Source organism: Microchirus variegatus, assembly GCF_963457635.1.
Source record: "Microchirus variegatus genome assembly, chromosome: 2".
Lineage (NCBI taxonomy): Eukaryota > Metazoa > Chordata > Actinopteri > Pleuronectiformes > Soleidae > Microchirus > Microchirus variegatus.
This window is the reverse complement of record NC_139803.1, coordinates 4,576,225-4,648,313: the sequence shown is the minus strand read 5'-3', so window position 1 is coordinate 4,648,313 and position 72,089 is coordinate 4,576,225. Positions and strand designations below refer to the sequence as shown.

The 72,089-nt window shown below is 43.4% G+C and overlaps 6 protein-coding genes across 7 annotated transcripts in view; 3 read left to right on the top strand and 3 right to left on the bottom strand.

Moving 5' to 3' along the window:
* cxxc5a (CXXC finger protein 5a) overlaps positions 1-14,384 on the bottom strand; it is a 14,939-nt gene extending 555 nt beyond the window's left edge. For both annotated transcript variants that reach the window (XM_083909831.1, XM_083909832.1), the window contains exons 1-2: positions 14,183-14,384; positions 6,709-7,824 (exon numbers count right to left, since the gene is read on the bottom strand). In XM_083909831.1, the coding sequence (XP_083765957.1) occupies positions 6,709-7,506 (798 nt within the window). In that variant the 5' untranslated portion in view covers positions 7,507-7,824; positions 14,183-14,384. The remainder of the gene's footprint in view (positions 1-6,708; positions 7,825-14,182) is intronic.
* A 6,895-nt stretch (positions 14,385-21,279) lies between these two features.
* ppp3ca (protein phosphatase 3, catalytic subunit, alpha isozyme) lies at positions 21,280-38,458 on the top strand (the record flags this gene model as incomplete). Its single annotated transcript, XM_083903982.1, has 14 exons — positions 21,280-21,334; positions 28,340-28,540; positions 29,876-30,000; positions 30,573-30,684; positions 30,767-30,912; positions 33,613-33,752; positions 34,618-34,695; positions 35,175-35,269; positions 35,373-35,498; positions 35,855-35,935; positions 36,307-36,391; positions 36,976-37,073; positions 38,143-38,193; positions 38,280-38,458. The coding sequence occupies 14 exons, from the start codon at positions 21,280-21,282 to the stop codon at positions 38,456-38,458; spliced, it is 1,572 nt and encodes a 523-aa protein (XP_083760108.1).
* A 3,487-nt stretch (positions 38,459-41,945) lies between these two features.
* Positions 41,946-48,194, top strand: dnajc18 (DnaJ (Hsp40) homolog, subfamily C, member 18). The gene is made up of 8 exons (XM_083909570.1): positions 41,946-42,344; positions 43,265-43,454; positions 44,960-45,105; positions 45,195-45,395; positions 45,512-45,624; positions 46,597-46,706; positions 46,785-46,957; positions 47,197-48,194. Exons 1-8 carry the CDS (start codon positions 42,218-42,220, stop codon positions 47,319-47,321), a joined length of 1,185 nt encoding a protein of 394 aa, XP_083765696.1. The 5' UTR covers positions 41,946-42,217; the 3' UTR covers positions 47,322-48,194.
* A 718-nt stretch (positions 48,195-48,912) lies between these two features.
* Positions 48,913-56,064, bottom strand: LOC310944604 (bromodomain-containing protein 8-like; the record flags this gene model as incomplete). The annotated part of the gene is made up of 19 exons (XM_083910407.1): positions 48,913-48,972; positions 49,063-49,107; positions 49,600-49,882; positions 50,029-50,097; positions 50,198-50,290; positions 51,121-51,341; positions 51,418-51,461; positions 51,545-51,893; positions 51,982-52,085; positions 52,169-52,294; positions 52,383-52,473; positions 52,544-52,741; positions 52,841-52,982; positions 53,812-53,892; positions 53,963-54,085; positions 54,190-54,239; positions 54,319-54,388; positions 54,686-54,782; positions 56,046-56,064. 19 exons carry the CDS (start codon positions 56,062-56,064, stop codon positions 48,913-48,915), a joined length of 2,265 nt encoding a protein of 754 aa, XP_083766533.1.
* A 2,542-nt stretch (positions 56,065-58,606) lies between these two features.
* Positions 58,607-58,945, top strand: gng8 (guanine nucleotide binding protein (G protein), gamma 8; the record flags this gene model as incomplete). Its single annotated transcript, XM_083902759.1, has 2 exons — positions 58,607-58,690; positions 58,820-58,945. 2 exons carry the CDS (start codon positions 58,607-58,609, stop codon positions 58,943-58,945), a joined length of 210 nt encoding a protein of 69 aa, XP_083758885.1.
* A 3,533-nt stretch (positions 58,946-62,478) lies between these two features.
* apoc2 (apolipoprotein C-II) lies at positions 62,479-62,964 on the bottom strand (the record flags this gene model as incomplete). The annotated part of the gene is made up of 3 exons (XM_083910406.1): positions 62,479-62,569; positions 62,663-62,828; positions 62,916-62,964. 3 exons carry the CDS (start codon positions 62,962-62,964, stop codon positions 62,479-62,481), a joined length of 306 nt encoding a protein of 101 aa, XP_083766532.1.
* Between the last annotated feature and the right edge of the window lie 9,125 nt (positions 62,965-72,089).

The following is a 72,089-nucleotide window of genomic DNA, read 5'->3' as shown; positions in this document are numbered from 1 at the left end:
GATAATGGTGATAATAGTGATTATATTGATAACAGTGATTATAGTGATAATAGTGATTATAGTGATAATATTGATAACAGTGACAATGGTGATAATAGTGATTATATTGATAATAGTGACAATTGTGATAATAGTGATTATATTGATAACAGTGATAATGGTCATCATAGTGATTATAGTGGTAACAGTGATAATAGTGTTTATAGTGATAACAGTGATAATAGTGATTGTCGTGATAACAGTGATAATTGTGTTTACAGTGATAATAGTGATTATATTGATAACAGTGATAATAGTGTTTACAATGATAATAGTGATTATAGTGATAATAGTGATTATATTGATAACAGTGATAATGGTGATAATAGTGATTATATTGATAATAGTGATAATGGTGAATATATTGATAACAGTGATAATAGTGATTATATTGATAATAGTGATAATGGTCATAATAGTGATTATAGTGGTAACAGTGATAACAGTGTTTATAGTGATAACAGTGATAATAGTGTTTACAGCGATAATAGTGATAATGGTGATAACAGTGATAATAGTGTTTATAGTGATAATCGTGGTAACAGTGAGCAGTTCTTTGTGCTTTCACTCAAACTCTGACCTGGCTTTACTAGCTTAATGTTGCTGTTGCTTCCATCTGTGTGACATGAAGTGAACCAGGTCTCGTGAGTCCTGGTCTAAGCGTGTCTGTAGTGAGTAGCTGATGACGATGATGATGATGATGATGATCTTCATCATCACTCAACCCCAGTTATTGACGGCAATCAACAAATCAGCAAATCAAGCTCTGCAGCTCTTTCTCTTTTTCTCCCTGGACGAGCATCAATGTATGTGTGAAATCTCTTCATCCTACATTCACACACACACACACACACACACACACACACACACACACACACACACACACACACACACACACACACACACACACACACACACACACACACACACACACAGGAACAGGCTTCGGTCCTGGCTTCACACAAAACCCGATATGCCACATTTATTATTTAACCACCACACACGTTGTGCTCCCACACCATCATCATTGATGATGTCGTTCTCCACACACACACACACACACACACACACACACACACACACACACACACACACACACACACACACACACACACACACACACACACACACACCTCCCACTGTGGTTGTCTTTGTGTGTGTGTGTGTGCGATTGCACAGAGCAGGAGCAGCACACATGTATGCAGCTGCAGGGCTCAGTCATCGGTCCCTGGCGCCGCAGCACGCCTGGCGTCCTCTACGACTCAATCGTGCAGCATGGATTGTTCCGTCAGCACAGGCTCTGCCTGGAGGCAGGAGGAGCTCAGCAAACATTTATGCACCCACACACACACACACACACACTCTCTCTCACACCAAACCAATATGTATTCAAGCACAGTCACACACACACCTCCACACACACACACACACACACACACACACACACACACACTGTGGCACGTTACACCACGCTCACAAAAACACCCCCAAAAATCACACCAAACAGTGACTGCTGAAACTCAGAGATTCACTTTCACAGCAGAAGGTTTAACAAAAATAAAGTACCTGTAGGTGCTGTGAGTACACACACACACACACACACACACACACACACACACACACACAGAGTGATGTTGTTCCGCTGCGACAAAAACCAACGACATAGTATGAATATTATGATATTTACTGTGTTTTTTATGTCTTGTCTTGTGTATTTATACTTTTTTTTGTTGATTATTTTAGTTCTTTTCACTTCAGCGTGTGTATGTTCATTAACAGCATAAAGAACATTCTTGATTCTCTTGAATAATAATCATAATAATAATAATAGTATTTCAGGTATTGGCCTGCGTGTACTACAGTGACGTACAAGTACACAGACAAAGACGAGGACATCGTCAGACGTTCAGACGGCGAGCAGAGAGGAAGTAGTGCCTTGTTCCCACTCCTCCTCTCAAACGTTAGCGTTCCCAGAATAAACGCACGACGTCTTCAGCCTCAGAGCAGTGAGGAGCTAAAGGCCTCGGCATTCTCTCTCTCCCTCTCACTCCACAATGTCTCTCTCTCTCTCTCTCTCTCTCTCACTCCACAATGTTACGCTGCTCTTTGAGCCGCCGTGAGCTTTCAATGGAAAACCGTCAACACCCTTAAAATAAGCACAGAGCTGCTGGACCGCACTTGTGTTGAGGCGCGTGTGTGTGTGTGGGCGCGCGTGTGTGTGTGTGCGTGTCTGTAGTGAGTCCTGGTCTAAGCGTGTCTGTAGTGAGTCCACACACACACACACACACACCTCCCACTGTGGCTGTCTTTGTGCGTGCGTGTGCGCGCGTGTGTGTGCGTGCTCTCACAAGCTTCCACAAACACACTGTAAAAAATGTCCGTAGATTTTACATTTAAAAACTGTCAAACCATGACAGAAAAAGACCGTAAACTTACAAAGACTATAATTCAGTTTTTGTAACAGTGAAGTACCGTAAATATATGTATTTCCCAAAACAGTCATTTTTGCATATTTTTTCCTGTAAAAATTACATTTATCTACTGTTAAATAATCTTGCACTGTAGTAATTATGGAAATATCCTGTAATATTTTTAAGAGCCAAAACTGTATCTTTTGCAGGTTTTTTTTTGTAAAAAATAAATGTTTATTACTGTTAAACTTATTAACCATTGTGTTAATTTACGCCAAACCTTTACTTATACAGTACTTTTACGTTAAATATATGGCACGGCATAGTTATTTATATGGTAGAATATGGAAAAATTCTCCAACCTTTACCGTGATAGAAGAAACAATTTTACCGTATTATGGTAAAAAAACTGGCAACCATAGCTGCCAGTTTTTTACCGTTAAAAATAAGTGGTTTTTTTGGGGTTTTTTTTAATGAATAAAGTGGTATTTTATGTTAATACAGGCTGTTTATTTCACATTACACATTATTTCATGGAGAAATGCTTTACTTATACAATATTTTCACGTTAGATATATGGGAAAAACACACAAAAAAGTTGAAAAAATCAACAACCATATTTACCGTAACATCAGCAGTAGTTCTATCCTTTTACCGTAATGTAAGAAAAGGTTCAACCGTGTTTATTACGGTAGAATTCTGGCAACCACAGCTGCCAGCTTTTTACCGTAAAAACAACAGGTTTTTTATTTACAGTGCACATGGTCATAACCTCTCAATGCAAACGTAGAAAGACGCTGCCGAGATATTCTTAACTCTATTAGTTTTCTGACTCGGCACATCCTTCATCAATGGTCCTCATGACATCTCAGCGTCAGCGATGACAACACTGGGCGCGTTCATCATCCAGGTGTCGACGAACGCCACAGTTTGAGGAGGTCCATGAACGTGTGTCTTCAACGTTCGCCTCAAAGAAAAACCCTTGTTTTCCCCAAAAAACTAAAATGTCAGGAGGTTTTGTGAGGTCATGAGAGCCAGGACAAAGACTCGAGTCAAGAGTCAGACCGTTATCGTCGGTGGTTCCTTTATCAACAGACTGTGACGTTAGCGGCTTCACGATGACCTGTATCAACATCCACAAATTTTATTCAAACCCCTCGTGTTCTGCTGTGAATGAGCGATAACCAGACAAACGGACTCAGATTCACTGCCAATGTGAGTGTGTGTGTGTCGTCCTGTTACACAGTGATGCTGTTACTGTTACTGTCTGTTAACACACCTGACATCACACACTAGAAGAATGATACGACTTAATAAAACACTTATTACTGACAGGAAACAAACATGGACGAGTGGACACTGTCACCACAGCCGGCTTCATCTCATGGAGACGGGAAGTTTCAGGACATTCACATGAGGAGAGAGTGTGTGTGTCACACACTGACACCTGGTGCTCCAGATGACAGCGCTGAGGCCAGATGGGCCTTATTATACACACACACACACACACACACACACACACACACATATATATATACATATATATGTATATGTATATATATATCTTATAAAAAAAACTCAAACATTCCCACTCGATACTCATTTACACATGTTTCTTTACAATCAGCATATGGATGCAAATGTGACCTCTGTCACACACACACACACACACACACACACACACACACACACACACACACACACACACACACACACACACACACACACATTCTTGTACTTGCTGCATACTGAGGACTGGGTTGCTGACAATGTGAGGACCAGCATTTCCACTTTATAAATCAACACAATAACAAATATCTACTTCATGAATGACATCTATATAGAACTACTGGTTGCAGTACCATAAAATGTCTGCAGGTGGAGCCCCAGAGCAAAAAGGGCTGGAAAACTTTTTCGATTTTTTTTAATTTTTGGTTACAAAATTTGACAAAAACGTCATACTATACTATGTCAACAAAAATGTAAAAAAAAAATTTGACCAAAAATTTTTGGTCCAAAATTTGACAAAAACGTCACACTATACTATGTCAACCAAAATTTGAAAAAATCTTTGTCAAAAAAAACTTTGGTCCAAAATTTGCAAAAAACGTCATACTATACCATGTCATCCAAAATAAAAAAAAAATTGGACCAAAAATTTTGGGTCCAAAATTTGACAAAAACGTCATACTATACTATGTCGTCAAAAAAAAAATTTGACCAAAAAATTTTGGTCATCCAAAATTTGACCAAAAAATTGGTCCAAAATTTGACAAAAAACGTCATACTATACTATGTCGTCCAAATGTGAATTTTTTTTTTTTTTGACAAATTGAGTATAACATGTTATATCAACCTAAGGAAGTGATTTAAATGAAAACAAAGTGAGGACCAGCCAAAATGTCCTCACTCCGTAAAAATGTCCTCACTTTGTTGGTTAAAAACCCTCACTGGTCCTCAGTATGCCGCAAGTACAAGAACACACACACACACACACACACACACACACACACACACACACACACACACACACACACACACACACACACACACACAGAAATAATCAATCAATTAATCCAGAATTAGCTACAGTTCAATAATCTGTTTACTGATGAAAGTCCTGGCTCCTCCCACTTGTCACGTGATCAGTTGCTAAGTTAAAATTATTTCAAAGATGCGACACACAGAGAACTGCAGGTGTGTTCTAGAGGCAACACAGACCCACAAGAGTGGAAACGAGATCTTGATCTTAATCTGCGACAATCCAGCCAATCAGTGACCAGGAGAAACGACAGAGAAAGTGCTTCAGTCAACGCTCAGCGGTCAAACTGTGGACAGGAAACGGAGCTGGATTAAAGTCCAGATCACATGACACATCCTGTGACTCTTGAGCACATAACTCCACTCCGGTCATCCATGATCACAGAGCCACCAACAAAACCTGGACCTGGACAAGACCTCTGCAGACCAGGTTTCTCTGTTATGCATCAGTGTGGAATATAAACTGTAGGTTTCTCTTAGAGGTGGAGATGAATGCTCCTGATCTAAAACACCCTGAGGAACATCATCATCATCATCACCACCTTCTTACTGAGGAACATCGTCATCATCATTACCACCTTCTTACTGAGGAACATTGTCATCATCATCACCACCTTCTTACTGAGGAACATCATCATCATCATCACCACCTTCTTACTGAGGAACATCATCATCATCATCACCACCTTCTTACTGAGGAACATCGTCATCATCATCACCACCTTCTTACTGAGGAACATCATCATCATCATCACCACCTTCTTACTGAGGAACATCATCATCATCACCTTCTTACTGAGGAACATCATCATCACCACCTTCTTACTGAGGAACATCATGATCATCATCACCACCTTCTTACTGAGGAACATCATGATCATCATCACCACCTTCTTACTGAGGAACATCATGATCATCATCACCACCTTCTTACTGAGGAACATCATCATCATCACCACCTTCTTACTGAGGAACATCATCATCATCATCATCACCACCTTCTTACTGAGGAACATCATGACCACCTTCTTACTGAGGAACATCATCATCATCACCACCTTCTTACTGAGGAACATCCTCATCATCACCACCTTCTTACTGAGGAACATCATCATCATCACCACCTTCTTACTGAGGGACATCATCACCTACTTACTGAGGAACATCATGATCATCATCACCACCTTCTAACTGAGGAACATCATCATCATCACCTTCTTACTGAGGAACATCATCATTATCATCACCACCTTCTTACTGAGGAACATCATCATTATCACCACCTTCTTACTGAGGAACATCATCATCACCACCTTCTAACTGAGGAACATCATCATCATCACCTTCTTACTGAGGAACATCATCATCATCACCACCTTCTCACTGAGGAACATCATCATCATCATCACCTTCTTACTGAGGAACATCATCATCACCACCTTCTTACTGAGGAACATCATCATCATCACCTTCTTACTGAGGAACATCATCATCATCATCACCTTCTAACTGAGGAACATCCTCATCATCACCACCTTCTTACTGAGGAACATCATCATCATCACCACCTTCTTACTGAGGAACATCATCATCATCATCACCACCTTCTTACTGAGGAACATCATCATCATCACCACCTTCTTACTGAGGAACATCATCATCATCATCACCACCTTCTTTCTGAGGAACATCATCATCATCATCACCACCTTCTTACCTCCAGAGCAGCAGACGGCTTCTTCTTCAGTTCTTCACATTTACGAAACTTGCAGATCTGGTGGCCCGTTTTGCGATTCCGGCAGCTGCTGCACTGCTCGCAGTTAATCCGCCGCCGGCAAGGTGGGCACATGCCGCAACGTTTTCTCTTCTTTTTCCCAGAGTTGATAGCGGAGGCCAGCTCGCTCTGCGCCGGGTACTCGGCCAGGCCGGCCATGTGCAGCGCGCTATCTGCCAGAAACACTCCAGCCGGCGTCATGATGAAAAGCCCTGGGTTGAAGGGGAAGCCGCCTCCTACTCCATATGGGAAGTCGAGCGGACCGCCTACGGCGTCCGCGACAGACGTACCCTCCAAGTCGCTCGCCCCTGAGCCTGCGTCTCCGCCGCCAACTCCCACTCCCATGCCCCCCGGCAGAAGCATGTGCTCCATCCCAGCGCGCTTCAACAGAGCTGCTGCCTGGGCAAAGTGCAGCAGGCCGTTCTGTCCCTCCAGAACCTGTTCTAGGGTTCGGTCCAACTTGGCCGCTGTCAGTGCAGAGACGGTGGGCTGGGGCTGCGGGGGCGGCTGAGGCTTGGCCGAGTGGCTCTTACTTTCACTTTTGCCCGTGTGTCCGTTGGTGGTGGCCGAGGAGACCGCTGTGTACTGGGAGAGGGTCCGCGAGTTCTTAAGGCTCTTACTGAGAGGCTCAGTGATGATGCCACTGCGGTTCCTCCGCTCAGTGACCGGAGAGTCCTGTGGTTTGCAGCTACGCCTCTCCAGGTCATCAGGCCGGCCCCCCTCCGACAGCCTGCTCGACATGGTCCAGAGTGAGGGTGAGGGTGAGGGTGGACAGGGGGCAGGGGTGAGCAAGGAGGGGGAGCAGAGACCTGTCCTGGGTCCGTTGTCCTGGTGTCCTGGTCTCCTGGTGTCCTGGTGCCCTGGTGTCCTGGTGTCCTGGTGTCCTGGTGTCCTGGTGTCCTGGTGTCCTTGTGTCCAGGTGTCCTGGTGCCCTGGTGTCCTGGTGTCCTGGTGTCCTGGTGTCCTGGTGTCCTGGTGCAGCTCAGCTCAGGCTCCACAGCCTTCTGCTCGCTCTACAGCTCCGGCCTCGTCCACGCTCTTTCACGGATCATCTGGAAACTTCACACAAGGAGACAAGAGAGGGGGTTACACATCGCTCCATAATCTTCTACTTATTAAGGCTTTGGTCTCAATGATCTTCACCTCACACTCCACTACATTCACTCACTCCTGTTTCCTGTTTGGTCGTGAACATTAAGGTAAAACTGCTCTTTGCGGCTTTTCTCTGAATGAAAGAACAACAGAGTTCTCATGAAGCTGATTCGACGCATGTTGTTCGTTTGTGTTCGGAAATGTTGATCTAGAACAACCAAAAAACAGTTGGTTAAATAAATACTCCTATTCTGAAATGTAACCACATCAAATCAAAAGCTCTCATTTAAAACATTAAGTCATGACTGTTATTATTCAAATGAGGCTCAGGTTGTGTGTAGAGTGATAAAAGTGTCTTTAGAGAGTAAACACGTTTGATAATGATTTATGAACACAATCATTAAAATATGAGACTCTCTTATTTTACTCTTTTTCAGAAAGTCCAGAGAAAGACTGAGGAAAGTGAAGCTGCATTTGACTGTGTTCTTTTATTATATTAATAATAATGATAATAATGATGATATTGTGGTGACATGTTTGGTTGAAGTCAGATTCCTGTGAGTGCTGGTCTGACCTGTCCGTGTCCACAAACACAGAAAAGCTGAGGAAATGGCCGGGCCAGTCCTTATAAGGCAAACAAAGGGAAAGGGAGGGGAAGAGGATGGGGGGGGGGGGGGGGGGTGTCTGTGCAGTGTGTGGAAATTGGAAGGCCAGAATTAGTGGGAGGTAAAGCTTCAAAGGCAAGAGCACAGCCCCCACATTCTCACCAGCTCAGGGGGATGTGGCGCCACTGAACCAGAGCCAGCGCCGCAGACCCGGAGTTTCACTTTCTCCCACTGCTGCACGTACCGGGATCAGCTTACTCTACTGCAGCTCTGCTCAGCTGGGAACGACTGAGAGAACGACTGAGAGAACGGCTGAGAGAACAACTGAGTGAACAACTGAGTGAACGACTGAGTGAACGACTGGGAGAACAACTGAGAGAACTGAGTGAACGACTGAGAGAACGACTGAGTGAACGACTGAGTGAACGACTGAGAGAACGGCTGAGAGAACGAATGAGTGAACGACTGAGAGAACGACTGAGAGAACGACTGAGTGAACGACTGAGTGAACGACAGAGAACGACTGAGAGAACGACTGACTGAACGACTGAGCCAACTGAGAGAACGACTGAGTGAACGACTGAGAGAACGACTGAGTGAACGACTGAGAGAACGACTGAGTGAACGACTGGGAGAATAACTGAGAGAACTGAGTGAACGACTGAGTGAACGGCTGAGAGAACGACTGAGAGAACGACTGAGTGAACGACTGAGTGAACGACAGAGAACGACTGAGAGAACGACTGAGTGAACGACTGAGCGAACTGAGAGAACGACTGAGTGAACGACTGAGAGAACGGCTGAGTGAAGTTATCGACTGAGAGAACGGCTGAGTGAAGTGAACGACTGAGCGAACAGCTGAGAGAACGACTGACAGAACGACTGAGTGAACGGCTGAGAGAACGACTGAGAGAATGACTGAGTGAACGACTGAGTGAACGACCGAGCGAACGCATTAACAGCAAATCATCATCATCACAGTGATACAAGGGCATTTGTTGAATGTTAGACTGTAAACAGTTGTAATTAAAGACTCAAAGTGAATAAGTCTATGACAGCTGTACGTTTAGACGAGTAAACACTGATGAATCACAGACGGGAGAAAATCCATCTGTGACACAACAACTGCATCATCAACGATCTAAAAACAGTCAGCGTGTGAAAAGACTTGAATATTCCTCAGGATAAATGAAGTGACACTTTATCAATACACAGAATAAATTACTTCTCAAGTTGGCAACGAAATGACAACGTTAGCAATGAGCACTCACACACACACACACACACACACATCATATCAGTGATGAATGACATTCATTTTCACTGTAACTGAACGCATCACTGCTATAAAAGTCACTTTAATTCTGAATTCTTCATCAAATAAAAGACATTTAACTGAATATTTGACTGAAGCTGATGTAAAACTGAAGCACGTGAATGTAAATACAGGACAAACAGTGTCATGGTGAGTCTGAACACATGAACTGCACTAATAATGTGACTTCATTACATTTCTCAGTGTGTGTGTGTGTTAATCATGATGTTATAGAGCATTAATGCAGTGAATCAGAATACTTCATTAATCCCTGGGGGGGTAAATAGTTTAAAGTGGTTCACCCTGAAGACCTGTAGACCTCCATCTCAAATGTCTGATTGGCCCAACAGACAAAGTGCGTTCAGCAGCCACATATTAAACATGACTCAGTATAAAAATAGGTCTAAGTATCAGACGGCTAATCTCTGATTACTTGTCCGTGCACACGACTGACGTTCGAAGGTAAACGTGACAGTAAACATAGTTTTTTTTAGAATACTGTGACTTTGTTTTGGTGATTTCATAAATCATTTACTAAAGCTGTCAAAACCCTGAAGAGACGTAATAGACCTTTAATGAAACATGAAAAAGAACTGAATCAGTGACGTCTGTTTCAGACCAGAGACCATCGTGACCATAGACCATCGTGACCAGGGACCATTGTGACCAGAGACCATCATGACCATAGACTATCATGACCATCGTGACCAGAGACCATCGTGACTATAGACTATCATGACCATCGTGACAGAGACCATCGTGAAGACTATCATGACCATCGTGATCAGAGACCATCATGACCATCGTGACCAGAGACCATCATGACCATCGTGACCAGAGACCATCATGACCATAGACTATCATGACCATCGTGACCATAGACTATCATGACCATCATGATCAGAGACCATCGTGACCATAGACTATCATGACCATCATGATCAGAGACCATCGTGACCATAGACTATCATGACCATCGGGACCAGAGACCATCATGACCATAGACCATCATGACCATCGTGACCATAGACTATCATGACCATCGTGATCAGAGACCATCATGACCATCGTGACCAGAGACCATCATGACCATAGACCATCATGACCATCGTGACCATAGACTATCATGACCATCGTGATCAGAGACCAATCGTGACCATAGACCATCATGACCATCGTGACCATAGACTATCATGACCATCGTGACCAGAGACCATCGTGACCATAGACTATCATGACCATCGTGACCAGAGACCATCATGACCATAGACTATCATGACCATCGTGACCAGAGACCATCGTGACCATAGACTATCATGACCATAGACTATCATGACCATAGACTATCATGACCATCGTGACCATAGACTATCATGACCATAGACTATCATGACCATCGTGACCAGAGACCATCGTGACCATAGACTATCATGAACATAGACTATCATGACCATCGTGACCATAGACTATCATGACCATAGACTATCATGACCATCGTGACCAGAGATCATCGTGACCAGAGACCATCGTGACCATCGTGACCAGAGACCATCATGACCATCGTGACCAGAGATCATCGTGACCAGAGACCATCGTGACCATCGTGACCAGAGACCATCATGACCATCGTGACCATAGACTATCATGACCATCGTGACCAGAGACCATCATTTCTGAGTGTGCAGCGATTGTAACTTTGATCACTCTCATTAAAAGCACACACACACACAGGAGCTAGAGTCACATGACTTCTTCACAGTCGTGGACCGACTCATTCAGGAAATCTCCCTGTGTCTAACTGGACCGACTCATTCAGGAAATCTCCCTGTGTCTAACTGGACTGAGCTGAATGAAAACGCTCTGCCTCAGGCTGAAGTGTAGACAGTGAGAATGGAATCATTTCTATCAAAGAGGTTCAGGGTCAAAGCAGCATTTACATTCTCTGTGATTCTCTGTGAGTCAGAACTAAAGGAAGAACATATCTGTGTGTTACTTACACACAGAATTATGAGCATAACCCTAACCCTGTCAAACCTAACTAACACATGTAGCCTTTAGAGAAGGCTGTCATCATCAAACCAGAGTATTAGTACAACTCAAAGAGTATTAGTACAACTACACACAGACTCTGATCGTAGGAAACTAGGTCAAAAGATGCTCCGTCCACGTTCCATCAGTGTACAGCCTTTATGACTGTAGATGTGGTGAATATTGATTCTATTGATTATAAACTGATGATCGCAGAACGACTGGATCATGATATTATTGATGGAGCAGTAGCACGAATCGTCTGGTGAGGAAACCTGTGATTCACACCTGTGATATCATTTACATTATTACAGGCTCTGCACAGGAGAAGAAGAACATGAAGAACATGAAGAACAACATGAAGAAGAACATGAAGAACATGAAGAACAACATGAAGAAGAACATGAAGAAGAAGATGAAGAACAACATGAAGAAGAAGATGAAGAACAATATGAAGAAGAAGATGAAGAAGAACATGAAGAACAACATGAACATGATGAAGAAGAACATGAAGAAGAACATGAAGAACAACATGAAGAACAACATGAAGAACATGAAGAACAACATAAAGAACAACATGAAGAACAGAACATGAAGAAGAACAACATGAAGAACAACATGAAGAACAACATGAACATGATGAAGAAGAACATGAAGAAAAACATGAAACAGAACATGAAGAAGAAGAACATGATGAAGAACATGAAGAAGAACATGAAGAACAGAACATGAAGAAGAAGAACATGAAGAAGGACATGAAGAATAAGAACATGAAGAACAACATGAAGAAGAACAAGAACATGAAGAACAACATGAAGAACATGAAGAACAAGAACATGAAGAACATGAAGAACAACATGAAGAACAACATGAAGAACAACATGAAGAACAACATGAAGAACAACATGAAGAACATGAAGAACAACATGACAATAGAGAGGAAAACGTGTCAAAATCCAGTGACAAAGAGACAAAGTTTATCTTCTGTCAGTGAAACAAATCAAATATTCTAAAGTTCAAACTCTAAATGCTGTGACTGATGTTTAAGTCTGTGATGTCAGATGTCAGAGGTCAAAGGTCAAAGGTCAACCTAACACTGCCTCACGCTCACAGGCTGAAAACCACAGTGAAAACAGCGTAGTGCAGCTTTAACTGTAGCTCAACTTAACTGAGCATGACACATAATTCTGACAGAGTCAGCGTGTCCCATTAGTGTGGGATTATAAATCTGACACACACACACACACACACGCACACACACACACAGTGATAAACAACAACAAACCCTGGATTATTTACATTTTTAATTAAAGGCCAAAGTGAAATCACACATCAATCTGACAGCTTATCTCTCTGAAACCAATCAGGCACGCGCTGATCATGGTCACTGTGTCTCGTGACCGAGGTGCGCGTCAGTCACGAGACACAACTCTGGAGTAAGTTTCCCCTCAATGACGTCACTGCACGCGCAGGTGCCAGGTAATCACTGTCAGCTCTTTCTTTGTTTTGTTTTTAAGGAGGTGGAATAAACGTGAGCAGCTGTGTGTGTGTGTGTGTGTGTGTGTGTGTGTGTGTGTCTGAGGACACGTGACAAGAACATGAAAGAGTGACCGCACGCGCAGTCTTGCCGTTCCTGCTGGCCACGGACGCGCGCGGAAAAAACGTGGTGACAATGGAGCCAAGGCTTAATCCGCGCGCGCGTGCGTGTGTGTGCGTAAAGTTGCCGTGCGCACTAAACGCTTCGCAAACATATGGATGAGTTGCGCCTGAGCTGCGCCGCTGGCGCAGAGTGAGTCTGGAGATGAAAGTTTCTAATGACGCCCGCGGGGAAAAGAAGAGGATTCTCACATCTGGAAGAGGAATAAATCAGATAAAGGATCGTCTTTACGCACGAGGGGTGACCGTGGTCCCGTGACCGTGGATCCAGTCAAAGTTTCACACACACAAACACACGGAGACAATGAGACAATGATCGTCACACTAACGCGCGTCATTAACAGCTGATCCACAACAAACCAGAGCCGGGTTTGGTTTGGTTTGGTTTGTGGATCAGCGCTGATCTCAGGCGCAATTACGCACGGAAACACACAGGTGAGGCTGCTGCTGTTGTGTTGTTGTTGTTGTTGTTGTTGTTGTTGTTGTTGTTGTTGTTTCCCAGATGTAGATGTGTGTGTGTGTGTGTGTGTGTGTGTGAGTGTGTGTGTGCAGAATTCAGAGCTCGATGACATCTTAACTTTGAGACTTCAACAAAAGTCTGAACCCCCCCCCCCCCCCACAAACCATTCCTCCCCTCCCTCCTCCCCCCCACGCTCACACACACACACACACACACACACACACACACGGCCCGTGTTTTTTTTTTTAGGTTCGCACCTACCACAGCAGATCCGGGTGGAGGAGGTGAAGGGGGGGGGGGCTCCCACAGTCCGAGCGCCCCGTGTGTCTCAGTCTCTGCCGCACACAAACACGGCAGAAGCGCAGAGAAAAGAGCGCGGGACCACGGTCCTCCTTAGAGTCTGAGACGCGGATCACTTTGACGCGCGTGGGTTCCCCCAGCTCTCTCTGCTCTCGCGCTCCTCTCAATCCCACCTCTCTCTCTCTCTCTCTCTCGCTCTCTCTCTCTCTCTCTCTCTCTCTCTCTCTCTCTCTCTACATCCGCGCTCGCTCGCGCACACGAACATGCAAACACATTTCATAGATTTTTGGAGCTTCAGGGAAAAACCGAAGTGGACTTTTTCTGCTGCGCGCGAGGCTCCAGCAGCCGAGGCGAAAGCACGCGCACGGAGAGAGAGCGAGAGAGGGAGAGAGAGAGAGAGAGAGAGAGAGAGAGAGAGAGAGAGAGAGAGAGAGAGAGAGAGAGAGAGAGAGGGGCCGTGGGGTTCAGAGTGATCTCAGGACAGCTGGAGGAGGAAGAGGAGGAAGAGGTGTGACAAAATAAAAGTCTGCGTAAAGATGGTCTCTCTCTCTCTCTCTCTCTCTCTCTCTCTCTCTCTCTCTCTCTCTCTCTCTCTCTCTCTCTCTCTCTCAACCTTTGACCTGTGATCACTGAAGTCTAATCTAATCTAACATGTATAATTTACATGTGTTATTGTTATTATTATATTATTATTCTTTGATCCATAAACTGTACATGAAATAAAAACAGATGAGATAATATATGTTCCAAATATTCAAATGAAGGACAACAAACTCTTCACAGTGTAAATAATGAATGACAAACAAACAAACAAACAATCCTGTAAACATCATCACTTCTGTTAAATCACCTGTTGTTGTTGTTGTAATAATAATATTATAATTTCATATAACCTCCAGTTCTAATTGTTTTTCTATGTCTTTATTTGGAGATGAATTTTTAACACTTTTATTTTGAAATTCTGTGAAATATTATTACAGTGATAATCAGTGATTATGATATAGTCTTGAGCCCTTTTTTCCCCCTTGAGCAGCTCCCCCTACTGGCCAGACTCCACATTGAGTTTACTCCTAACTCACAGCAGAGACAGGAAAGACTGTGACGTCATTTAGGGGCGGGGCTTAACTAACCATCATCCCTGTCACTCACATTCATAAACAATCAGTCGAGGAATTCACACTTTCAGGAGTCTATCCTTGTGTCCTTGTATCCTTGTGTCCTTGTGTCCTTGTATCCTTGTGTCCTTGTGTCCTTGTGTCCTTGTGGCCTTGTATCCTTGTGTCCTTGTGGCCTTGTATCCTGGTATCCTTGTGGCCTTGTGGCCTTATATTTGTATACTTGTATCCTTGTATCCTGGTATCCTGATATCCTTGTATCCTTGTATCATGGTATCCTTGTGGCCTTGTATACTTGTATCCTTGTATCCTTGTGTCATTGTATCCTGGTATCCTTGTATCCTTGTATCCTTGTATCCTTGTATACTTGTATACTTGTAAACTTGTATACTTGTGTCCTTGTATCCTTGTATCCTTGTATCCTTGTATCCTTGTATCCTTTAAGTGTTCTGCACTGGTGGACTGGTGGTATTCCAGGCCTGTAGGTGGCGCTGTAACACACTGTTAAACCACTTCACTGAAAGAAATAAATCAAAAACAGAGAAGAATAACAGACACGCGGCTCATGGACCACATGTGGCTCGTCACTAACTATCAAGTTAGAATGAGTTCTTTCTCTTAGTTTGTTAATCGCTCCTTATCAAAACAAAGACTTTTATTTTGAAATGATGTGAACTGTTGTTGTTGGACTTTTCCTCAGTGTCACATGACTTTAAGTTAAAATGACATATATCAGTAAACTCTGGGACGGGTTTTCCTAAAACTCTGTGACGTTGTTGCAGACTTGAACACAGAAATGTTACGTAGTGTGTCTTTAAACTGATTGAAATGCTGTGTGTTCTTCTGAGGACTGACTGATAGTTTTGCTTTGTCTCCTCCACGATGGAACCACGATGGAACCACGATGGAGAGCTGACCACGTGGTCCCAGCCTCTTCCTCTTCCTCAGTCCCTGTTCAGTCCCTGCAGTCCAGTCCCCGTGGTCCAGTCCAGCTCTTCGCTCCGCCCCTGTCTGCTGGCAGACGTCCAGCCTCAGTGTGGAAATGACAGTGTCAGGGCGGCACACACATTTTCCTTCTTTTCTCTCCTTCCCGATCGCAGACTGGCTGACATTGGCTGGAAAGTGGAGCAGCTCGTCAGGGACAATCAATGCGAATCGATCGAGCTGCTGCTGCTGAAGCTGCTGCTGCTGAAGCTGCTGCTGCTGAAGCTGCTGCTGCTGAAGCTGAAGCTGAAGCTGCTGCTGAAGCTGAAGCTGAAGCTGCTGCTGCTGCTGCTGCTGAAGCTGCTGCTGCTGCTGCTGAAGCTGAAGCTGCTGCTGCTGCTGCTGCTGAAGCTGCTGCTGCTGAAGCTGCTGCTGCTGCGTGGTGATGATGGAGGGGAGGAAGAGCTGGAATATATCACATCAGCAGCAGCTGATGAGAGAGAGAGCAAATCCTAAACTAATGACACTAATATTATTATTATTATTATTATTATAGAAGTGATTTCAACAGTTTAAACTTTCATAAACAACAGCTGATCTATAATCTGCAGCAGATTAAAAACCTCTTCATGGCTCTTCGTTCGTTTCAAAAACTGAACTAAACAAACTATTGAGAGATAAACTGACGCTGATGATGAATCGGTGATGATTTAACTCTCATTATTCATGAAGGGTTTGATGATGATTTAATGTGAATGAGGAGTTTGACACACGTGATCATCACCTTTACCTTAAACCTGCTGCTGTATTCACACAGTGATGTTGGAACACTGTGGTCATAATGAAAGCTGACTACAGAGACGTGAGTACGAGTCCACACAGGACGCTGAATGACCTTTTCAGCTCGTGTCAAAGATCCAGTCTTTAAAGACACGTTAAAGTCCATCTTAGTCCGACTAAGAGCAGAATTCAGTTCTCTCGTCCAGCTGAGATCAAACTAGTCTTAATCGGACTAACAGCTGGATTCATAGTCTGATTACTCACACTCTCTTTGACGTATAAACTCTCAAATAACTAAACTAAACTAAATATGAACTCTCCATCCCAGAAAGCATCTGTTGATATTCAACCTAATATTCATGATTAATAATAATAATGAATAAAAGAGATATTTGATGATATTTGATGAACGCAGACTTTTCCTGTTGTGGTTTATTTGGTGAGAATCATTGAGGTTTAGAGCACAGTTTGTGCAGCTCAGTATGAAATGACACAATGGTGCCAGAAAAAAAGAGTCTGTTTTAGATTGAACTTCATCTAACGGCCTCTCAGAGTCACTACAGGCTAAAAATATATGATGGGTTTTAATGTGTCTGCAGTTACAGCTCAGAGATAATAACCATGAGCTAATGTTAGCGTCTGAAAACATGTAGGAATACGTGTGTGCAGGAGGAGATGGAGACAGTGGTGGTGAACTGAAGCCTGGAGGCTGCAGCCTCACTCAGATGGTGTGTTGTTGTCCCCGTGCACAGGGAGGCGTGGTACTTTCCTGAGCTGAGGATTAGCAGCGTAGCATGACCTCCATCACAGCTGCACACATGACCAGCACTGAAGGAAAGAAGCCCTGAAGATCAGATGAAGACATCTGAGTCTGTGTCATATCACCCTCCTGGAGTAAATATTCAACCATTCTATATATATGTATATATATATATATGTTATTATGTATAACATGTGTTCTTCCAAACAGAAACACATGTGAAACATGACATAATGCAGCGAGCAGCCGTCACAACACGAGGAGGGGATTTTTCCTGCTCAAAGAAAGTTTCAAAGTCTCAGCGTTGATGAAATATTTTCTTCATGAAGTCGTCGTCACTGAAGTCTTTATCTGCTGGAACCACAGAGCAGGTTCTATATATATATATGTATATATACATATATATATGTATAATGGAGCACAGGTGATGTGGAACACTTTGTTCATCAGTGTAATCTTGATGATTCATTCACAGATACTTGATTATGAAGCGCTAATGTTGTTAATTGTTAGCATTTGTGCGCTAACGCATTTGACTTGTGCTTTGATTGAATGATCTGCTTCTGCTGTTTACAGGGGATCTAGTTAGCCCTGACTTCATTATGTACAGTAAGAATGTACAGCTGCAGGAGGAGCAGGAGGAGGAGAAGCTGCAGGAGCAGGAGGAGCTGTAGGAGCAGGAGAAGCTGCAGGAGCAGGAGGAGCTGTAGAAGCAGGAGGAGCTGCAGGAGCAGGAGGAGCTGAAGGAGCTGCAGGAGCTGTAGAAGCTACAGGAGCAGGAGGAGCTGTAGAAGCTGTAGAAGCTGCAGGAGGAGCTGCAGGAGCTGTAGAAGCTGTAGAAGCTGCAGGAGCAGGAGGAGCTGCAGGAGGAGCTGTAGAAGCTGTAGGAGCAGGAGGAGCTGTAGAAGCTGCAGGAGGAGCTGCAGGAGTTGTAGAAGCTGTAGAAGCTGCAGGAGTTGTAGAAGTTGCAGGAGCAGGAAGAGCTGCAGAAGCTGCGGGAGGAGCTGCAGAAGCTGCAGGAGCAGGAGGAGCTGTAGAAGCTGTAGAAGCTGCAGGAGGAGCTGCAGGAGCTGTAGAAGCTGTAGAAGCTGCAGGAGCAGGAGGAGCTGCAGGAGGAGCTGTAGAAGCTGTAGGAGCAGGAGGAGCTGTAGAAGCTGCAGGAGGAGCTGCAGGAGTTGTAGATGCTGTAGAAGCTGCAGGAGTTGTAGAAGTTGCAGGAGCAGGAAGAGCTGCAGAAGCTGCGGGAGGAGCTGCAGAAGCTGCAGGAGCAGGAGGAGCTGGAGAAGCAGGAGGAGCTGTAGAAGCTGCAGGAGGAGCTGCAGGAGTTGTAGAAGCTGTAGAAGCTGCAGGAGTTGTAGAAGCTGCAGGAGCAGGAGGAGCTGCAGAAGCTGCAGGAGCAGGAGGAGCTGTAGACGAAGCTGCACAGTGTGTTGAAATAGTTGTCAGTGAGAGTCAGCAACAGTGACTGAGTGAGTGAAATCCTTCCTTCATGAACCTTGTTTAAAAGTTGAGTTCCTTTGGTGCATCAGACAGTAAAGATACACATTCTGTTATTATGACCAAATACTAAAGAAATCCTCCATGTTTTATTCATCATCAAACTCTTTCTTTGGTGCATCAGACAGTAAAGATACACATTCTGTTATGATTATTTGGTCAAATTCTAAAGAAATCCTCTATGTTTAGATCTGGACTGTGTTTGTGTCGCTGTGTGAGTGACTGTCACTAACACAATCATCACAGGCTCAGTCGCTCTTTATCTGAGTGAAAAACACATGACAATAATACATGAACACATCATCATCATCATCAACAGCTGCTGCTGCTGAAGTCAAGGTTAGAGCTCCATCTAGTGGCGAGGTGGACCCTACAGTGAGAGCTTGAAATGGTGTGAAAATAGTAGGAAATACTAAGAGATTAAACTTTCTAGTAAACAGAGAATTAATATTATTATTATTATTAGTAGTAGTAGTAGTAGTACTATTAATAGTAGTAGTAGTACTACAGTAAGTAACATCCAAATAATAAGGAAGTGTAAGAAAAAAGGAGACACATTTTGTAACATGTGTGTGTCTGCTGTGATAAGTTATTTTATTTTATTACTTCAACAGAGGAAGACTTCTGCTGTCACACACACACACACACACACACACACACACACACACACACACACACACACACACACACACACACACACACACACACACACACACACACACACACAGGAGGTGAGACCCTTACATACAGCAGCACTCTAATCACAGCTGCTGTTTCCTTCACCCTGCAGCTCCATCTGAGTTTCCATAGTATCCATAATATTAATTTCTGTCCAAATCAATAGAAACAGAGAGTTCCTGTTGTCTGCCTCTGCTGGAGGTTTGATGGAACTGCAGCAAACACTGATGTTTCTGCTTATATTCATGAAAACTGAGTGAAAATAATCAGATTTTCCCACGAAATACAAAAAAAACAACAACATACATTTACTTTACGAATCCTTATCAGTGAAACATCCTGAGTGGTCCCGTGTTCTGTTTCCTGTTTTATTTTGAAATGATTGCCATTGCCTGCCCTGCTTCCTGTGACGTGTCCCTGCTCTGTGATGACCTGCCCCGCCCTGATGTCTTTCACCTGCTGTGGATTTGACCCGCGTGTTTCCTGTGTGTGTGTGTGTGTGTGTGTGTGTGTGTGTGTGTGTGTGTGTGTGTGTGTGTGTGTGTGTGTGTGTGTGTGTGTGTGTGTGTGTGTTCAACTTCCGCTTCTGTGTTTCTTGGATCTTTTGTTGTTTTGTGGAAACGTTTTGATTATTTATTTCACTGTCATCAGTGCAATGATCAATCTGACCGCACACGCACGCGCCTGGCTACAGGGGATGTTACACACACACACTCTCACACACTCTCTCTCACACACACACACACACACACACACACACACACACACACACACACACACACACACACACACACACACACACACACACACACACACACACACACACTGTGTGTTCGTGAATATCCAGTGGTGCGCGTGTGCGTGTGCGTGCGCGAGGAGGCAACCCAGTCTTAAAGCGTCCATCTGATGGCAGCAGCAGGCAGTCCCGTGGAGCACGAGCGTGGGAGTTCCCTTCACCGCCATGTCGGGAGTGCGCGCGCGCGCTCTCTCTCTCTCTCTCTCTCTCCTCCCCCACATCATCAGTTCAGCAGCAGCGGCTCCTACAGCCAGCATCCATCCATCATCCATCCATCCATCCATCCCTGTGCCTGGGCATCATCATCATCTTCCTCAGCATCAGCACCAGTTCTTCTTCCCGGCGCAGCACCGACGCACGGAGGCTCGCGCATCGTCACCATCGTCGAGCGATGCCACAGCATCATTTGCGTTTGGAGCAGAACTAAAGTGCGAGTTCGAATCCTAAAGAAGGAGGTAGGAAGAGGAGCAGAGAAAACCCGCTCGAGCCTCGCAGACAGCGCCTGTCCATGAAGATGTCTAACGCTGACATCGTCTTAACCGCCGTGGATCGGATGGTGAAATGTAAGTGAGCTCACATTTATTACATAACAGCTTCCTCTGGCCCTAATGTGTTTGCTGTCGATGACAGGTGATTTACTGTAGATGGTGTATATGTATATGTGTATATATATATATATATGATGCGTCCACCGTGTCGTTTGATGTTGATAAACAATCCTCCACCAAGAGCGCGCGCCAAGCTCACGATCACTACTAACGCGATGTGTGTTCGCTGTCACGAGCCTCCGTCAGAGAGGAGCTGTGAGGCAGTGATGCAGCAGGATCCACGGGCTGTGACAGGGCCACAGGACAAGAAGAGACACGGTCATGGCATCAGAACATGACTCAAATGCTGCTGAGGATGATGATGATGATGATGGTGAAGATGATGGTGATGGTGATGATGATGATGATGACATGACCACAGACATAAGTGATTTAGTCCTGAAACACAAATGTGCATGAATACATTCACAGTCTGACAGAACAGCTGCAGATACATGGAGTCATGGAGTCACCAAACATCTGCTCAGCACTGATCACAATAATAACACAACATCACATAGATATCACATTAATGCTTCACTAAGCACCAACATCATGTGATCATCATCATGTGACCAACATCATGTGATCATCATGTGACCAACATCATGTGATCATCAACATGTGATCATGTGACCAACATCATGTGACCAACATCATGTGATCATCATCATGTGACCAACATCATGTGATCATCATCATGTGATCATCATGTGACCAACATCATGTGACCAACATCATGTGACCAACATCATGTGACCAACATCATGTGATCATCATCATGTGACCAACATCATGTGATCATCATCATGTGATCATCATGTGACCAACATCATGTGATCATCATCATGTGACCAACATCATGTGATCATCATCATGTGACCAACATCATGTGATCATCATCATGTGACCAAAATCATGTGACCAACATCATGTGATCATCATCATGTGATCATCATGTGACCAACATCATGTGATCATCATCATGTGATCATCATGTGTCCAACATCATGTGACCATCATCATGTGATCATCATGTGACCAACATCATGTGATCATCATCATGTGACCAACATCATGTGATCATCATCATGTGACCAACATCATGTGATCATCATCATGTGATCATCATGTGTCCAACATCATGTGATCATCATCATGTGATCATCATGTGTCCAACATCATGTGATCATCATCATGTGACCAACATCATGTGATCATCATCATGTGACCAACATCATGTGACCAACATCATGTGACTCAGGACTGCACTATAACAGCTACATGGATTTTATATCTTATTTTAAGATTCAGTCACCCTGACTGTGATATATCACAGTAACAGTAGATACTCCAGACTGTGATATGTACTGTGATATATCACATTTAACAGTATATACTGCAGACTGTGATATATCACATTTAACAGTTGATACTCCAGACTGTGATATGTACTGTGATATATAACAGTAACAGTAGATACTCCAGACTGTGATAAATAACAGTAACAGTAGATACTCCAGACTGTGATATATAACAGTAACAGTAGATACTCCAGACTGTGATATATAACAGTAACAGTAGATACTCCAGACTGTGATATATAACAGTAACAGTAGATACTCCAGACTGTGATATATCACAGTTAACAGTAGATACTCCAGACTGTGATATGTACTGTGATATATAACAGTAACAGTAGATACTCAAGACTGTGATATATCACAGTAACAGTAGATACTCCAGACTGTGATATATCACAGTTAACAGTCGATACTCCAGACTGTGATATATCACAGTTAACAGTCGATACTCCAGACTGTGATATATCACAGTAACAGTAGATACTCCAGACTGTGATATATCACAGTTAACAGTCGATACTCCAGACTGTGATATATCACAGTTAACAGTCGATACTCCAGACTGTGATATATCACAGTTAACAGTAGATACTCCAGACTGCGATATGTACTGTGATATATCACAGTTAACAGCAGATACTCCAGACTGTGATGTATACTGTGATATATCCCAGTTAACAGTAGATACTCCAGACTGCGATATGTACTGTGATATATCACATTTAACAGTAGATACTCCAGACTGCGATATGTACTGTGATATATCACATTTAACAGTAGATACTCCAGACTGTGATATATAACAGTAACAGTAGATACTCCAGACTGTGATATATAACAGTAACAGTAGATACTCCAGACTGTGATATATCACAGTTAACAGTAGATACTCCAGACTGTGATATGTACTGTGATATATAACAGTAACAGTAGATACTCAAGACTGTGATATATCACAGTAACAGTAGATACTCCAGACTGTGATATATCACAGTTAACAGTCGATACTCCAGACTGTGATATATCACAGTTAACAGTCGATACTCCAGACTGTGATATATCACAGTAACAGTAGATACTCCAGACTGTGATATATCACAGTTAACAGTCGATACTCCAGACTGTGATATATCACAGTTAACAGTCGATACTCCAGACTGTGATATATCACAGTTAACAGTAGATACTCCAGACTGCGATATGTACTGTGATATATCACAGTTAACAGCAGATACTCCAGACTGTGATGTATACTGTGATATATCCCAGTTAACAGTAGATACTCCAGACTGCGATATGTACTGTGATATATCACATTTAACAGTAGATACTCCAGACTGCGATATGTACTGTGATATATAACAGTAACAGTAGATACTCCAGACTGCGATATGTACTGTGATATATCACAGTAACAGTAGATACTCCAGACTGTGATATGTACAGTCATATATCAGTTAACAGTAGATACTGCAGACTGTGATAGTTACTGTGATATATCACAGTTAACAGTAGATACTCCAGACTGTGATATGTACTTTGATATATCACAGTTAACAGTAGATAAATATGATGCTGTTACAGTTGCAGCAGAACGTCTAACGTTTATCCTTCACGTGTTAGCATTGATTTAGCGTCTTTTATCCACTGCATGTATTTGACTTTAAAGAAAAGCAGAAGACACAGATGTGATTGGTTCATCGTTCACTTGATCAAAGTACAAAGCTGCTGCAGGTTATTTATATCTGTGTGTGCATACACTTGTGTTTTCTCTTGCTTTAACCTGACAAAACATCTCTAAAGAGATGGAATAAGTGCTGCTGTCTGCACTTTGTTTTCCACTGTGCTGTGGGCATCCAGAGGCAAATCAGGTCAGTTATTTCTGGGACGAGGACTTAAATTCACCTGTGAAGAAAGTCTTTTCTTCACCTTATTGACTGAGAAATGAGAACATGTTTCCTCACCGTGCAAATCTATCATTTATCTCTAATTATGGGATTTCATCTGTAAGTCGAAGGTTAGGGTTAGAGTCGAGCTCACTTCTTCATGGTTACGGCAGAATAAATGGGCTTTTTAAAAATGAGTCACGTCGCCTCTGGAGTCTCATGTAGAGCAGATCAGTGGTGATGATGAAGGTGTGGGTGAAGAAGACTCTGAGGACGTCACACGAAAAGCTTGTTTTCTCTGATGATTTGGAGTCTTTGTTAAACGCTCTCTTGTCTCATAAGTGCACTCACATTGAGACATTTAAGTCCAGTGTGAGGTCAGGAAACTGGTGATGGACCTGTTTACACTACGGACATTTACAACTGCATCTCTGTGTAATGTGCAATGCTTTCTGTGGTGGCTCTGACTGTGCTTCAGCAGTCTGATGCTGCTGATGCTGATGCTGATGCTGCTGTTGCCTGGCAACATACAGTATTTCATAGTTGAGTTGTGCTTGGCTGCTGAGCAGAAGTCTCCACCGCCAGAGTATCTACAGTATCTCTGTGCAGCTGCAGACGTTTCAGTCATGACTGAAGTTATACTTATTATACTTCTGTTGAATTTGACCAAATATTACATGTAGTATTACAGCAGTAATCACTGTGATGTAACGTGAAGTAACGTGAGCTTCATCACAGATCTTTGATTATTCTCGTCCATCCTGAGAATGAAGCTGTGAACACGTCCTCCTGATGACTGTAATAACATCAGCTGACTGATGTCTCTGCACCATGAGATTTGTTTTAATGGCTCAGACACTTTAGAAAGAGTTTTCTGTGTTAATCCAGATGATCTGTAGATTATCACCAGTGCTGAAGTCATGATCTGTGCTTTCACAGTCAGTCTGTTGGAAGGTGATTGACAGCTCCAGTGATCCACAGTGTTTTTAATGTTAGTCCAGTTTAATCCACAGTGTTTTTAATGTTAGTCCAGTTTAATCCAGTGTTTTTAATGTTAGTCCAGTTTAGTCCAGTGTTTTTAATGTTAGTCCAGTTTAATCCAGTGTTTTTAATGTTAGTCCAGTTTAATCCACAGTGTTTTTAATGTTAGTCCAGATCTGCAGCTCTGGATTCAGCTGTTCTTCAGTCGTGTGTGTGATGGTGTGAATGACCACATGTCCTCTCTCTCCTCAGCTGTTCTTCAGACTCAGTCATATCCTCTCTCTCCTCAGCTGTTCTTCAGACTCAGTCATGTCCTCTCTCTCCTCAGCTGTTCTTCAGACTCAGTCATGTCCTCTCTCTCCTCAGCTGTTCTTCAGACTCAGTCATGTCCTCTCTCTCTCCTCAGCTGTTCTTCAGACTCAGTCATGTCCTCTCTCTCTCCTCAGCTGTTCTTCAGACTCAGTCATATCCTCTCTCTCCTCAGCTGTTCTTCAGACTCAGTCATATCCTCTCTCTCCTCAGCTGTTCTTCAGACTCAGTCATGTCCTCTCTCTCTCCTCAGCTGTTCTTCAGACTCAGTCATATCCTCTCTCTCCTCAGCTGTTCTTCAGACTCAGTCATGTCCTCTCTCTCTCCTCAGCTGTTCTTCAGACTCAGTCATATCCTCTCTCTCCTCAGCTGTTCTTCAGACTCAGTCATATCCTCTCTCTCCTCAGCTGTTCTTCAGACTCAGTCATGTCCTCTCTCTCTCCTCAGCTGTTCTTCAGACTCAGTCATATCCTCTCTCTCCTCAGCTGTTCTTCAGACTCAGTCATGTCCTCTCTCTCTCCTCAGCTGTTCTTCAGACTCAGTCATGTCCTTTCTCTCTCCTCAGCTGTTCTTCAGACTCAGTCATGTCCTCTCTCTCCTCAGCTGTTCTTCAGACTCAGTCATATCCTCTCTCTCCTCAGCTGTTCTTCAGACTCAGTCATGTCCTCTCTCTCCTCAGCTGTTCTTCAGACTCAGTCATATCCTCTCTCTCCTCAGCTGTTCTTCAGACTCAGTCATGTCCTCTCTCTCCTCAGCTGTTCTTCAGACTCACAGTCATGTCCTCTCTCTCCTCAGCTGTTCTTCAGACTCAGTCATGTCCTCTCTCTCCTCAGCTGTTCTTCAGACTCAGTCATGTCCTCGCTCTCCTCAGCTGTTCTTCAGACTCAGTCATATCCTCTCTCTCCTCAGCTGTTCTTCAGACTCAGTCATGTCCTCTCTCTCCTCAGCTGTTCTTCAGACTCAGTCATGTCCTCTCTCTCCTCAGCTGTTCTTCAGACTCACAGTCATGTCCTCTCTCTCCTCAGCTGTTCTTCAGACTCAGTCATGTCCTCTCTCTCCTCAGCTGTTCTTCAGACTCAGTCATATCCTCTCTCTCCTCAGCTGTTCTTCAGACTCAGTCATGTCCTCTCTCTCCTCAGCTGTTCTTCAGACTCAGTCATATCCTCTCTCTCCTCAGCTGTTCTTCAGACTCAGTCATGTCCTCTCTCTCCTCAGCTGTTCTTCAGACTCAGTCATATCCTCTCTCTCCTCAGCTGTTCTTCAGACTCAGTCCTGTCCTCTCTCTCCTCAGCTGTTCTTCAGACTCACAGTCATGTCCTCTCTCTCCTCAGCTGTTCTTCAGACTCAGTCATGTCCTCTCTCTCCTCAGCTGTTCTTCAGACTCAGTCATGTCCTCGCTCTCCTCAGCTGTTCTTCAGACTCAGTCATATCCTCTCTCTCCTCAGCTGTTCTTCAGACTCAGTCATGTCCTCTCTCTCCTCAGCTGTTCTTCAGACTCAGTCATGTCCTCTCTCTCCTCAGCTGTTCTTCAGACTCACAGTCATGTCCTCTCTCTCCTCAGCTGTTCTTCAGACTCAGTCATGTCCTCTCTCTCCTCAGCTGTTCTTCAGACTCAGTCATATCCTCTCTCTCCTCAGCTGTTCTTCAGACTCAGTCATGTCCTCTCTCTCCTCAGCTGTTCTTCAGACTCAGTCATATCCTCTCTCTCCTCAGCTGTTCTTCAGACTCAGTCATGTCCTCTCTCTCCTCAGCTGTTCTTCAGACTCAGTCATATCCTCTCTCTCCTCAGCTGTTCTTCAGACTCAGTCATTTCCTCTCTCTCCTCAGCTGTTCTTCAGACTCAGTCATGTCCTCTCTCTCCTCAGCTGTTCTTCAGACTCAGTCATATCCTCTCTCTCCTCAGCTGTTCTTCAGACTCAGTCCTGTCCTCTCTCTCCTCAGCTGTTCTTCAGACTCACAGTCATGTCCTCTCTCTCCTCAGCTGTTCTTCAGACTCAGCCATGTCCTCTCTCTCCTCAGCTGTTCTTCAGACTCAGTCATGTCCTCGCTCTCCTCAGCTGTTCTTCAGACTCAGTCATATCCTCTCTCTCCTCAGCTGTTCTTCAGACTCAGTCATTTCCTCTCTCTCCTCAGCTGTTCTTCAGACTCAGTCATGTCCTCTCTCTCCTCAGCTGTTCTTCAGACTCAGTCATGTCCTCTCTCTCCTCAGCTGTTCTTCAGACTCAGTCATGTCCTCTCTCTCCTCAGCTGATCTTCAGACTCAGTCATGTCCTCTCTCTCCTCAGCTGATCTTCAGACTCAGTCATGTCCTCTCTCTCCTCAGCTGTTCTTCAGACTCACAGTCATGTCCTCTCTCTCTCCTCAGCTGTTCTTCAGACTCAGTCATGTCCTCTCTCTCCTCAGCTGTTCTTCAGACTCAGTCATGTCCTCTCTCTCCTCAGCTGTTCCCTTCCCCCTGAGTCACCGCCTCACCATGAAGGAGGTGTTTGACGTTGAAGAGAAGCCTCGTGTTGATCTTCTGAAAGCTCACCTCACCAAAGAAGGTCGAGTGGAGGAATCTGTGGCTCTGAGAATCATCGACGAGGGAGCAGCGATTCTACGACAGGAGAAAACTATACTGGACATCGAGGCGCCAGTCACAGGTATGACACTGTGCTATATGTACTGTGTGTACATATACTTTATATATACTGTGTGTACATATACTTTATTTGATGTGTTTATTTGTTCTCATGTCGTTTACTGTGTAGAAACAAAGTGTTACACTCATAACCTTAAGAGACAAAAATGTGTCTCAGTTCAAACTCAGCACCATTAAAGCACCATACGTGCATTTTATTATACTCTCCACCAGGTGGTGTCCTTCATGGTCATATTAGCATTTAGCTTAGCTTAGCTTAGCTTAGCGGTGCGCATGTGACGATTTGACACAAAATCTTCTTGTCTTCATCATCTTTGTCTTCTTCATCCTCTTTTTCATCTTTGTCTTCATCCTCTTCTTCATCTTTGTCTTCATCCTCTTCTTCATCTTTGTCTTCATCCTCTTCTTCATTTTTGTCTTCATCCTCTTCTTCATCTTTATCTTCTTCATCTTTGTCTTCATCTTCTTCTTCATCTTTGTCTTCATCCTCTTCTTCATCTTTGTCTTCATCCTCTTCTACATCTTTGTGTTCTTCATATTTGTCTTCATCCTCTTCTTCATCCTCTTCTTCATCTTTGTCTTCATCCTCTTCTTCATCTTCGTCTTCCTCAGAGAACAAAGTGCAGAGTTTCTCTCACACACACACACACACACACACACACACACACACACACACACACACACTCACACACACACACACACACACACACACACACACACACACACACACACACACACACACACACACACACACACACACACAGGTCTCAGGACTCTCATCTGTCTGAGGCTTCATGTATGAAGCATGAAATATGGATGTGTGTGTGTGTGTGTGTGTGTGTGTGGGGGGGGTGTGTGTGTGTGTGTGTGTGTACATGTACACGCACATACATGCACATACATATACGTGTGTGTGTGTGTGTGCGCATGTATGCATCATGTGTGTGTGTGTGTGTGATTGCTTTAGTCACACACAGGCAGTGAGTCTCCCACTCACTCACACACACACACACACACACACACACACACACACACACACACACACACATGGCTGTAAGCTGTGAGTGGGCGAAGGCCACAGTGGAGATGAGAGGAAACAGAGAAGAGCGAGGAGATGATGGAGGAGAGAAGAAGAAGAAGATGATGATGATGATGATGATGATGATGATGATGATGATGATGATCTAAGAAGAATTACATTGTTATTACAGTAATATGCAAATGACGAGGAACACAAAACAAAAGAGAGTATGTGTGTGTGTGTTCCCAGTGATGCTGAGTGTGTAAATGAAGATTCTCAGACTGTGTGTGTGTGTGTGTGTGTGTGTGTTCCCAGTGTGTGGAGACATCCACGGTCAGTTCTTTGACCTGATGAAGCTGTTTGAGGTGGGGGGGTCGCCCGCCACCACACGGTACCTCTTCCTCGGGGATTATGTCGACCGCGGCTACTTCAGTATTGAGGTCAGTTCATGCTTTTATTTTGACAGTGTGTGTAATAACATTGCTTTTATTGTGACACTGTGTGTAATAACTCTGCTTTTATTTTGACAGTGTGTGTTATACCTCTGCTTTTATTTTGACAGTGTGTGTTATACCTCTGCTTTTATTTTGACAGTGTGTGTTATACCTCTGCTTTTATTTTGACAGTGTGTGTTATACCTCTGCTTTTATTTTGACAGTGTGTGTAATAACGCTGCTTTTATTTTGACAGTGTGTGTAATAACTCTGCTTTTATTTTGACAGTTTGTGTAATAACGCTGCTTTTATTTTGACAGTGTGTGTTATACCTCTGCTTTTATTTTGACAGTGTGTGTAATAACTCTGCTTTTATTTTGACAGTGTGTGTAATAACTTTGCTTTTATTGTGACACTGTGTGTGTAATAACTCTGCTTTTATTTTGACAGTGTGTGTTATACCTCTGCTTTTATTGTGACAGTGTGTGTAATAACTCTGCTTTTATTTTGACAGTGTGTGTAATAACTCTGCTTTTATTTTGACAGTGTGTGTAATAACTCTGCTTTTATTTTGACAGTGCGTGTTATACCTCTGGTCGCTGAAAATCCTCTATCCAAAGACTCTATTTTTACTTCGTGGAAATCATGAATGTAGACATTTGACAGAATATTTCACCTTCAAACAAGAATGTGAGTATATGTCAGACTCAGAGCAGTATATTCAGCAGGTTCCTGTCATCTGTGGTGACTGTGTGGTGTTTTCTTGTGTCAGGTAAAATCAAGTACTCAGAGCAGGTGTACGACTCGTGCATGGATGCGTTCGACTGCCTTCCTCTGGCCGCGCTCATGAACCAACAGTTTCTCTGTGTTCACGGTGGACTTTCACCTGAGATCCACACGCTAGACGACATCAAGAAGGTGAGGAGGCCGATGCTGCGTGGATGCTGCTGCGTGGATGTTGCGTGGATGCTGCGTGGATTGTGTGGATGCTACGTGGATGCTGCTGGATGCTGCTGCGTGGATGTTGCGTGGATGTTGCGTGGATGATGCGTGGATGCTGCTGTGTGGATGTTGCGTGGATGCTACGTGGATGCTGCTGCAGCTTGGATGTTGCGTGGATGCTACGTGGATGCTGCTGCGTGGATGTTGCGTGGATGCTGCTGCTGCGTGGATGTTGCGTGGATGCTGCGTGGATGCTACGTGGATGATGCTACGTGGATGATGCAACGTGGATGCTGCTGCTGAGTGGATGTTGCGTGGATGATGCTACGTGGATGCTGCTGCTGCATGGATGTTGCGTGGATGCTGCATGGATTGTGTGGCTGTTGGGTGGATGCTGCGTGGATTGTGTGGATGCTACGTTAATGCTGCGTGGATGCTGCATGGATGCCGCATGGATGCTGCGTGGATGCTGCTGCGTGCTGCGTGGATGCTGCTGCTGCGTGGATGTTGCGTGGATGCTGCTGCTGCGTGGATGTTGCGTGGATGCTGCGTGGATGCTACGTGGATGATGCTACGTGGATGCTGCTGCTGCGTGGATGTTGCGTGGATGCTGCGTGGATTGTGTGGATGCTACGTGGATGCTGCTGGATGCTGCTGCGTGGATGTTGCGTGGATGTTGCGTGGATGATGCGTGGATGCTGCTGTGTGGATGTTGCGTGGATGCTACGTGGATGCTGCTGCAGCTTGGATGTTGCGTGGATGCTACGTGGATGCTGCTGCGTGGATGTTGCGTGGATGCTGCTGCTGCGTGGATGTTGCGTGGATGCTGCGTGGATGCTACGTGGATGATGCTACGTGGATGATGCAACGTGGATGCTGCTGCTGAGTGGATGTTGCGTGGATGCTGCTACGTGGATGCTGCTGCTGCATGGATGTTGCGTGGATGCTGCATGGATTGTGTGGCTGTTGGGTGGATGCTGCGTGGATTGTGTGGATGCTACGTTAATGCTGCGTGGATGCTGCATGGATGCCGCATGGATGCTGCGTGGATGCTGCTGCGTGCTGCGTGGATGCTGCTGCTGCGTGGATGTTGCGTGGATGCTGCTGCTGCGTGGATGTTGCGTGGATGCTGCGTGGATGCTACGTGGATGATGCTACGTGGATGCTGCTGCTGCGTGGATGTTGCGTGGATGCTGCGTGGATTGTGTGGATGCTACGTGGATGCTGCTGGATGCTGCTGCGTGGATGTTGCGTGGATGTTGCGTGGATGATGCGTGGATGCTGCTGTGTGGATGTTGCGTGGATGCTACGTGGATGCTGCTGCAGCTTGGATGTTGCGTGGATGCTACGTGGATGCTGCTGCGTGGATGTTGCGTGGATGCTGCTGCTGCGTGGATGTTGCGTGGATGCTGCTGCTGCGTGGATGTTGCGTGGATGCTGCGTGGATGCTACGTGGATGATGCTACGTGGATGATGCTACGTGGATGATGCTACGTGGATGCTGCTGCTGAGTGGATGTTGCGTGGATGATGCTACGTGGATGCTGCTGCTGCATGGATGTTGCGTGGATGCTGCATGGATTGTGTGGCTGTTGGGTGGATGCTGCGTGGATTGTGTGGATGCTACGTTGATGCTGCGTGGATGCTGCATGGATGCCGCATGGATGCTGCGTGGATGCTGCTGCGTGCTGCGTGGATGCTGCTGCTGCGTGGATGTTGCGTGGATGCTGCTGCTGCGTGGATGTTGCGTGGATGCTGCGTGGATGCTACGTGGATGATGCTACGTGGATGCTGCTGCTGCGTGGATGTTGCGTGGATGCTGCGTGGATTGTGTGGATGCTACGTGGATGCTGCTGGATGCTGCTGCGTGGATGTTGCGTGGATGTTGCGTGGATGTTGCGTGGATGATGCGTGGATGCTGCTGTGTGGATGTTGCGTGGATGCTACGTGGATGCTGCTGCAGCTTGGATGTTGCGTGGATGCTACGTGGATGCTGCTGCGTGGATGTTGCGTGGATGCTGCTGCTGCGTGGATGTTGCGTGGATGCTGCTGCTGAGTGGATGTTGCGTGGATGCTGCGTGGATGCTACGTGGATGATGCTACGTGGATGATGCTACGTGGATGCTGCTGCTGCATGGATGTTGCGTGGATGCTGCATGGATTGTGTGGCTGTTGGGTGGATGCTGCGTGGATTGTGTGGATGCTACGTTGATGCTGCGTGGATGCTGCATGGATGCCGCATGGATGCTGCGTGGATGCTGCTGTGTGCTGCGTGGATGCTGCTGCTGCGTGGATGTTGCGTGGATGCTGCTGCTGCGTGGATGTTGCGTGGATGCTGCGTGGATGCTACGTGGATGATGCTACGTGGATGATGCTGCTGCGTGGATGTTGCGTGGATGCTGCTGCTGCGTGGATGTTGCGTGGATGCTGCGTGGATGCTATGTGGATGATGCTACGTGGATGCTGCGTGGATGCTGCAGCTGCGTGGATGTTGCGTGGATGCTGCATGGATTGTGTGGATGTTGCGTGGATGCTGTGTGGATTGTGTGGATGCTACGTGGATGCTGCTCTGATGTTGTGTGGATGATGCTGCGTGGATGTTTCGTGGATGCTGCTCCACTGTAAACTCCTGCTGAACCTTTGCTCGGTGTCTTTGTGCTTTTCTCTTTCCTGTCAGTTGGATCGGTTCAAAGAGCCCCCGGCCTTCGGGCCCATGTGTGACCTGCTGTGGGCGGATCCTCTGGAAGACTTTGGCAACGAGAAAACGCAGGAATATTTCAGCCACAACTCAGTGAGAGGCTGCTCCTACTTCTACAGGTGAGTGGAGAACATGGAGACACTGAGGGTGTCAGCCTCAGTGTGTCCCGTTTCCAAGACAAAATAACCCTCAACACTTGGTTTTGAGGCCAGTTAAGATTGAATCCTCAGACTCCTGATGCACTTTGACAGTGAACTGACTTTAGTCTCAAAAACAAAAAGTATCTCTGAATGACTTGACGTTTACCATCATAATAGTCTGATCTTTGTGGAGAATGAACATTAAAGTGAACAGATGGAATAAAAACAAAGTCAGTTTCACACTCACACACAAACACTGTCACATTCACTCAGACTCACTGTCAAAGCTCTCACTCACACATCACAACTCTGTGTGTGTGTGTGTGTGTGTGATTGTGTGTGTGTGTTACACAAAGACAGTGAGGACCATGAGTCCTGTCTATGATCTGTGTTCACTCATCAATGACAATCCTCTGTTCTCATCATTATCATCATTATTATCATCATTATTATCGTTATTATTATCATTATTATTATTATTATCATTATTATTATCATCATTATTATCATTATTATTATTATTATTATCATTATTATTATTATTATCCTTATTATCATTATTATCATTATTATCATTATTATCGTTATTATTATTATTAATAATATTATTATTATTATTATTATTATCATTATATGTATAATACAAAGTCCTTCTTGTTCAGGTAGAGATGGATTTTTTATCATTTTAGAGACTGATATCGTCTGTGTGTGTGTGTGTGTGTGTGTTCCTCAGTGGACACACACTTCACCTCTAACATGTCCTCTCTCTCTCTCTCTCTCTCTCTCTCTCTCTCTCTCTCTCTCTCTCTCTCTCTCTCTCTCTCTCTCTCTCTCTCTCTCTCAGTTATCCAGCTGTGTGTGAGTTCCTTCAGAGCAATAACTTATTATCAATTATTCGAGCTCATGAAGCACAAGATGCAGGGTATGTTACACACACACACACACACGCACACACGCGCGCGCACACACACGTTCTTTTGTTACAGAAATATTTATGATCTGTCTTCTCTGTCCTCTTCTCGTCTTCTGTCCTCTCGTCTCCTTGTCCTCTTGTCTTGTCGTCCTCTTGTCTTCTGTCCTCTCGTCTTCTCGTCTTCTGTCCTCTTGTCTTCTGTCCTTTCTTCTTGTCCTCTCGTCCTCTCGTCTAATGTCCTCTCGTCCTCTTGTCTTCTGTCCTCTTGTCTTGTCGTCCTCTTGTCTTCTGTCCTCTTGTCCTCTCGTCCTCTTGTCTTCTGTCCTCTTGTCTTGTCTTCCTCTTGTCTTCTGTCCTCTTGTCTTGTCGTCCTCTTGTCTTGTCTTCCTCTTGTCTTCTGTCCTCTTGTCCTCTTGTCTTCTGTCTCCTTGTCCTCTCGTCCTCTCGTCTTCTGTCCTCTGTGTCTTGTGTCTCTAATGGTCTTGAAGTTACCGGATGTACCGTAAGAGTCAGACGACTGGGTTCCCGTCCCTCATCACCATCTTCTCAGCACCAAACTACCTGGATGTTTACAACAACAAAGGTCAGAGGTCACTGACTCTGCTCTGTTTATTAAATATCAGCTCAGTTTGACACAGTGAAGTGAGTGTGAAGATGATCTTCTTCTTCTTCTTCTTCTTCACCAGCTGCTGTCCTCAAGTACGAAAACAACGTCATGAACATACGTCAGTTCAACTGCTCACCTCATCCTTACTGGCTGCCAAACTTCATGGACGTCTTCACCTGGTCTCTGCCCTTTGTCGGAGAAAAGGGTATTTGGTCCTCACTCTGTCTTCTCCATGTCCTCCTGTCCATGTCCTCCTGACCATGTCCATGTCCTCCTGTCCATGTCCTCCTGTCCATGTCCTCCTGACCATGTCCTCCTGACCATGTCCATGTCCTCCTGTCCATGTCCTCCTGACCATGTCCTCCTGTCCATGTCCTCCTGTCCATGTCCCCCTGACCATGTCCTCCTGTCCATCTCCTCCTGACCATGTCCTCCTGTCCATGTCCATGTCCTCCTGTCCATGTCCATCTCCTCCTGACCATGTCCTCCTGTCCATGTCCATGTCCTCCTGACCATGTCCTCCTGACCATGTCCTCCTGACCATGTCCATGTCCTCCACAGTCACAGAGATGCTGGTGAACGTGCTGAGCATCTGTTCTGATGATGAACTCATGATGAATGATGAAGATGAGATCTTTGATGGTGAGTCGTCTCATGATCAATGTTTATTTGTTTTTCTATCACTGCATGAACTATTTTATATATATATATATGTATATATACATATATATATATACATATATAATTTATATATAATATATATTTAAATCAACTTCCTCGATGTGAATAATATATATATATATTTAAAGTTTGATATTGAAGTTATACTCAATGTTTGTTTTGATCATAAAATGTAGAATTATTACATAATTTATCAGTGAACACCAAACAGTTCTTATTACATTGATGATGATGATGATGATGATGATGATAATGATCATCATCATCGTCATCATCATCAAAGTGATTGATTCTCTGTGAATCTTCATCTTTATTCTTCTTTATTTCTTCAGCGAATGCAGCTGCAGCTCGAAAAGAGGTGATCAGGAACAAGATCAGAGCCATCGGGAAAATGGCCAAGATGTTCTCTGTCCTCAGGTAAAAGACTGTGTCTTCTGTCTGTCCTCTGTGTCTGTGTCCTCTGTCTGTCCTCTGTGTCTGTGTCCTCTGTGTGTCCTCTGTCTGTCCTCTGTCTGTCCTCTGTGTCTGTGTCCTCTGTCTGTCCTCTGTGTGTCCTCTGTGTCTGTGTTCTCTGTCTGTCCTCTGTGTCTGTGTCCTCTGTCTGTCCTCTGTGTCTGTGTCCTCTGTCTGTCTTCTGTGTCTGTGTCCTTTGTCTGTCCTCTGTCTGTCCTCTGTCTTTGTGTCCTCTGTGTGTCAAGATGTTCTCTGTCATCAGGTACAACACTGTGTCCTCTGTCTGTCCTCTGTCTGTCCTCTGTGTGTCTGTCTTCTGTCTTTGTGTCCTCTGTTTGTCAAGATGTTTTCTGTCCTCAGGTACAACACTGTCCTCTGTGTGTGTCCTGTTCTGCATTCTAGTTTATTGATGTTATTATACTTTGTGTGTGTGTGTGTGTGTGTGTGCGTGTGTGTGTGCGTGCGTGCATGTGTGTGTGTGCGAGCGTGCGTGTGTGTGTGTGCGTGCGTGCGTGCCTGCGTGTGTGTGTGTGTGTGTGTGTCCACAGAGAGGAGAGTGAGAATGTGTTGACGCTCAAAGGCCTAACACCCACTGGAATGCTGCCTAGTGGAGTTCTGTCTGGAGGCCGACAGACGCTGCAGAGCGGTGAGTCCACGGATCTACATGTAAACCATCTTCATCATCATCATCATCATCATCATCATCATCGTCATCTTCATCTTCATCTTCATCATCATCATCTTCATCATCTAACCTTTGGCCTTCTTTCCTCCTCAGCCTTTAATCTAGATTATTCGACTTTATTATTATTCTCATTGTATCATTAGACAAAGTGCGTGATAGTGTTTAAACCTCTTAAATCTCATGTTATCACGGTACGAGACAAAGTATGGGCTGAAATATGTGCCGCCAGAAACTGAATTTGAATCGTTTATATTTGAATTTCAATCGCTAAACTTGAATAATAGCATTAAAACACTGAATTTGAATCAGATAATTTGAATTTCAATTGCTAAACTTGAATAATTGCATTAAAAAACTGAATTTGAATCATTTATATTTGAATTTGATACGCTAAACTTGAATTGAAATGAACTTGAAAAATTTGAATTTGAATCGTGAGAACTGAATGCAAAGACACATGGAGTGTTGAATTTGAATAATTCAATTTCAAATTGTACTATTCAGATTCAGTTTTTCAATGCAATAATTCAAATTAAACAAGACAAATTCAAATTATGTGATTCAAATTCAGTTTTTTAATGCAATTATTCAAGTTTAGCGATTCAAATTCAAATATAAACGATTCAAATTCAGTTTTTTATTGCAATTATTCAAGTTTAGCGATTCAAATTCAAATATAAACGATTCAAATTCAGTTTTTTATTGCAATTATTCAAGTTTAGCGATTCAAATTCAAATATAAATGATTCTAATTCAGCTTCTGGTGGCACGAGCTGAAGAAGAGTGTGCAAGGAACGTGAAGGCTAACGTAATACAAACACTGTGCAGCCTCGTTAGACACAACGCACATGTTAGCATTAGCGTAGCTCGCTGTTTTGTGACTGTCAGCCACGCCATCAAGGATGGGACGCCATCAGGCCAACACATATCCAACATTTCAGGGCCAGGACAGGAGATAAGCCACAGACAGACAGACAGAACTTGCTTCATAGGTAGATCACGACTAACTCCTCCTCCTCCTCCTCCTCAGCCACCATTGAAGCCATTGAAGCCGTGGAGACGCATGATGAGGATGGAGAAGGTAAATGTGAGCCGACTGCAGCTGAACACAATGACATTTTCCTGGTTGTTCATGATAACAAAGTACAAATATCCTTCTGTCCTCAGCCGTCCGTGGCTTCTCGCCCCAACATAAGATCACCAGTTTCGCGGAGGCCAAAGGTCTGGACCGCATCAACGAGCGAATGCCTCCTCGCAGGGACGGGGTGAACCACGTGGGTCAGTCCATGGGAAAGATGAACATGTCCGAGGCCAACGGCACGGACGACAACAGCAACATCCAGTGATGTGAGGAGTCTGTGCCGCTGCTGTCGTCAGGCCTCAGAGCAAAGGTCAAAGGTCAAAGGTCTTTAAAGAGGCATAAAGGCTCTGCTGCTGTTCAACCACAGTCAAAGGCTGTTGTTCTGAGCACTGACAAACATTTCAGGACTCGAGACGTGGTCGCAGCATCATCATTTTACTCTTTTCTAAAGTGTTCAATCACAAATTCACTTCTGAGGACAACGCTCTTGTTTTTGCTCCAGTGTTAAAAAGCCACAGCACCTTTGTGAGAAGGAAGGAAAACTCTTTACCTCCTCAATCCTCTTACAGTGGACTGACTTCTATTCATTCATTCACCTTGACGTAAGGAGGCGTAAGGAGTGAGGAGGAGGAGCTTGTGTTTGTGTGTCAGGGTTCTCCAGGACCTCCTGCTCCTCCTCTCCTCACCTCCTGCTTTTTCAGTCTTCTCCTAGCAAGCACACACTTGGAGGAGATGAGGGAAGAAAGGGAGGTGATGAGAGGAGCAGCCATGATCTCTGGAGGAGGTGAAACACGTTTGAAAATGTCCTCAAAACATCAGGTCCAACAAAGATGCAAAACATGCAGATCAGTCATGTGCTATACCTCACTCATGTCCTCCTGATCGTCTCCTTCTGATCGTCTCCTGATCCTCTCCCGATCGTCTCCTGATCGTCTCCTCCTGATCGTCTCCTCCTGATCGTCTGATCATCTCCTCCTGATCGTCTCCTTCTGATCGTCTCCTGATCCTCTCCCGATCGTCTCCTCCTGATCGTCTCCTGATCCTCTCCTGATCGTCTCCTCCTGATCGTCTGATCGTCTCCTCCTGATCGTCTCCTCCTGATCGTCTCCTCCTGATCGTCTCCCGATCCTCTCCTCCTGATCGTCTCCTCTTGATCGTCTCCTGATCGTCTCCTGATCCTCTCCTGATCGTCTCCTCCTGATCGTCTCCTCCTGATCGTCTCCTGATCGTCTCCTGATCCTCTCCTCCTGATCCTCTCCTGATCGTCTCCTCCTGATCATCTCCTGATCCTCTCCTCCTGTTCGTCTCCTCCTGATCGTCTCCTGATCGTCTCCTGCTGATCGTCTCCTGATCGTCTCCTGATCGTCTCCTCCTGAACTTATCAATGATTATGATTATTGCTGAAGAGAGAATAAACAGAGGGCTCAAACCTGTGGCCCGCGGCCCACATGTGGTACGCACAATCCATTTAATATGACAACATCAACTCATAATTATTATTTTACCTCTTCTACTTCTTTTATTTACACATCAATTCTGCAATGTATTGCAAACTATATATCTATATATAGATATATAGATAAAAAAAAATAAAAGAAATGAAATTCTGTGAAATATTATCACACATATTATTATTAAGGTACCATGATGGAATATTATCATATAGCTTTTAGCTCATATTTTCCGGGCCCCTCATGACCTCTGACCTCTTCTTGATCTTCTGACCTCTGGCCCCTTCCTGATCTCCTCCTGACCTCTGAACTCTTCCTGACCTCTTCCTCATCTCCTCCTGACCTCTGATCCCCTCCTGATCTGACCTTTGACCTCTGGCCCTCTCCTGACCTCTTCCTGATCCTCCTGACCTCTGCCTGACCTTGTGGCCCCCTCCTGACCCCCTGATCTCCTCCTGACCTCTGACTTTCTGACCTCTGGCCCCTTCCTGATCTCCTCGTGACCTCTGACCTCCTCCTGATCGCCTCCTGACCTCTGACTTTCTGACCTCTGGCCCCTTCCTGATCTCCTCCTGACCTCTGAACTCTTCCTGACCTCTTCCTGATCTCCTGACCTTTGACCTCTGGCCCTCTCCTGACCTCTGACCCCCTGATCTCCTCCTGACCTCTGACCTCCTGGCCCTCTCTTGACCTCCTCCTGACCTCTGGCCCTCTCCTGACCTCCTCCTGACCTCTGGCCCTCTCCTGACCTCCTCCTGACCTCTGGCCCTCTCCTGATCTCCTCCTGACCTCTGACCTCCCGGCCCCCGCCTGACCTCCTAGCCCCCTCCTGACTTCTGACCCCCTGATCTCCTCCTGACTTCTGACCTCCTGGCCCTCTCCTGACCTCTGGCTCCCTCCTGACCCCTGACCTCTGACCCCATCCTGACCTCTGACCTCCTGACCCCTGACCTCCTGGCCCCTGGGTCGCCTGGGTTTGAGAGCCCTGAATAAGCATCTGGTCAGGTTTGGAGGAGTGGATGTTTTGGTCCTAACTTCTCAGCTGATCTCATCTCGTTCCATGACAGAATCAGTGATCGCTCTCATGTGTTTTTGCTCAAGCGAAGCTCCTGGTTTGTGAATGCAGACACTGAATTGAATTGAATTGTAAATCACAGGTGATTTGTGGTGAAGTTCCAGTGAAGTGCACCCGCCCACACTGTGATTCAGACCCATACATGAAGTCACGTATTGATTCTATCCAAAAACAAAAGGCCATATTGCACTGAGTGGATGACGAGAAAAGATTTAAAAAGTGAAGAAAGACTTGATATTTTTTCTACCTTATTCTAATCCGTCTTTCTATTGAATGATTCAAACATGGAACACGTCCATGCATGCACTTGAGTTCCTAACTGTTCCGTGACATTATAATGGTGATAGTTGTGTTTCAAATAGTGATCTTGAATTCTTTTCTTTGGTCTTGTTTTACAGCTTTTTATAAATAGGCTTCCTTTGATTGTTCATTCTTTCATTTCCGACCACTGCTCTGAGTTTTATATTGAATTATGGTATGCCTTGTGTTGAATTCTTTCTTTCTTCTCTTGTACTGATGATGTACAGAACATGTTCAATAGTGTGAATGAATATAATCTCAGTGAAAAGCAACTTTCAGGCTGCCAAAGCATGAACGCATGGTTTTCAGATGTAAACGAACACAGGAAATCATGTGTCGCACTTACGTTTAACAGGAAACATTGTACCGTGGTTCAACTTATCAATGATTATGATTATCTATGATTCTTCTTGGTATGCTTCTTTATTTTCTGGTTCTTCTTCTATCGTCCACACGCATAGTTCAACTGATATAATGGATTTTATCTTGCTACATTTTTATTATCGATGGAAACATGTTTTTTTGGCATTGACTTTATAAACAATAGACACACACACAATGTAAGCATGCCCTATGGGACACTTCACCCTTTTTTTACTCTTGAATAAAATATGCATGAACAAAAACCTGTGTGTGTGTTTGTGTGTTAAGAGACGTCGTTTGAATACATTTGTATAAATAAATATATATGTATAAATAGAAACAGATAAAGATCCCTCACATACTCTTCTTCTCTGACCTTTTAGAAGTAGATTTTGAGTGACAGGCCGTACAAACTCGGGGGGGGGGGGGGGGGGGGGCATGTGGCCCGCGGACCTTAGCTAAGTTTGAGGCCTCCTTGGAACACAGTCAGTTGGTGCACGGATGTGACGTCACGTGTCCGGTCCGTCTGACAGGTCCACTCATGCGCAGCTGTGATCCTTTTAAACACGGATGAAATTACACGAACAGACCTTTAGCGTGTGAAAAATGACGCAGCTGCACTTTTGTTTGCAGCCTGACAACAACAACAACAACAACAACAACAACAATAATAATAAGAAGAAGAACAACTGAAGGACAGTGAGCAGACGAACGTCACGCAGCTTCTGTGACCGAAGCTCAGCGGCTAACGGCGTTAGCCTAACACTGCGCCGTCTCTCCCCCAAACTGACGCAAACCTCTGCCGACAGCGTCTGATAAAGCCCGCACAGGAGAAATGGACAAAGACGAGGCGGAGCGGCTCATCGAGAAGGCCAAGCTGTGTCTGCGCTCCGGGCGGAAAGACCGTGCGCTGCAGCTGCTTCATGAAGCCCAGAATATCTACCCCAGCACCCGGGCCAGAGGTAACACGACACCGCGGCTACTAACTGCCGCTGCTGCCAACTACCGATGTTACTAACACCGCTTTTAAATACCGCTGCTAACACTGCTATCACTAACATCGCTGCTAACACTGCTGCTAACTACCGCTGTCACTAACACCGCTGCTAACGCCGCTGTCACTAACACCGCTGCTAACACTGCTGTTAACTGCCGCTGTCACTAACACCGCTGCTAACACCGCTGCTAACACTGCTACTAACCGCCGCTGTCACTAACACCGCTGCTAACACTGCTGCTAACCGCCGCTATCACTAACACCGCTGCTAACTTCCGCTGCTAACCGCCACTGTTAATAACACCGTTCGCTGCTAACTACGCTGTTAACACTGCTGCTAACCACCGCTGTTACTAACACTGCTGCTAACTACCGCTGCTAACACTGCTGCTAACTACCGCTGCTAACTACCGCTGCTAACGACCGCTGCTAACTACCGCTGCTAACACTGCTGCTAACCGCCGCTGTCATTAACACCGCTGCTAACCGCCGCTGTTACTAACTACCGCTGCTAACAACACTGCTGCTAACTACCGCTGTCACTAACACCGCTGCTAACACTGCTGCTAACTACCGCTGCTGTTCTAAACTTGACAGAGACAACATTAAAGACGGGGATAGTCTTCAACACGGAGGCGAATTATTGTTATTTATTCCATATTTTTATGTCTTTGTTTAAATTCAGAACCATTTTCCAGGCTCTGATCTCTCGTCTGCATTTCACTGACGCTGTGTTAAAATTACATCGTTTAACCAGTGGCTTTTGCAGTAATCTGAGGCTCTGGAATCACCGTCACCAGATTAACCAGTCTTTCATTGATTATCAGTCTTTACCTAATTAATATGGATAAATGTCAAAGTGACCTTGGACACTCTTGTCTGCAGTGTTGATCGATGCCATCGTGAAGAATGGAGGAGCTGCCCGATCAGAGGGGAGCCACGTGCCTCCTCCTGCGCCTCCTCATGTGCCTCCTCCTGCAGGCTGGAGAGACGACGACGACGACGACGTGAGGAACGAAGCAAGTGGAGATGAGAAGAAGAGCTACACCGAGGAGCAACGCCACGGTGTTCTCAGGTCAGCCTCAACACAGTTCACATGTCTGTCACTCACAATCCGTCATGTGGCTCCTCCCACAAGTCAATCAGTCAGAATTTGTTCTCACAGAATCAATAACTGTAAAGATATTATTATCACAGGATAAAGAACTGTAAAGATATTATTATCACAGGATAAAGAACTGTAAAGATATTGTTATCACAGGATAACGAACTGTAAAGATTTTGTTATTACAGGATAAATATATTATTATCACAGGATAACGAACTGTAAAGATATTGTTATCACAGGATAAATATATTATTATCACAGGATAACGAACTGTAAAGATATTATCACAGGATAAAGAACTGTAAAGATATTATTATCACAGGATAAAGAACTGTAAAGATATTATTATCACAGGATAACGAACTGTAAAGATATTGTTATCACAGGATAAATATATTATTATCACAGGATAACGAACTGTAAAGATATTGTTATCACAGGATAAATATATTATTATCACAGGATAACGAACTGTAAAGATATTATCACAGGATAAAGAACTGTAAAGATATTATTATCGCAGGAGAAAGAACTGTTAAGATATTATTATCACAGTATAAAGAACTGTAAAGATATTATTATCACAGGAGAAAGAACTGTAAAGATATTGTTATCACAGGATAAATATATTATTATCACAGGATAACGAACTGTAAAGATATTGTTATCACAGGATAAATATATTATTATCACAGGATAAAGAACTGTAAAGATATTATTATCGCAGGAGAAAGAACTGTACAGATATTATTATCACAGGAGAAAGAACTGTACAGATATTATTATAACAGGATAACGAACTGTAAAGATATTATTATCACAGGATAAAGAACTGTAAAGATATTATTATCACAGGATAACGAACTGTAAAGATATTATTATCACAGGATAGCGAACTGTAAAGATATTATTATCACAGGATAACGAACTGTAAAGATATCATCACAGGATAAAGAACTGTAAGTATATTATTATCACAGGATAAAGAACTGTAAATATATTATTATCACAGGATAAAGAACTGTAAATATATTATTATCACAGGATAAAGAACTGTAAATGTATTATTATCACAGGATAACGAACTGTAAAGATGTGATTGATTTGTTCTCACAGGATAAAGAACTGTAAATATATTAATTTGTTCTCACAGTATAAAGAACTGTAAAGATAATATCACAGGATAAAGAACTGTAAAGATGTTATTATCAAAGGTTAAAGAACTGTAAAGATATTATCACAGGTTAAAGAACTGTAAAGATGTGATTGGTTTGTTCTCACAGGATAAAGAACTGTAAAGATATTATCACAGGTTAAAGAACTGTAAAGATGTGATTGATTTGTTATCACAGGATAAAGAACTGTAAAGATGTGATTGATTTGTTCTCACTGGATAAAGAACTGTAAAGATGTGATTGGTTTGTTATCACAGGTTAAAGAACTGTAAAGATGTGATTGATTTGTTCTCACAGGATAAAGAACTGTAAAGACTTCTATGAAATTCTGGGTGTTCCTAAAACTGCCAGTGATGAAGACCTGAAGAAGGCTTACAGGAAGCTGGCTCTGAAGTTTCACCCTGACAAGAACTTTGCTCCTGGAGCCACAGACGCTTTCAAAGGTCAGTCTTTGGTTTAGTTTACAGTATTTTAGTATACCAGTCTGCTGAAATGTGTTATTATAATAATGATAATAATACTCCCTGATCAGCTATAGGTAATGCATATGCAGTGCTGAGTAACGCAGAGAAGAGACAGCAGTACGATGTGTATGGAGACCAGAGTGCAGCTGCAGCACAACAGTCCAGTCACAGTCGTCATGGACACTACAGAAGCTTCAACAGAGACTTTGAGGCCGACATCTCCCCTGAGGAACTCTTCAACATCTTCTTTGGAGGGAGGTTTCCCACGGGTAAAGATGACTTTTTACACAACCTCACATTGTGTTTGTCATCTTTATTATTACTATGATTGTTCTCACAGTGTGTGTGTGTGTGTGTGTGTGTGTGTGTGTGTGTGTGTCCACAGGAAACATCCATGTATACACTAACCAGGGAGCCTCCTACTCTCAGTTCTATCAGCCTCGTCGCAGACGAGCATATGAGAGGCGCGAGGAGGTGGTGGAAGAAAACCAGAGTCAGGTCAGTGACTCACACATAATCCTGCTGCTGCTGCTGCTGCTTATTATCCTCCTCTTATTTTACTCTGAGCGTGCAGTGGATGCTGCCCCCTGGTGTCTGTCACTAACCACTGACTGAACTTTTCTTCATTGTTTTGGTGGATTTGCTTCAAAGACTATTATCACAGGATAAAGAACTGTAAAGATATTATTATCACAGGATAAAGAACTGTTAAGATATTATTATCACAGGATAAAGAACTGTAAATATATTATTATCACAGGATAAAGAACTGTAAAGATATAATTATCACAGGATAAAGAACTGTAAAGATATTATTATCACAGGATAAAGAACTGTAAAGATATTATTATCACAGGATAAAGAACTGTAAAGATATTAATTTGTTCTCACAGGATAAAGAACTGTAAAGATATCACAGGATAAAGAACTGTTAAGATATAATTATCACAGGATAAAGAACTGTAAAGATATAATTATCACAGGATAAAGAACTGTAAATATATTATTATCACAGGATAAAGAACTGTAAAGATATCACAGGATAAAGAACTGTTAAGATATAATTATCACAGGATAAAGAACTGTAAATATATTATTATCACAGGATAAAGAACTGTAAAGATATTATTATCACAGGATAAAGAACTGTAAAGATGATATTATCACAGGATAACGAACTGTAAAGATATTATTATCACAGGATAAAGAACTGTAAATATATTATTATCACAGGATAAAGAACTGTAAAGATATGCATTTGTTCTCACAGGATAAAGAACTGTAAATATATTATTATCACAGGATAAAGAACTGTAAATAAATTATTATCACAGGATAAAGAACTGTAAATATGTAATTGATTTTCTCCAAAGACTTGACATGAACAGTGTACTTTTCTCCTCCTCCTTCCTCTTCTTCTTCTTCTTCTTCTTCTTCCTCTTCTTCTTCCTCTTCTTCTTCCTCCCACAGAACACCTTCACCGCTCTCCTGCAGCTTCTCCCTGTCCTGGTGCTAATCCTCATATCAGTGTTTACTCAGATGATGGCCACTAACCCGCCCTACAGTCTCTTCTATAAGCCGTGAGTCTGTCAGTCAGTCTGTTACCATGGTGACAGCTTCACTGACTCACTGTGTGTGTGTGTGTGTGTGGACTGCAGCTCCATGGGCCTGGTGGTGTCTCGGGAAACGCAGCACATGGGTGTCCCTTACTACGTGGATAAGAGCTTTGAGAAGGAGTATCGCGGAGCAGCGCTGGACGACCTGGAGAAGACCATAGAGAGCGACTACATCGAACATCTGCAGAACAGCTGCTGGAAAGAGAAGCAGCAGAGTAAGTGTTAGACACTGTGGATCAGAGCCGATCACAGTACTGAAGCTTTTCTCTAGTATCTATTCTCATTGAACTGTTAGATTTATGTTGCTCCGATGGAGGAAAAGACTTCCAGGACTTGATCAGATCACATGAAAAAGGCCTTGGTTTAAGTGCAGCTCATTCGTTTGAAGCTTCAGCTTTTGTTTATTGTGTCTGTCACTTTTGAACGTCTGTGTTTCTTCATCCATCTCCGACAGAATCCGACTTAGCAAACCTCGGACAGCTTTACCGAGACGAGCGTCTGAAGCAGAAGGCCGAGTCGATGAGGTTGGACCACTGCGACAAACTGCATCGACTGGTGGGCCGTCAGAGAGGGAAATGACCGCTGAGCCTCCACTGTAGCGCATCTTTGTTCAAGTGTGTAACGTTGGTGTGAGATTACACCACTGGAAACAATGTGCCTTCTTCTCTCCGTGTGATGCTAGGAAACAGAGGTGCATGGACGCAGCATCACATGTGACAGTGAGTGAATGAGTGAGTGAAGTCAGTGTCGGAGCCTTTAAACTTTCTTATAGAAATGGTCGGACACAGGCTCCTCCCCCTCCCTCTGGGCTTCGTTCTCTCTCGTTTCTCCAGTGTTTTTGTGTCTTTGCCTGAATCTTAGATCGTTGATTTTCACTGATGATTGAGTGAATGTGATGAATAGCGACGTGAAGACAAACACAGACGTATTTATTTATGACACTTTTCTCTTCCCACGTCTCTCAGCTTCCATGTTGTGTGTTTATTGATGATTTCTCTGAGCTCCAGGACTTTGTCTCAGAACACAGTTCGTCCTTATTATTATTATTATCAGTATTAACAGCGAAGGATCATCACTTTCACACGTTCACCATCATCGTTGTCGCCTAAGAAGCCAAACCTGCCTCCAGGCTTCACGCTCCAGCACTTTTCACTTCCTATGACTTTAGAATAGTCCTGACTGTTGCATGCAAGTGTTTTATTAGTTTGAATTCTATTTATTGACTTATTTATGTCCAGAACTGAAACACTGAACATTACTGAGGATATTCAGGGACAATATTCAGATAGAAACACTCTTTAGTGTCGGTCGCTGTGCTCGTACACTAAAGCCAAACTTCAGCATCGATTAAACGTCGATCATAGATCATGGATCGTTTTCTGCCTCCTTTCTTTCTTTGACTGCGTCAGTGACGTTTTCTGTGCATGAATTCACATCCAAACAACTGTGTCTCATCACAGTTCTGATGGAAACCTTGAAATAAACATGAAGCTCAGAGTTCTGAAGAATTTCTTTATCACTTTGCAAAGACACGGGAAATCTCCATCAACTCAAGAATACGACATATTTACACATTAAACTTCCTCAGGTTTTATCCTACAAACAAACACGTGACTAAAAGTCCATAAAACATGGAAACTTATTGATCTAATGTTGTTTATGTTATTGTTAAAATCTGAAACAGATTCTCAAACCAAATCCTGAGAACAATCTCAAACTTATTACACACGAGTGTCACAAACTCGTCTTTCATACATTTAAAAAGAGGAAGATCGGGTTTTTTTCTAATTCGTTTGCTTTAGGTCGGCACTGTGGGAACATTCTGTGCAAGTCGAGCTTAACTTAGCAGGTTTGGGCACTTTTTTAATTCACACTTTGATTGTTGTTACGTTGAAGTCCACAAAAGAGATGATTTCAAAAACACTGTCAAAGAGAATGAACGCATGGAAGTGTCTTATTCACAGGAAGTACCAAACACTTTTAAATGAAGAAGAAGAATTTAAAAAAACATGAATGCTTCTACATGCATCTGTGACCTTTCAGTAACTTTATATAACCTGAAGTCTTTGTGATCAGCAGCTACGTCTGTGGAAGGTTTGATCCCATCGTAATCTGGGATTACACTGTATGTAATCCATGCACTGTGTATGTATGACACTTACTCCCGTGCTCACTTCTTCATCTTCATGTCAGCTTCTATGGCACAACGGCGCCCCCTGGTGCCTCCGTCCTAGAGTCGAAGAGAGGGAAAAAAAAAAAAAGCTTTCAGGCCACATTGAAGCGTGATGAGACTGAAGTGAGAGTCAAAGGTTGTGCTTACAAACAGAGAGAGGAGGAAGGCCGGGGAAGACATGGAGACGGAGTCCTGAAAGAGGGAAACCACTTCAGACATTAAGAGTCTCAACAAGAAGAAAAGTCAGGTCAGAACACGACAACTGCTCTACACGTAAGAAACATCCCAGCATGTCTGCATCTTTGTCTTTACACAAATAGTCAATAATGAGCATAAATGGGTTATGTTCATGTGTGAGATGATGATTATTCCTCTGAGCCTGTAACTGTAACACTATTATAACAGCTGCTCTTCACTTCTTCACATTATCATGCAAAAGTGAACCTGAACTCGTTGAAACATCAGCGTAAACATCGTCATCATTGCATTTTAACAGCGACCGTTTTTCAAAGCATGACGTGTTTCATTGACTGGACTGGATTTAGTGACTGTTCATCAAATGAAATGAAATCTTTGATGGTTTGTGCTCATGCTTTGGAAAACGTCCCGCAGATCTAGCGTAGCTTCACTCTCTGGTGTCTCACCCTTGTCTCTTCTTCTGTACTCATAATTCTAGTGAAGCACCTTGTCAGTGGACTCCTGTCTGCGCGTGCTCTCGCGGCCTCGCAGGCTTTTGGCGCTGATGCCAGACTCTGACGTCTCCATGATCAGCTGCGTGGCCAGAAACTGCTGGATCTGCTCCAGGACGTCGCGCTGCATCTCCAGAGCCATGTGGTGCACGTCGTGATCCAGGCTGTTGTACATGACGGCGTTCTGGAACATCAGCATCATGTCTCTCTGGAACTCTGCCGTGGTCCGGATCAAACCACTCTCTATGTTCTTCTTTATGGTCGCCAGGTCCATGGGCCTGAGGGGGGACAACCAGAGGACTGATCAGAGGACTGATCAGAGGACTGATCAGAGGACTGATCAGAGGACAGATCAGAGGACAGATCAGAGGACAAAGAACCAGAGGACAGATCAGAGGACAGTCAGGTGAAGCTCAGTGTTTACCTGTGAACAATGCTGTGATATCCAGGTGCGATTTCATCTGTCACTGGCTGCAGGAAGACGTTTGCGTACCTACGACAAGTTAACACAATGACACACAATGATACACATTATACACAATCATGACAAAAGCATCATGATACAGAGACTCGTCTTCAGCTCATATCCTCACCTGTGATTGGCTGCTGCTCTCCACACCAGCATAATGGCTTTCTTCCAGATCTTCTGAGCCTGAAGAGCTTCCAGGTCCTCACTGCACGCAGAACTACAGTCATGGTGTGAGGACATGCGGACGAGAAGATAAGAGGATGAAAGGATAAGAGGACATGAGGAGGAGAAGATAAGAGGATGAAAGGATAAGAGGACATGAGGACGAGAAGATAAGAGGATGAGAGGACGAGAAGATACGAGGATGAGAGGATAAGATGATGAAAGGACATGAGGACGAGAGGACATGAGGATAAGAGGACATGAGGACGAGAGGCCAAGAGGACACGAGGACGAGAAGATAAGACGATGAGAGGACGGGAAGATAAGAGGATGAGAGGACATGAGGACGAGAGGCCAAGAAGACGAGAAGATAAGAGGATGAGAGGACATGAGGACAAGAAGATAAGACGATGAGAGGACGGGAAGATAAGAGGATGAGGTCATGAGGACGAGAGGCCAAGAGGACATGAGGATAAGATGATGAAAGGACATGAGGATGAGAGGACATGAGGACAAGAAGATAAGAGGATGAGAGGACGAGAGGACATGAAGATGAGATGATAAGAGGACATGAGGCAGAGAAGACAAGAGGACAAGATGATGAGAGGACATGAGGACGAGAGGACATGAGGCAAAGAGGACAAGATGATGAGAGGACATGAGGTCATGAGGACGAGAGGTCATGAGGACAAGAGGACGATCAAAAACATCTTCATTATTCATTGATCAGCTCCTTAAAGGTCCAGACTGTTCTTCAGTCAACATGAAACAGAAGGTTCTGATCATTGATCCAAACTGGACCTGAATGTAAAGCTGTTCAGAAAACACAAATCAAGAAGATGTTCTTCATCGTGAGCTTCTCTCATCACTCAGTGTTTCACTCACAACTGTGACGATGCCGGGCTGCTGGGGGCGGAGTCTGCAGCAGTGAGGAGCTGCAGGGAGGAGGACGCAGTGTGGAGGCTGCAGCCGTCTTCACTCTCACTGGCTGCAGGTTCCGTCTCTCCGTCCATCTCTGAGGAGAATCCTTCTTCTTCATGGTCCACTTTAGTTCCTGAGTCACTCTCTGCTCGCTCAACACTGAGGCCGTTGTGTGGCTTCAGCTCCTGAAAACATGGAGAGGTCAAAGGTCAGAGAGGCTGAGCTTCAGCAGCTTCAGCAGCTTCATGTCAGATGATTCACCTTCACGTGTCTTTGTGTCACTGAGTTATCTTCAACGACCGAGTCTGCAGTAAAACAGGAAAACATGAAGGATCAGCAAAGTGTTGATCTGCAAACTTCTGCCTGAAGGAACTGATTCATCGTTTACCTCCATGAGATCCATCAGCTCTTTGTCGCTCATGTTTGATGCTCTCTCCTGATGAACGTGAACTTTGGAGGTCCACCTCCTCTCCACGCTTTCTCTTTGAGCTGCACGAGGACGACGAGCCGTGAGGAAGCCTGCTCAGCTCCACGGGGAACGCTGAGAGAGACGACAGTGAAGCTGAAGACGACGACTGTGACGACTGCGGAGCCCCAGAAGAGGGCGCTGTGGGCTGGAAAGGCCCTGTCTCCCAGGCCCCGGAGAGAGCGTGACCGTTCTCCTCACACAGGGACAGAGCAGCTTCCACTGCAGCTGCATCCAAAGCCTCTGCAGCTTCATCTGCAGCTTCATCAGCCTGGAGAAGACAGGGAGAAGGTCTACGTCAGCCTCCGGACACACGTCTGACCACCACACTGTCACCTCCACGTGAAGATATACACTACTTTGTCTTCAATGATGGCGATGATGTCTCCCACCGTCTTAAAGTCCAGCTCGTCTCCCATGTAGGACACGTCCTCCTCACCGAGTCCTGACGCTTTGTCCACGTCTGCACAGACAAACACAGGAACCTTCACAGTGTTAGCATGTTAGCTTCAGAGAAGGAAGTGTGGACGATCACAGTGGACACACCTGTCCTTGCTGAGTGGACAGGAAGTGGAGTGACATCACTGGAGTCTGCACTGACCAGGAAACTGAGTGGAGCACAGAAGTGTGTTGGCCCCGCCTCCAGGAGACGAGACAACATGGGGGCACCTCCTTCACAGAGGAGCAATAACATGTGATTATTGGTTATTCTCAAAAACAATAGAATGATTGTGTTGAAGGAAACACGAGGCATCTGTACCTGTTCCCTGAGACAGAGGTTGATTAGACAGCGCCAACTGGAGGTCATGTGCTGCCATCACATGACCAGCAGACACGTCACCCTCCCCAATCTGGATGAAGACAAACAAACGTGTTGTTGTGTTGTTGTGTTGTTGTCTCAAACAGCTCATCACAGCATACCTGGAGTCTGGAGTTTGAGGCTAAGATGCTGCCTTTCTTCAGTAACTCTGACAGCAGAGGAGATGGAGGGGGCGTGGCTTTCTGACACGCCACCTTCTTCTGGGTGGAGTCGTCCAGAAGTGACCCCTGACCCCCAGGGTCTTCAAGACCAAGTCCAGGAGACTCTGAACATGACGTGAACCTGGACTCTCCTGAAGCCTGGAGACAAACAAGCAGCCACATTATTGTCTTATCAATGTGTTCATTATCAAAGAAGTCAGTCATTCATTCATTTCCTCTGAGCCTCAGCAGACTCACATTGGCTGAAGGTCCATGGTCCAGGTTCAGGTTCTCAGATGGTTCACCTGGAGACGAGTCCTGGTTCAGGGAGCTACAGCCTGAGGACGAGCTCATGGAGACGCTGGACACTCTGAGCTGACACGAGCTCTTTGACACCTGTCTGACTGGAGGAGGGAGGGTTATTCAGGTGAGCAGCAGCAGCAGCATCACCAGCAGCAGCAGCTTTAGCATCATCAGCAGCAGCTTCAGCAGCAGCTTTAGCATCAGCAACAGCAGCTTTAGCTTCAGCGGCAGCTGCAGCAGCTTTAGCTTCAGCGGCAGCTGCAGCAGCTTTAGCTTCAGCAGCAGCTTCAGCAACAGCAGCTGCAGCAGCTTCAGCAGCAGCAGCTTCAGCAGCAGCTTTAGCATCAGCATCAGCAGCTGCAGCAGCAGCTTTAGCTTCAGCAGCAGCAGCTTCAGCAGCAGCAGGTTTAGCAGCAGCAGCAGCAGCGTCATCATTAGCAGCAGCAGCTTCAGCAGCAACTTCAGCTTCAGCAGCAACTTCAGCTTCAGCAGCAGCTTCAACAGCAGAAGCAGCAGCATCAGCAGCAACTTCAGCATCGGCAGCAGCAGCAGCTTCATCATTAGCAGCAGCAGCTTCAGCAGCAGCAGCTACAGCAGCGGCAGCTTCAGCAGCGGCAGCTTCAGCAGCAGCAGCTTCAGCAGCAGCAGCAGCTTCAGCAGCAGCAGCAGCAGCAGCTTCAGCAGCAGCAGCTTCAGCAGCAGCAGCTTCAGCAGCAGCTCTTTGCATGAGTAAAGTTTTCCTGTATCATTATAAGTGAACAGCTGATGAGGTGTAGCATCAATACCCTGATAAGCAGCAGCATGTGTGTTTTTTCTTCTCTTCTCTGCTTCCTCCTCCTCTTTGTTCTGTCTGTAAAACACAAAGCAGATTATTTTAATCTGATTATTTGCTTCCTAAAGTCTGAAGTGTGGTTGCTGCTGCTTACTGAACGATCTCTTCCCGTAACTCTTCAAGTTTAGAATCCAGATGTCCAGCTTGAATCAGCTCAGCTTCTCTCTTCAGCTTCCTGTGAAACAGCCACTTGATCAACTCCAGATTAAGATTATAATCCAAATGTCTCAGCTCAGCACGAGTACCTGTGCTTCTCCTGAGTGTCTCTGATGACGTTCTTCAGTTCTTCAATCCTGTCGGCCCTCAGCCTGCCAACCATCACGTCCTCCAGCTTCTCCACCGCTTCACCTTTGTCTCCACGTTTCCTCCTGAGAAGAAGAAGAAGAAGAAGAAGAAGAAGAAATCACCTGTGATCACATTCTGAAGAACAGAAGAAGAACACATGAGTTCCTGTGTGATCAGATGTTCTCACTTTGGGCCTTCTGTTGTTTCCAGGAGCTCAGAGTATTTAGAGGCACAGTGCTGCGGGTAAACAAAGAGGACTATCATCATCATTATCATTATTATAATAGTTATTATAGTTATAGTTATAGTGCATCACCCTCTGAGAGAACCAGTCAGGAGGTCGTCCAGGTTCTGCAAAGGGTTTGATGGCTCGACTGACAGAAACCCTGGAGACACAACATCAAAGAATACAACAGAAGATACAATAGTTGGGATTTATAGACAGTGTTGATCAATATCTCCAGAATCACGGAAATCAAGTGATCTGAGATCTGAGGTTTCTGAAGAAACATCTCAGGTTATGTAATGACCATGAGTGAGAATCATCTCAGGTCTTCAGTAAAGCACACAGTCACCATGAGCTGGTGTTTGTCATGGTCATGGAGCACATATATCATATATCATATATTACACATATATATAACACACAGTATGACAGACAGTGAGCAGAGTCACTTCAGTACCAGTTGTGGTCTCCACTCTTCATCACAGACGTGGCCAAACACAGCTTCTCCCTCACTGACCATGGTTCTGTCGAGCCGATCACCAGCAGCTTATGTTCTGATCGGAAACACAAAGTTTACGTTCTGATCAATAACACAAAGTTTACGTTCGGATCAATAACACAAAGTTTACGTTCTGATCAATAACACGAAGTTTACGTTCTGATCAATAACACAAAGTTTACGTTGTGATCAATAACACAAAGTTTACGTTGTGATCAATAACACAAAGTTTACGTTCTGATCAATAACACAAAGTTTACGTTGTGATCAATAACACAAAGTTTACGTTCTGATCAATAACACAAAGTTTACGTTCTGATCAATAACACAAAGTTTACGTTGTGATCGGAAACTGTTTTTTATGTTGTTCATGTTTGTTCATATTCATGTTTGTTCATGTGTCCATGGTGTTGTTGTTCATGTTCATGTTCATGTTAGACGTTCATGTTCATGTGTTCATGATGTTGTTGTTCATGTTCGTCGTTCATGTGTTCATGGTGTTGTTTTTCATGTTGTTCATATTTGTTCATATTCATGTTTGTTCATGTGTCCATGGTGTTGTTGTTCATGTTCATGTTGTTCATGTTCGACGTTCATGTTGTTCATGTTCATTTTTCCATGGTGTTTTTGTTCATTTTGTTAATGTTCATGTTGTTCAAGTTTGTTATTCATGTTCGTCCTTCATGTTTGTTCATGTTCATGTTGTTCATGTTTGTTCATGTTCATGTTGTTCATGTGTTCATGTGTTCATGTCGTTGTTGTTCATGTTCATGTCGTTCATGTTTGTTCATGTCGTTCATGTTCATGTTCATGTTGTTCATGTGTTCATGTTGTTGTTGTTCATGTCGTTCATGTTCATGTTGTTCTTGTGTTCATGGTGTTGTTCATGTTCATGTCGTTCATGTTTGTTCATGTCGTTCATGTTGATCATGTTTGTTCATGTCGTTCATGTTTGTTCATGTCGTTCATGTGTTCATGTCATTCATGTGTTCATGTTTGTTCATGTCGATCATGTTTGTTCATGTCGTTCATGTGTTCATGTCGTTCATGTGTTCATGTCGTTCATGTGTTCATGATGCTGATGTCTCAGAGCTTAAGCTTGATGAAGAAAGAAGCTGCTTCTTCTCAGCACACACACACACACACACACACACACATGATGATGATGATGATGGCAGAGAGTCAGCAGCAGCAGCAGTGCCAGCTCGTGATGATGATGATGATGATGATGATGATAGCCATTAATCCTCAGCTTCCCTCTCTGCTGCTGTCACGCAGGCGCTAACGATGCTAACATGCTGTGACATTTGTTACTCACTTCCGACGCCGTTCGCCATCGTCATCTTCATCATCACCCTGTCATCATCATCATCATCATCATCTTCATCATCACCCTGTCATTATCTTCATCACAACATCATCTGCGCGAGGACAGAGTCACAGACGCTGGAGATCCACGCACGAGACAGCGTCCACAGCTGCACGTGAAAACACGAAGGTTACCACACACGCGCGCGCACACACACACACACACACACACACACACACACACTGAATGAGCGCGGTGTTAAAGTCGCAGTCTGTGATTGTTTGTTTGTTTGTTTGTCTGTTTGTTGATGACGTTTGTTTGTTTGTCTCGGACTTTGTTTGTTGACTCGTTTCATCCGTTCATTTACCTCAGAGTCACGTTGCTTCAGTTTGGAATATTCCAGAGTAATAATCTCAAACTCCTGGACACGCCCACCTTTTCAGTCGAAATGGTACAGCCCAGGGGCGGGGCTTTTTTATTCTAACGTTAATAATAATAATATTAATAAAATAAAATAAAACGTTAGAAAAACTTCATCATTCTGCACGTTTATATATATATATATTATATATATAATATAATATAATGTAATATATAAATAAATCTGACCAAAAACACACTTTTATTTAACTCCTAAATGAGGTAACGTCAAATATTGATTCTCAGCCTAATCTTATTTAATCTAATCCAGTTTTATTTATTATAAAGCACTTTTTTTTTACAAAAACACACTGGACCTTTGAGAGATTATTGGGATTAGAGTTGATAGAAACAGTGGCCTGTGCCTCATTATAGAAGAGGGATTAGAGGAGTTTATATACATGCAGTATTCACACTGCATGTACTCTGTATATACTGTATATATATATATTTACACTATATATATACACAGTATATATAGTGTAAATAGTGATTGACAGAATGTCTCATTCGTCACTTTCATCACAGAGAAAAATCCAAATGTTAATGAGACGATTGACATTTAACTTCCTCACACTGACACTTTACCTCCTGCTGCTGCTGCTGCTGATGATGCTGCTGCTGATGCTGATGTTACTGATGCTGATGTTACTGCTGCTGCTATATGATATACATATATATATGTATATATATATATATGTATATATGTGTATGTGATGTTGTTGATGAGGAAAACTGTGTTGCTCACACACACACACACACACACACACACACACACACACACACACACACACACACACACACACACACACACACACACACACACACACACACACACACACACACACTTTTAAACTTCAGCTTCATTTGAGCCGCAGTGACAAAAGAACAGCATGAGGGCGAACGTTCATGTGGTGTGTGTGTGTGTGTGTGTGTGTGTGTGTGTAACTCCTATCAATTAGTGGTGAAAAAACAACGTAGCGTTTCTTTCCTCCTGAGTCTTTGTTCCAGCCTCCTTCGTTACATCGTTACAGTTAAAGACTTTCATCAGCTCCTCCTCCTCCTCTTCCTCCTCTTCCTCTCAGGTGAGTCACTGATGATGATGATGATGATGATGATGAAGGTCACTCCACCACATGTTGTCTTCTTTAACTGAGCACATCCTGGTGAGGGGGGGTGAGGGGGGGCAGAGCTAATTATTAAAGCTTCTCTCTTCATCTCTGACATTAATACTGTTCCTGTTGGTGAGGAGGACGAGGACGAAGAGGAGGACGAGGACGAAGAGGAGTTTTCAGCACTTGTTGTCGTCGTGGTGTCACCGGTGAGTGATTTTTGTGATTTTGTGATCTTTATGAACGATAATATCAACAAACTGTTGACTTTTTTCTTGTTTTTCTGCTCAATCGTCTTTTTATTTGTTGACACGAATGTTTGTAAACGGTTGATTTTTTTCCTCTTATTTATTATTTCTGTTGTTGTGTACAGGTGACAAACACGTTGATTAGTGTTGTTGTTGTTGTTTAAAACTCATCTTAAAACACATTTTTATTCTTCTGCGTTCAACTCAGCATGAGACTCTGCTCTTGTTTTAGTGTTTTATTGTTTAAACATTGTTATTGTTTTATAGTTTTATTGTTTATAAATATATATCTATATATATATATTAATTGTTTTATTGTTTTTATTTTGTCTCCTATGTTTTATGTGCCATGTTTTATTTATTGTACTGTTAAGCACTTTGTACCAGCTATAGCTGCCTAAAGCGCTCTATAAATAAAGTTGAGTGGAGAGTTGAGTTGTTGTTGTTGTTGTTGCTTTAGTGAATTTAATCTCAAAGTATGATTTTAGACAAACTGTATTTACAGCTCACTGAGGAGGAGGCTCTCCCCCAGGGGAGGGGGAGGAGGCTCCCCTCTCCTCCTCAGAGACCCCCCCCCCCCCGGGGGAGAGCCTCCTCCTCCTCCTCCTCCTCCAGCTGAGACCCAGGCGCTAAATGAACAAACAAATTGAAACAGACGCTCACCAGGAGACACTTGTAGCCTCTCCTTCATCCTTAATCGTACAGCATTCAGGATTCACCCTGACCTGACCTTTGACCTTTGACCTTTGACCTCTGACCTCTGACCTCTGACCTCTGACCACAGACAGTGATGTCCAACAACATGGCAAAGATCGCCGACGCTCGAAAGACGGTGGAACAGTTGAAGCTGGAGGTGAACATCGAGAGGATGATGGTGAGTTTGCTTCATATTTACTGCCAAAGCCAGAGCACATCACTCTGTTATTATGTGTTATATCTGTGTATATGATGTAGAGATATATTACATGTGCATCACAGCTGATATCACAGTGCGTCCTCACAGATCTCTAAAGCAGCCGCTGACCTGATGACCTTCTGTGAAGCTCACGCTAAAGAAGATCCTCTGGTGACGCCGTTGGCCTCTGAGAACCCGTTCAGAGAGAAGAAGATATTCTGTGTCATCATCTAATAACATTTAATATTCTTTGTCATCATCTAATAACATTTAATATTCTGTGTCATCATCTAATAACATTTAATATTCTGTCATCATTTAATAACATTTAATATTCTGTGTCATCATCTAATAACATTTAATATTCTGTGTCATCATTTAATAACATTTAATATTCTGTGTCATCATTTAATAACATTTAATATTCTGTGTCATCATCTAATTACATGTAACTTAATGTGAGGACTGATGATCACGGCATCATGACAATAAAGTTTGATTCAAAATCAGAGTTCCCTGCAGTGCTGTCTCTCTGTCGTCTGTGCTCACAGATTAAATATTAGCTACGTTTCAACAGATGATCTGTTTTTATCCTTATTATCATTGTTGTTGTTGTTGTTGTTGTTGTTGTTGTTGTTGTTGTTAAAGACTGAGACAAGAACACAGTCCTGTTTGTCTCTGCTTTTTTTCCACAGTCAATGAAATGCAAATAATGGGTGTGTCTTTGTTATGATGTCAACACCAGGAAGAGCAGGTGAGAGTGAACAGGTGTGTGTGTGTGTGTGTGAGTGAACAGGTGTGTGTGTGTGTGTGTGTGTGTGTGTGTGAGTGTGTGCACACACTCGTTACTCTGCTGCAGCTGCAGGATTCACACACACTGTTCCTCGTCTCATCGGAGCATTTTGGGATTAAAAAAGGTAAATTCTTCTGTTTTTAATCCTAATCCAGGGTGTGTTCAGGGTCTGTCGGGAATTGACTGCTTCAAATATGAACGTGACATTAGAAGTGAAGCTTTTTAAATGTGTGTGTGTGTGTGTGCGCGTTTTTATATCCTGATGGGGACCACATCCTGACATTTCACTCACGCGGTGGGGCCCAGTTTTCCCCGTGGGGCCCAAAACTCGGGGCCCCAAAAGTGTGTGTGGGATCGGGACCCCAGTGGTCACAGATGGCATTGCAGTGTGTAAGTTTGACCTGGTGGGGTCCTATTCCTGAAGTGTGTGTAAGTGTGTGTAAGTGTGTATTATCAAAAACATCATATTTCATGAAGATGAATGTACTTTTAAGTGATCAGACTTCATTATTATCAAATAATTTTGCCTAAAATCATTAAGGGAACTAATTTAATCACTATAACTTACTTTGAAAGCAGTCTCATTCTTTTTGTCTGTGTATCTATGTGAAAGTATACAAAGGTCAAGGGTCAGCGGTTTGGGGGCCATCTGTGATACTCGGCCTTAACCCTCCGTTTTTTGTAATAATTCATAAACGCATTGATTCAGGGGTCTGATTTTTCAGTATGTGTATTAGGACCTAAAGATGATTCAGGGTGCAGAGTTTCAGACTAGTTCGACCTTTGAAAAGGTCAAGGGTCAGCCATTGAGGTGTAGTTTTTTTGTGATAATTCATAAACGCATTAAGCAAAGTGTTTGATTTTTCAGTATGTGTATCAGGACCTAAAGATGATTCGGGGTGTAGAGTTTCAGACTACTGCGGCCTTCCGAAAGGTCAAAGGTCAGCCAGTCAGGTGTAGTTTTTTTGTGAAAATTCATAAACGCATTGATTCAGGGGTCTGATTTTTCAGTATGTGTATAAGGACCTAAAGATGATTCAGGGTGCAGAGTTTCAGACTAGTTCGACGAGACAGGTCTGGTTTTTGACTATGTTGTGCGCAGTTTTATCCCCACATTCATATATGACACATACGTAATGATCTTTATGACGAGGATCGAGTACAGTCGCGATGAGATACAGGAGATCCGAGTAGATCACTGACGCTGTGTTAAAATTACATCGTTTAACCAGTGGCTTTTTCTTAAACAAGGTGATGACGCAGATACACACCAAAAAAACAGCGTTAATTGGAACTTCCGGTCTAGTGTGTATTAAGATATGACACATTTATAGTTTGGCAGCTCACAAGGTGGCGTAACGTTACTTTGTTAGCGGCTAATACGCTGCTGCATGTTGCTCGTGTTGCCGCTATACGTTGCTTGCATATACTGCAATATTTACATGCTGTTTTGGTTTTGTCAGTCCATTTCTCACCCGTTGTATTTGTGTATTATAGGGAATCCAAAATGCTGCCACACAGGTGATTTTAAACAGCTCGGTGCATCCTCTATGTCGCCGTTGTTGCCTGCCGTCGCCATGTCTTCCCTCGTTCTGTGACCCGTGACTACGTAGTGACGTAAGTACATCCCTAATTATCAGCTTTTATAGTAATTGTGATGTTTGAGATTTTCACATAACGCGACAAGTAGTCAGAAACTGTGTGTACTGTCCATGAGGATCGGGGAAACTTCTCCCTGATATTCTAAACACAGCAGCTGTCACTTTGTAAAGTGTCTTGATAATGTGTGTTATGAATCGGTTCTATATAAATTGACTTGAAATGAACACATCAAATATCTACAGGCAAGATAAGGTAAGATTTAGTAGTTTTACATGGTTGGAACCTGGCCTCAGGTGTTCCTCTCATGGTCTGTAGTCATGTTTACCCCCGACACACCATCAGAAGGTGGGCAGGGTATCCGCGGGGCCTTTAAAAGTCTTGAATCCAAGCATTTGAATTTAAGGCCTTAAAATGTCTTAAATTCTCCTAAAATCTCATAAAAGGTCTTAAATACAATTTTGAAATGTCTTAAAAATCTATTAACGTTTTTAACTTTTATTTAAAACGTGCATAAACTTCAGTCTCGCTTTGAAATGTTTCTATTTTTGAGGATGCGATAACGTAACTACAACACGGAACTAAAGTAGTCCACCTGTGCTGCCCGGGGAGAATTTATCGAGCACCACTAGCTAGCGTGCTAGTGCGCGCGCCGCGGTCTGTTATAGCTTAGCATAGCAGCGGTGAAAACTTAATGAAAACCGACAGCTAAGAAGAATAGCAAGTTCAAAGATGTGTGGCTCCAATTTTCCTTCATGTCTTTTGTACTTTTTTTGCCAGTATGGATTGTTAATGGGTCTTAAACTGTATTCATAATGGTCTTAAAAAAGTCTTAAATTTGACTTGTTGAAACCTGCAGAGACCCTGGGTAGGTTGTAAACATGTGAGCGTTTGTAACAGTGGGATAAAAGGAAAAAAAACAACAACAACGGTGAATTAAAATAAATAAATATAAAGTGCAATGCATAAACCACACGCTGTTTTCTTTTGTATAAATATTTTATTTCAAGATACAAATAGTTTAATTTACTCAGAAGTGAGATGACCGTGAAGCATGAAACAGAAACGCCACTAGGTGGCGACACATCATTACATCTCTCTGTGGCTCTGTTTGATTTAACCCCTTTCTGACACACAGAGACATTTTTAAAAAGCAAATGATGAGTTTTTTTTTTTTTTTACTTTCGTAAAAGAGTTCCAGCAAGTTTACCAGCAGTTCAGGGTCAAGGGTCACCGAGTTATTTCTGATGATGCTCGTTTGAGGTGTTTATGTTAGCGTGAGGTGACGTGATGAGTTCAGGACGAAAGGAGCCTCTCTCTCCTTTTAGATTTAAAATTCATTTCTCCGTGAGTCACTGTAAGTAACGTTTGCGGTTTAATGCTGTGAATAAAAGATGTGGTAGATCTGATCTTGCATGATGCCAGCGTAGGTGGTCACGACCGTGGTGGTGTCATCGTACAGATTCCTGTGGTGCGACGGGGGAAGAGTTTAAAAAAACAAATAAATTAAAAATTTAACAACACATTGATGAATTTTAAATGATTTAAAAATCTCTTACTTTGCCTTCTCCTCGAGCTTCAGGCCCTTGATGTTGTCCAGATAGTCACTGGCCTTGTTGACAGTGCTGTGATAGAAGGTCTTGATTTTATCCGTGATCTTGGTCAGAGTTCCCTGATCCTCCACCTCTGTCTCGGTCTGTCTCGGCACACGGAAGCTTTCGGCACCTTGTGCGTGAAAAAGTCAAAAAGTCACGTTTATCAGGAAAACGATCTATAATCGCCGATTCGGTAACGTTTTTTGAATTTACTCACTGAGAGCGAGGAGCGCGACGAGCAAGGACACGAACAGCAGCTTCCTCATTGTGACAAATCTGTGAGGAGAGAAGTTATCGTAGTTTTCAAAATCTGCTTTGACCTTTTTTTTTTTTTTGTTCTTCCATGAAATAAAACATCCCAGTTCTAACAAAACACCCGTTATCTCTGAACATGACAGTATACATTGTACATTATAACTCTCCCGGTAAATGAAAACGAAAAAGTGCCAGTACTCACTGTTATCCCTCTCTCGGAATGAAGAAAACAAAGAAGCCCCGTTTGCGTGGACCTATTTATACAATGTGCAGAGTAAAATGTGTTGACTTGTCGCTCCTGGAGCCAAAGTGCACTCGGTGGGAGATAAACCCGCACTGTTGTCCGCCGAGTGTTTGTTGGGATTAAAAGTGTCAACATTGTGTCTTGATGAAATTACACAGAATGTCGGCCCGTAAACACCAGCGCAGTCGGTGAGAAGCTTCTAAAGTGGGATTTAAACGCTCTCTTTAAAGCACATTACTGGTTTAATCGATATTTATTTTATAATTCTACAAATTCTACGGTTATTCCATGTTTTTCCCGGGGTCTTTAAAAGTCTTAAATCCAATAATTTGAATTTAGGGCCTTAAAATGTCTTAAATTCTCCTAAAATCTCATAAAAGGTCTTACAATACAGTTTTGAAAGGTCTTTAAAAAATCTATTAACGTGACTTTTATTTAAAACGTGCATAAACTTCAGTCTCGCTTCGATGTGTTTCTGTTTTTGAGGATGCGATAACAACAATAACTACAACACGGAACTAAAGTAGGTCACCTGTGCTGCCCGGGGAGAACTTATCGAGCACCGCTAGCTAGCGTGCTAGTGCGCACGCGCTGCGGTGTGTTAGCTTAGCATAGCAGCGGAGAAAACTTAAAGGGGAAATAAGTAGTTTATAGTGCCATCTAGAGGAGAGGCTGAAATTTACAACAAAGACCTGCTGCTCTGCTCACCCCCCTCCCTTCCCTGAGCGCTACGGTGTCCTCAGCCGGTCAAATGTCGTCCTCGTCGTCTTTCTCCGTGTCAGCAGATGAGGTTCGTGAGGCGAGGGAGAGGGCGGAGCTACCGCGGCCGTAGCAGACGAAGCGGAGAGAGAGGAGGCGGGACTTCCGCTACAAGTAAAGCGATGCTTGATTTGTTCTCTCGCGTTTGTCCTTACAGGCTCCTGTAGAAACATGGCGTCTCGCTGCTAACAGTGGCTATGCAACCGTGGCCCGCGACCATGTTATTTTACATGACTTTTTTAAACACTACGAAAATGAAACAAAAACAATTATACAGCGACTAGACAATGCAGGAGCACATGATATGTATAAAAAAGTGGATTTTGGGTCATATAAACCCATAAATACTACACATAGTACCTTTAACGAAAGCCCACAGCTTAAGCCGAATTGGAAGTTCAACAATTTGTGGCTCCAATTTTCCTTCATGTCTTTTGTACTTTTTTGCCAGTATGGATTTGAAATGGGTCTTAAACTGTATTCAGTCTTAAAAAGTCTTAAATTTGACTTGCGTAAACCCACAGAGACCCTGTTTTCCAATTCCACTGATTCACATACACTCGCACACACACGTTGCCTGGGTCGCGACCTCCACGGGGAGAGTCGTCCTACTTGCGCAACAGAGGCGATGCTTTCACGTCACATTTCAATAGTCCTAAGTCCTATTAAGATTAAGATTAAGATTAAGAAGTCTATAGGGTGTGCGAACACGTCATCTGGAGCTAATTCAGGTTACGGAATATATAACTAGCTAGATTAGAATTATCACGGCACAATTAAACGGCCGCTTCTCCCCCAATCTTCCTGTTAAGTGTCCGTAAGATACTCGAGTCCAAGCTGAACTGGAGAAACGACAGATTTTAGCACATTGAGGGTGTTTGTTAAGATTACTGGTCTATTTAAAGATTACGTTTGTGAACATTACTGGTCTATTTATTTTCTTTCAGCTTCTCCCACTCTAGGGAGATGATCTGAATATTTGATCTGACCGAGATTTTTACGACATAATGCCCTTCCTGATGTGAGCCTCCCATTCATTCCGACTTGGGATTGGCACTAGGGATGGGATTAGAGCTGAAACGATTGATCGACGAGTCGATTATTTATCGATTACTAAATTAATCGCCAACTATTTTGATCATCGTTAATCGGTTTGAAGCTTTTTTTTCATGATTAAAACCAGATTTCTGATCGTTTTAGCTTCTTAAATGTGAATAGTTTCTTGGTTTCTTTGCTCCACGTAAAAAACAAAGAAATCATTAAAACTGAATCATTTCGGTTAGTGGACAAAACAAAGACGTTCAAGAACGTCGTCGTTTCCAGGTTTGACGAACACCGATCAGCGTTTTTTTTTAACATTTTCTGACATTTTATGGACCAACTGATTCATCGATTAATCGAGAAAATAATCGACAGATTAATCGATTACGAAAAATAACCGTTAGTTGCAGCTCTAGATTCAAACTGATAACCGTCTAGTTAAATCCCAGGTTCCCTTTAAAGCTTAGCCATGTTTTACCCTGTAAGAATTAACCAACAATATTATTATTCTAACCAAATATATTTTTGCTGTGTCATAGCAACATTAAAGGCGCCATATGTAAGAATGTGGCCAAAAACGGTTACTACATTCAAATTCAAAACACCGAGGTCTTTTAGATATCGTTTTCTGACGTAACTGGCAACCCGTGGTTGTTCGGCAGCTGAGACTCTACTGACTGCAATGATTGGTAGACGGCGGTAGGTGGCGCCACATGACGCCAAAACATGATTTCAGAACATAAACATGATTTGCAGTCTGCAAAATATTTTTTTTAATGCAAATATTTTGTCTGTAATGTTGTTGTTGGTGAGTTCAGTTTGTTATATGAACATTATTCCTGAGTCTCTGTGACATATTAGGAGGATTTTATGGCCAGTTGATTTAGATTTATTACATAATGCACCTTTAAAGATGTCAATATAACAAGAACTCTAAGACCCAGAATAAGGTAATGAGGTAAGTTAAACCATGCAAGTGTCAAAGTAAGTTTTGAAGAGTCCAATTTGAATCAGGACCAAATACAGATTTTTTTTAAAAATCCAATTGTATTTGTATGGCACCAAATCACAACGTACAGAGGCGATTCTAGAGTCTGTAGGGGCCCTAAGCAAAAATTCCCAGGGGCCCCTTCCTTCCAACCAGTGTTCATCACCATTATGTTACAAATAATCTGACACCAACGAAAAATGTATGAGTTCAAAAAATTTTTTTTTCCAAAATGAATGAAATAACATGGAAAAACCTTGTAATTAAAAAGTATGTGAAACTATAAATGTAAAGAACAATAAAATACTGTAAATAGCTTTAAAAAAAACTACATAAACTGAGTAAAAAAGATATTCATTACACTGTAAATAATCCTCTTCATTTCCCAACTTGCAGAACGATAACTTCACACAGGTTAAAGTGAGGTGGGGCCCCTTTATGGGGGGTTTCCTTCTGAGATGTCATTGCAAATCGGCCCATTGTTGTTTAAGGGGGACGGGGAGGCGGCTGCTCACTGCACATTTCAGTAAAAACAGCACCTCAGGCTCCGAGTGTTGGGGGGGGGGGGCCCCCCTATCGGCTCGGGGCCCCAAGCAGTTGCCTGCTTTGCCTGCTCACAAGCTGCGCCCCTGTCTGTGACAGAACCAGACTCAAAGATGTCATCTGCCTGGGCCGGTCGGGGTGAATGGAAAGATGCGGGACAGAAACGGGACCAAGCCATCAGTCGTTACATTTTCATAGTGCTCCAGTGTTATTTATACACAAGAGTATTTATTAAAAAAAAAAAAATATATATATATATATATAAATTTGAATCATAGCTTAATAATGATGGTTTGTATCACTGTTATCACTGTGTGTTGGCCCTGTGATGGACCGGTCCACCCTGCTTTTCACCCTGTGTCAGCTGGGATTGGCTGAAGGATGAAGCAGGAGACGATGAATGAATGAATGAATGAATGAATGAATGTCTGACTCAATTGGGAAGTCATGATGTCACCTATAAGCAGAGGCGCAGCTTGTGAACAGGCAACTGCTTGGGGCCCCCGAGCCGATGGGGGGGGCCCCCCAACACTCGGAGCCTGAGGTGCTGTTTTTACTGAAATGTGCAGTGAGCAGCCGCCTCCCCGTCCCCCTTAAAACAACAATGGGCCGATTTGCAATGACATCTCAGTAGGAAACCCCCCCTAAAGGGGCCCCACCTCACTTTAACCTGTGTGAAGTTATCGTTCTGCAAGTTGGAAAATGAAGAGGATTATTTACAGTGTAATGCATATCTTTTTTCAAATCTTTTTTCAGTTATTTACAGTATTTTATTGTTCTATATATTTATATTGTTTTATAATGTGGGTTCTGCACAGAGTAATGTATTTTTTTTACTATGTTTATATAGTTTTTTAAAAGCTATTTACAGTATTTTATTGTTCTTCACATTTATATTTTCACATACTTTTTAATTACAAGGTTTTTCCATGTTATTTCATTCATTTCGAGAAAAAAATAAAAAATGTTGAATTCATACATTTTTCGTTGGTGTCAGATTATTTGTAACATAATGGGGATGAACACTGGTTGGAAGGAAGGGCCCCCTGTGCATTTTTGCTTAGGGCCCCTACAGACTCTAGAACCGCCTCTGCCTATAAGAATCAAGCAAAAAGAATAGTCATTTAAACTCGTAAGTCATGCGATTGACATTTCTATTTAAAACTGTTTGTGGTCAAACACTGAAACATTGCAAAATAAACTGTTGAGTACTTTTTCTTTGCTACACTTTATCTCTAAATGTTCTTGTGAAGGATTTTTTTCCCCCTGTTAAGCTTGTATTTGCATGTTGACAATAAATATTTGCCTCTAGTTAATAATTTCAAATGTTTCCGTGGTAGAGCGTTTCACAAAACCACATTTCTCTTTTTGTTTGTTTGTTTGTTTTTAACCAAAACTGAAACAGTAAGTGATATATACTTGTATTTTGCAGAAAAATCCCAGCGAATGTAATGTAAACAACTACATAATATACAACATGACATTAAAGCCGTGTCAGCTTTTTTAGCCGCAGAGCAGTGGTCAGTGACTGGTGACCTGTCGGCCAAAACTGCTCTGCCAGCATCATTCAGAGAACTCTGATAGGTTGTGTTGATAGAGTTAACATGAACTGACGTGTGTTTGGTTTGACAAATATAAATAAAACACTGCTGCTGCTGTAACGGAAGTCCAGAGAGTAAGGCTGAATTCCAATTCCTTGCTTTAACCCTCAATCTCAAAAATGTGCGCTCCCTCTAGTGCAAGTGCTGTCCCGATTCTCCGAAAAATTAAGTTGAGGGGCCAAGTTTAAGGGCTGTATCGCCCTCAATATTCATATTTTCCGAGACCACCCTTTGGGAGCAAGGGCTACCCAGAATGCATTGCATGTTTTGAAAGAACAAAGATGGCAGCAAAACGAGTACGCTACAAATTAAGTATTTTCTTTGTTAATAGAGATATAAACATGATGAAAACCATTGTATTATCTTAGTTTAGGCCCATATTATGGATTACTGACGTCATTGTTGCGTAACATTTATTTTTATTTTACGATCTTTTGTCAATAAGTCGTGGTGTGTGGTAACTGTCAGCTGAATATTTGTATGAGTATCATCTTATAACTAACTGACAACCTAATAACTTGACTGACAAACGGATCGTAATAAATAATCCTGACGTAAATGCGTTCTTCTTCTTCTTCTTCTTTTTTGGAGTTGACAGACTGGACGCAGCATTATTCGCGTTATTCTGCCCCCTACAGTCTGAAGACGTATCTGCATTTAAGGGGTGTCCCATTTCTAAGTGACAAAATAACCCTCAACACTTGGTTTTGAGGGCCAGTTAAGATTAAGGGTTGAGCTTGAGGGTTAAGATAGGAATTGGAATTGGTCCCAAATGTCCATAAAACAACTTTAAGCATATGTTGGGCTCAAAGAAGAAGCAGCAGTTCTCGACAACGTCCACATTATCACCTGGCCACTCACAAATGAGGGACGTTTGTCTCTGACTGAAGACGTTTTAAGACGCTGGCAAATGTGTGGTAAACTTGAGTTTAGTTTAGTTGTTTTCTTTTGTACAAGATTGGATAGTTTACATAACAAGAGTTGTTGTAGGTCTTTGTAAGGCTGCTTTTTTCAACTGGAAAAAAAAAAAAAGTCCCAAGTCCAAACCTTCTTGCCGACCCCTGCCTTAGAGTCCTGAGCAAACAGCTGAGCTGGGACCATGTGATCCAGGGTCACGTGTCATGCTGCTCAGGTCAGTCTGAACACACATGCACAGAGCTTATGGTTTTTGATCAAATCCACATGATTCGGTGCTAGATCTTGTTTGTTTTGTTTGTTTTTTTGCGTGGCCGTAAAAATGTGCCTCACAGCGTGAGTGAGGAACCGTTTCTTTTGTCTTTCATGTCACAGACGCCGTTATATATTGTGTTTTTTAATCAAAATGACAAATCACAGTTACCAGAGTGTGTGAAAATGGTGAAAAACCCTCTGGATTGTGTACAGTGGACTGTGTGTAATTGAGATAGATAAACGTGACAACATTTTTCAGTTTTTATGTCTTATCAACAGTGACTGATTGAGCAATTTACTGGTTCCATGTTTTATGCATTTATGTGACAAGGAACCAATGTGTAGCATTCAGAGTATCCGTGGGGCCTTAAAATGTCTTAAATTATCCTAAAATCTCATAAAAGGGCTTAAGTACAGTTTTGAAAGGTCTTAAAAAAATCTATTAACGTTACTTTTATTTAAAACATGCATAAACGTAAGTCTAAAGTAACTAACTAACTAAAGTAGGCCACCTGTGCTGCCCGGTGAGAATTTATCCAGCACCCCACCACTAGCTATTAGCATTAACTAGCATTGCCAATTAATTAAAAGTATAATTATATTGCACAACAAATAATTTAGCCCGTTAACTACTTTTGTTAAAATATAGCTTTAAGTCGTCACACGTGGGAAATCCGTCATTTTCAGCGTCTCGATGATGAAGCACATTTCAAAATAGTTTCCACTTCTTTTTATTGAACACATTCACACACACACACACACACACATTCTGTACATACAGAGACACACACAGACTTTTAATGGTTAGTGTACGAAACACAAAATACTGTACATGCACAACTTGCATAGGTGGTGCCATGTTTGCCCTGCTTTGATTTGGCAAAGATATTGAATAAAACCCCCCAAAAAAAGGACAAGGATTGTATTTTCAAATTGTGCATTGCTCTTCTCAGCCCTAAACTGCTGTAGTTTCTACACAAGCTATCATCTATTGCAGGGTTGCAATGTCGATGCGGTCGCTCCGCTTTACTCGGCGGGCATGAACACATCCAGGTATCCCTTAATGTAGTTGATGGCCTCATCCAGGTATGTGCCAATATGGGGACGCAGGTGCTGCTGATATCCACCGAGAGCTGAGGAACGGGCGGTATCCACCAGGGGGACGGCCTCCTGAACCATGGCTCTGCACAGAACGAGGAAGGACAGATCGTTTAAAAAGGTGTTATTTCCATAAAAATAGACCTAAAATGTCAACTTTATTTTTCCCCTTTGTATGTTAGATTTGATGAAATAATAACAAAATGGACACCCCCCCCTCCTGTGGAGGAAAAGGACCATCTGGGAGACTGGACGCTCACCTGGCAACCTTGGCGAAGGCCTGCACTCGGGGGTTCTCCTGCAGATCGCCGATGAACGTCTTGGCGGCCTGTCCGTGCTCGTTACCTTCCACCTTCGCCACCAGAGGAGCGGCAGCTTCCTGCAGCTTGTGGTAAGCGACCATAATCCTCTTGAGGAACGTGGTTCTCATTTCATCGTACTTGTGGGCGAGCTCGTCCGACGGCGTAGGAAGCTCGCACAGGCTCATGGAGACTGGAATGGAATAAGAATTGTAACAACTGTTACGTTAAAATCAACGTGTGCTGGCTTTGCGGAATGAATTATTGTATAGATTACTGGTTTTGTGCATGCGTGCATGTGTGTGACCTTCAGTATTATTATTATTATATTATTGTGTCATCTTGGATGTCAAAGCATTGCAGAAAAGTCAAATGTCTTACCCTGCAGGGCGAGGACCAGTGCCAATACGTATTTTGCATTCATCTCTGCAAAAGACACAAAACAAGCACAAAAAACGTTTAAGCAGAACTCTCGGGAATAAAATTGCTAAAATGCAACGCAACGACAAGCGATGATAAAAATTGTTGAACGGTCGGTTGAAAAGAGTGCAGCGGGTTACCTGCTGTGGTGTGTTGGACGTACAGATCCCAGAAGTGACAGTCCTCTCTGAAGGCGAGTTGTCTGTAACTCAGAGCTCACATGTGGACAAGATGATATAGGGAGGGACTGCAAACGTCATCTGATGAGCTGACACACACCTACTCACACACACGCGCGCACACCCACGTATGTAGACCTAAACAAAGTCCATCGTACATGATATTCATTTAAAATACTGTATGTGTGTGGAAGTGACTTATGCAACACGGCTAAAATGTGGGTTTTTATCTGCGTCCATGTGCTTCACGACCTCCTGATAATCTGAACGACGAGCTGAGTATTTGCACGGCCGTGATTGACACCTCTGTGTGTGTGTGTGCGTGTGTGTGTGTGTGTGTGTGTGTTACCATCTGCTGTAATAAAACACAGTCTTGATTAGATCAACTCTTGCTAATGAGTGTTCTGTGAAAGCCTGTCAGAGTCAGATGGTCAGCAGGTCAATCAACCAAGCACCCGTCTAGACGCAAACACACACGCACATACGCACACACACACACACACACACACACACACACACACACACACACACACACCCCCACACTGTGTTGAACCCAGAGCAATGCATGCTGTTTTTTTTTTTTTGTTCCCTGCCTTCACCTTTCACCTGCACTCCGTGACACAGACTGCATGTCCAGTAGTAATGAATAATCAGAATCCTTTGGTTATGGACATTTCTTGTTTCTCTTTAATGCACAAAATATCTCCTTCTCCCTTAGTTCTAGATTTTAGCCACTAGAGCATTGGTTCTCAAAGTGCGGCCCGGGGGCCAATGACGGCCCGCAGAAACATTTC

Excerpts from the sequence above, each read along its gene's own strand:
- dnajc18 (XM_083909570.1), top strand. The coding sequence starts at position 42,218 with ATGGACAAAGACGAGGCGGAGCGGCTCATCGAGAAGGCCAAGCTGTGT. Across the intron at positions 45,106-45,194 it reads AGCCACAGACGCTTTCAAAG|CTATAGGTAATGCATATGCA; the intron begins GTCAGTCTTTGG and ends CTCCCTGATCAG. Across the intron at positions 45,625-46,596 it reads TGGAAGAAAACCAGAGTCAG|AACACCTTCACCGCTCTCCT; the intron begins GTCAGTGACTCA and ends TTCCTCCCACAG.